Genomic DNA, 72,089 nt, shown 5'->3' with positions numbered 1-72,089 from the left:
CTGTTGTCTCAAATGGTGAGGTACTATCATGGTCAAGCCCATATTGGGAGGGATGCAATGATTCGGTTGTTCAACCCAAAGTTTAGACAAGTTGCTGAAGCAGTTTGCCACTGTTGTATCATTTGCCGACCCATGAACGCGGGAAAGAGAGAGTGGTTAATTTGAGCCATATTGGATGAGCGGGAGGTCCATTCAGCAGAATGCAGCTGTATTTTAGTGAGATGCCTGTGTGTGTAGGTTTGAGATATGTGTTGGTGATAGACTCACAGTAGCGAAACTACTGCTTAGAGAACTGATACCGCGTTTAAGGTTTCCAATCTCTTTAGAATTAGATAGGGTAAGTCACTTCAATAATTAAGTAATTAAATTACTGTGTGCAGCACTGAACATTGAGCAGAATTCGCATTGTAGTTACTGCCCTGAAGCAACAGTACTAGTGGAACAGATGAATGGTACCTTGAAGTCAAGAGTTGCAAAGATGTGTGCATCCACGAATGTGAAATGGCCTGACTCATTGCATTTAGGGGGTCATTCCGACCCTGGCGGTAAAATCCGCCAGGGCCGGGGACCGCGGATGCACCGCCAACAGGCTGGCGGTGCATCCCTGGGCATTCTGACCGCAGTGGTACAGCCGCGGTCAGAAACGGGAAACCGGCGGTGTACCGCCGGTTTCCCGCTGCCCTGGGGAATCCTCCATGAGGATTCTGACCCCCTTACCGCCATCCTGTTCCTGGCGGTTTTGGCCGCCAGGAACAGGATGGCGGTAAGGGGTGTCGTGGGGCCCCTGGGGGCCCCTGCAGTGCTCATGCCAATGGCATGGGCACTGCAGGGGCCCCCGTAACAGGGCCCCACCAAGATTTTCAGTGTCTGCCATGCAGACACTGAAAATCGCGACGGGTGCAACTGCACCCGTCGCACCCTTTCCACTCCGCCGGTTCCATTCGGAGCCGGCATCCTCGTGGAAGGGGGTTTCCCGCTGGGCGGGCGGGCGGCCTTCTTACGGTCGCCCGCCCGCCCAGCGGGAAACTCAGAATAACCGCGGCGGTCTTCTGACCGCGCAGCGGTATTCTGGCGGCTCCCACCAGCCCTGCGGTTACCGCGGGCGGCGGGAGTCAGAATGACCCCCTTAGTGTTGATGTCAATGAGAAACACTCCCGACAGGTAGACAGGATTATTGCCGCATGAAATCCTTGTGGGCGGACCCATGAGGTTGCCAGCGGTGCCTGTAAATGCACTTTTCAACATAACAGATGATATGGTGTTGGACTACTGCAAAGGTCTGGCTGATGTGGTTCACTCTTTCTCTCAGCAGGTGGAAGCCACCACACGGCCACCGATCCATGACCAAGGGCACAATCTGAAAGCTGGAGACTGGGTTGTGGTCTGGAAACACGTGGGGAAAATGTGTTTGGAGCCTCGTTGAGGGGACCTTATCAGGTAGTTCCGACAACCACCACAGCTGTGAAGTGTTCTGGAATCCCAAACTGGATTCATGCAAGTCACACGAAGAAAGTGGCATGTCCACTGGATCATGAAGAAGAAGAGTTGTTGAGAGTACAAACAACAGCTAGACAAATCTCAGGGCTGGAAAGAGAAAAAAAGGGAACTGAGACCGGATCTGAGCCTGTTGAGGATGGTTCAGTCACTCCTTTGAGAGACGAAGAAGAAGACCTCCAGGGGGGTGACGGGGAGCCTATCTCAATGGACGCAGCAGGAGAGCCTCGTCAGAGGAGGGCTTTCCCAGAAGAAGACGATCTTGAGAGACAAACAGAGCAATTGCCAGACCCAGAGGGGAAAGGAGTTGAGGTAGATCAAAGTCACTGTGATCTGACTCCTGAACCGATTGCAGGACGGTCAAGAGAAAACACCACAGAACAAGGAGAAGGTTCAAGTTCAACTCTAAAGAGAACACTGACAAAAGGCCCACTGAAAGGAGATCAGTTGCAAGTAGAAAGGGGAAAAGAAGTGGTTGCTGAGACAACAATAGAGGAAGAAGCAGATACCACAAGGAGAGAAGATCTAAGTGAAGGAGAACTGAATGGTGATCGAAAGTTGAAAAGAAAGAGAATAGCAAGTTGAATATACGCCGGTCCTGAATGGGCATATGCAGCTACAAGTGAGTGGCTACAAGATTTTTTGCCTTTAGTTTTGATAGAGACGTTCCAGATCAGAATTTTGACACTTGAAGGAAGCTGGTGAACTGAACTGTTAAAACAATCTGAGAAAAAAACAATTTGGGAGAAAGAGACTGTTGAAAGTAACCGGAAGACACACTGATAACCTGATTTGACTTTTGAAACCTGATTTTGACAAAGCTGCTAACTGATTTTGACAAGGGATCCTCGAAGTGAGACTGAGAGCTGTAAATAGCTCGTGAAAAGGAGAGTTGCCTATTTTTGATTTTTTACTGCAAATTTTTCTACATTTTCTTCTGCTTTCTGACTCTTTACAGATCACGAGTAAAATGAACAGGGTAGGAATACTAGGCAATGTAAATATATGTGTATTGGTTTGGCGATTATGTGTGGTTTGTGGCATGATTGTGGGTATGTCTGTTATTGATGAGAGTGAACTGCTTTTGAGATGACTACTGCACTAATGGCAATAGAGAAGTTTAGGTTAGATGACAAATATTTGTATGGTGATACTAATGCGCAAGGAGAACTTTCTTCTAATGTCTTCTATCACTTGTTGAGTGAGTATGTTGAGACAATGGATGTGAAGAATTGTTATTTGTGTACGCAGATTCCTTCATCAGTTGAGGAAAGAGTTACCTACCATAGTTTGCCATTGACTTATGGAATAAGTTGTAGTCTGCTACTAACAAGATTTTATAACCAGGAGTACATACAGTACTTTTATTCGAATATGATGTTGTGTTTTCATTTTTTCCTATAATTAGGTATTGGAGTAGAGTAGCTAAGGAAGATGGCATAGTAACAGTTAGAGGTTTCTTTCAACCTACATTGACGTTTGGCACAGCTTATGCACATACACATAACCTGACATGTTTGCTTACCCCATTAGAGAAAAGCTTCTTAGATCACACACATGACAGGAGAAAGGCATTAAAGGAGAAATTAGAAAAAGGCTTAGAGACATGGACTTACAGGAATGATTATGCTTATAGTGCAATTAAAACGCAAGGGAAATTAGCTTTAGATGCCCCACACGTAGGGAAACTTAAAGGCCTAAATCACGCACTGACAGTTTGGCCCTCATTACAACATTACCGCCATGCTGATGGATGCCAAAATACTGTGACCGTGGCGGTATACCGCTACGGGTATTATGACCCACACAGAGAAACCTGCCACTATACAGACACCCACACAAGTCCACCAGACCAAAGGTCAGTAATAAACTGGCGGTACCAAAACCCACACTGTTACGCCAACAGAAATACGCCCACAGTATCAGGACCCACGAATCACTGCGGCGGTCTTTCAACCGCAGTAAACCATTGGCGGTACACACCGCCGTGCTCAAAATAAACATACACTTACAAAACGACACCACATTGGACAATTCAGACTACACACACCTGACACATATACACACACCACACCCACAGCACTATAAAACACACACCCACATTACCCACAAACCTTTCAACGGAAAAAAAAGATTGCTAACAGAGAGAGAGAGAGAGACAAGCCAGGAGCACCCACTCAATCTGAGCCACAGAACACCATCACCCATACACCACCCACGCACCTCACAGCACACACCACAACACATCACCCCACAAATCCCCACACATACCACTCACACCACATCCATGGCACCCCAAAGACACCCCAGGTTTTCAGAGGAGGAGCTAAGGATCATGGTGGAGGAAATCATCCGGGTAGAGCCACAGCTATTCGGATCACAGGTGCAGCAGATGTCCATTGCAAGGAAGCTGGAGCTATAGCAGAGAGTCGTGGATAGGAAGAGGTGGAACGACCTACGGGGGAATGGTTAGTTCTGTGGTTGCAGGACACCAGGTAGCCGTACAGAGGACTTGCGGTGGACCCCCACCTCCTCCCCCACAACTAACAACATGGGAGGAGCAAGTATTGGCGATCATGCATCCTGAGGGCCACACAGGAGTAGCAGGAGGACTGGGCTCTGGTAAGTCAAACCTTTACTACTATATCCCCGACCCGACCTGCATGCCATCACAAACTCCTACCCCTACTCTCACCCCCATCACGCCACCACCTCACATATACCCCACTATCACAATCCACCCATCCGAACACCAAGCCCTGCATGCAACACCAATGCATGGACACCCATCACAGACCTGCATGGACACCCATCACAAAGCATACCCATTAGAGAGAATCACCTAGCCCACAAAATCACCATGCACACAAGGCAAAGCTGACAAGGCTATCACAAGCATACAGGGAGATACTCTTATGCACAAGATGGCACATGCAGATACAATAACTGCATTTAAATCCCCACAGGACCCCCACTCAACGTCACGGGAGAGAAGGTGCCACCAACATCCAGACCCTTTACAGAAGAGGCCCACAGTGATGACAGCAGCTCTGCACGCCTGGATCACGATGACCAACCTGGCCCAACAGGGACCTCTGGGCAGTCGGTTGCCCTGCCACAGTCCCCTACCACCACAGACCCCTCCCCCTCAGGAAACACCAGCACAGCACCCACCCAGCGGGCCCATACCGCTGTCCCCAGGACACGTCAATCAGCAGTGTGTCCACCACTACAGGGACCCAAGGCAACCCCACAAACCCAAGACAATCAGGGATTTGGGGTCAGTGGCAGTGGGCACGCGGTTCAGGGGATAGAGGCACAGGAAAACAGGGAAGCTGGGAGGACTGCTGTGCGACAGGGGGAGGACAGGCCCAGGGAACCCACTCTCCACAAGGCAGTTGCAGGGATCCTGGGACCATACCACCATTCCCAGGAGACCTTGGGACAGATACTGGCCAAGTTGCAAGAGGGCAGTACCTAGGGATCAGGGGGGACCTCAAACACATCCACACCATCCTGGTCAACATGGCAGGGGTGCTGGCTGACATGGCCAACACCATGAGGGAGGCAGTGCCACACCAACGGGCCACTGACACTAGCCACACCGAAGAACAGTCCTCCATCTCTGCCAGCGCTAGTGGACAGGAGGACCCCCCACTGGAACAACAGGCCACCTGCACCCCACCCCCTGCAGAAGGAGAACCACCCCGCAACTGGTCCCTGCGATCCAGGCAGAAGCCAGAGAACATTGCCAAGACCCCCGCCAGGAAATAGGACTCTACTGAATGTCACCCTTCTGTCCCACTATGTCACCCTGCCTACCTTGAACTGCCATTACTCCCTTTCCTATACCCCCTTGGACAATGCACCTGTGATACAAAGAGACTGGACTCTAACTGGACATTCCTCCACCATCACCCCAGCCCATTGCACATCCCCCTCAACCTCTTAGCACTTAAATAAACACCCTTGGAACATATACAAGTCTGGAGTCTGTCAATTGACTGAAATATGTATTAGTTCAACAATCTGTAAACATTGCAATTCATATGTACAGTTATATAAACATTGGTATGACCTGTAGTGGGCAGCAGTAAACACATCAGGAGCCAGAGTGGGGCACAGAGATCTGAAAATAGAGATGCCAAAGGGTGCAGTAAGTGGCCATAGACATAGGGAAATCATGCTGCCATGTCCAATGTCCAACACAAAACTGCAATGTAAAGTGAAGTTACAGTGTCTTACCTGTGTGTCACCGGAAGTACTGCTGCATGAGAGAACTTCTGTTGTCCACATCTTCATCCTCTGCCTCCTCTTCCTCACTATCCACAGGCTCCACCGCTGCCACAAGACCATCTCCAGGCTCATCCTCCTGCAGAAAAGGCACCTGGCGTCTCAAGACCAGGTTGTGCAACATGCAACATGGAACGATGATCTGGCACACCTTTCTTAGGTGAGTAGTACAGGGATCCACCAGTCAGATGGAGGCACCTGAACATAGCCTTCAGGAGGCCGAAGGTTCTCTCAATTATCCTCCTTGTTCGCCCGTGTGCCTCATTGTAATGTTGCTCTGCCCTTGTCGTGGCATTCCTCACTGGGGTCAGTAGCAATGAGAGGTCGGGGTAACCAGAGTCACCTGCAAATATTGAGGGATACCTGTTAGCCACACACTCACCCTTAGGGTTAACCCTATACCCATTCACCAACATATACTGGGTGGGGACCTTTGGCTCACCTATTAGCCACACCCCGTGCCTCTGGAGTTGAGCCATCACATATGGGATGCTGCTATTCCTCAAGATAAAGGCGTCATGCACAGAGCCAGGATACTTGGTGTTCACATGGGAGATGTACTGATCTGCCAAACACACCATCTGCACATTCGGAGAGTGATAGCTTTTTCTATTCCTGACCACTTGTTCATTTCTCCGGGGGGGGGACACAAATGCTACATGGGCACCATCAATGGCACCAATGATGTTGGGGATATGTCCCAGGGCATAAAAGTCAGCCTTCACTGTGGCCAAATACTCCATCTGGGGGAATACAATGTAGCTGTGCATGTGTTTCAGCAGGGAAGACAACACTCTGGTCAACACGTTGGAGAACATTGGCTGAGACATCCCTGATGCCATGGCCACTGTTGTTTGGAAGGAACCATTTGCCAGGAAATGGAGCACTAGAGGGGGGATACCTGTGGGGTGGCAGATCGTTGAAATCAGGTCTGGCTCCAATTGGGCACACAGTTCTTGGATTGTGGCCCGATCAAGTCTGTAGGTAAGGAGTATGTGCCTGTCCTCCATAGTCGCCAGGTCCACAAAGGGTCTGTGCACGGGGGATGACTCCATCTCCTATTCATCCTCAGCGGTTGAACTCTAGTGTGGAAAACGGTGAGCAGAGCGTCATATTCACACATATGTTGCAATAAAAATGCATTTCATCCTTTACAGAAACAGTATGTGAATTTGAAAGTCAGTTGATGTGCCAATGTTTGCTGTGACGGAGTTAGGTGCCATGGCCTGTGCCCCCCTGAAATGGCGGCTGCATGACAAGTGGAAATGAGATAATTCTGCTGGCGCTGTGCGCCATTGCAGTCAGCGGTCGGCGACTGCTGCGCAACTTCGCATTGGTTATCATTGAGCCCTATGGGTTCCAGGAGCCAATGGCGATGTACGCCGGTGGTGACGGCACGCCCGGCCGCGGACGTGACCACAATTTTCTATCTGTTCAATCACTTGCTACCTGACCTTCAACAGGAGAGGACCTATACTGAAAGTGCTGATGTGACCTGTGTCTGGAAGCAACAATGGATCGAGAGTCTTTGGAACGGGCCCCTGCCTTCACTTCGGAGGAGTTGTAGGGACTGGTGGATGAGGTCCTACCCCAGTATACTTCACTCTATGGTCCTCCAGACAAACAGGTAAGTACACTGTGAGCATGATGCGTGGACCATGAATGTATGGAGTGCTGTGTGTGTATGCCTTGTGTAGGGGGGTCTGAGGGGTCCTGGGTAGAGTGCTGCATGTCTGGTGGTCAATGTCTGTGCGTAAGGGGATGGGAGGGATATTTTGGGACTTGAGTGTAACAGTCCGGACGGTATTACTAATCCCTTTTTTCTATACATATTTCCCTGCAGGTCAGCACCCATCAGAAAAAGGGTATTTGGCGTGCCATCGCCAAGGAGTTGCGGACCTTGGGGGTCTTTGACAGGGGGAGAGCCCACTACCACAAATGGTGGGAGGACCTGCGCCACTGGGCAAGAAGACGGCGGAGGCCCAGCTGGGGCTGGCCTCCCAATGAGGAAGGGGTGCCTGTCATACCCTGAGCCCCCGGATGTTCCGCATCCTGGCGGTGGCCTATCCGGAGTTGGATGGGCGCTTGAAGGCATCACAGCAGCCACAAGGGGTGAGTACAGAATCAGATGCATTATTTTGCATGCGTTGAGGTTGTACCTGGGTGGCGGATGTGCGCTGTGGACGAACTGGCAGGGTTAGGGGGTAGACGTTAAGGGACCTATGTGCTCATTTCCATCGTCTCTGACCATGGAAGCAGTGACAGGTGCCCTTCCCTGCCCCCAGGGACACCCCCTGCCACCACCACCCACCCCTGGAGGACACCCATGAATGGGGGTACCTATCTCAGGTAAGTTGAGCAAAGTTTTTTTTTTTTTTTTGTGGCATGGGTGGCCTAACTTGGGGCCCCCTACATGCCACTGTGCCCAATTGCAATGCCCAGGGGACAGAAGTCTCCTGGGCATGGCCATTGGGCAGAGGGGCATGACTCCTGTCTTTGCTAAGACAGGAGTCATTTCAGTGGGGGTTGTGCGTCAGAAAATGGCGCAAGTCCGGTTGCAGCCATGATTTTTAATCTGACCTGACTTGCACCATTTTTTGACGCACAACCCCTATTTTCCCCTACGCCGGTGCTGCCTGGTTAGAGTCAATTTTTTTACTCTGACCAGCCCGCAGCGCCGGCTAATGTCAATCCATAAATAAGGCACCCCCCTGGTGCGTTGAAAAGGCATTAGCCAGCGGTAATTGTTTTTTTACACAAACCAGTGCCAGCGCTGGTTTTGCTTCAAAAAGTATAAATATGGGCCTAGATCCCTTGTTGGCCAGGCTCTAAAGCCCTCCAACCCCAATAGTGTTAGTGGGCATCTACTACTGGGCAGGGTCCTGTTGATTTCAGGTGTGCAGCTGATGGTGTTAGGCAATGTACCCCATGGGATGGTGACTAGTTTTGTAACTGGTAGTGCATGGCCTAGTGCATAGGGCTGATCCCTGTGTGTTGTGTTCGCCAACGATAGTGTTGTTGCTGGCATTGACCAAGTGAATCCTCTGTCTCTCCCCCCTTTTTTGTTTTTTCACCCTGTTCTTGTGTGCATTAGCATTATCTGACGGAGAAGCAGAGGCACCGGCGATGGAGACAGGAGAGGACACTAATGACAGCGACTCCTCCTCCAATGGAAGCTGCATCCCACATGGGCCTGGAGGCCGAATCCACCGACAGTGAGGGCACCAGTGGGACGGAGGGCGAGGGCGGCACCATGACGGAGACAGGAGAGGACACTAATGACAGCGACTCCTCCTCCAATGGAAGCTCCCTGCAGGTACCCCTGTACCAGCACCGCCCTTCTAGCAGCCCCTCAGCGTGTTTCCCGTGCCCACTCACCCAGGAGGGTGTACATCTCCTTCACCCCAGGCACCTTTGGCCCTGCCCAAGTCAGCCCTGCTGCCCTCAGTGAGGAGGCTATTGACCTCCTGAGATCTCTCACTGTTGGGCAGTCAACCATTCTGAATGCCATCCAGGGTATCGAGAGGCATTTACAACAAACAAATGCATACCTGAAGGGCATTCACTCTAGCGTGGCGACCCAACAGAGAGCTTTTCAGGCTCTGGCCTCAGCACTGATGGCAGCCATTGTCCCTGTCTCCAGCCTCCCCCCAACTTCCTCTACTAAGTCCCAATCCCGTCAACCCCAACCTATCCCAAGAACAACTTCAGGCCATCATTCACCCAAATCAACACACAGAAGTGGCTCAGGCAAACACAAGCACCACACATCATCCCACAGGCACTCACACAAGCACCATCCAGAAGCAGACACTCCAACATCCACTGCCTCCACTGTGTCCTCCTCCTCGTCCACCTCCCTCCCAGTAGCATCTCCACTCACACCTGCATGCACTACATCCTCATCCACTACCTCCTTCACCAGCACGCCTATCACTACACGCCCCTCACTGGCAGTCACCACCCCCACATCCACGTCCTCTGTTTTCTCTCCCACTGTGTCTGTCACCCCTCCTCCCAAAGTACAGAAACGCAAGCACACACACACACAACAGCCATCCACCTCACAACAGCATCCAGCTCATGCACCTGCACCCAAACACAGCAGACTGACACCTCCTACAACCACTCCCTCTTCCTCCACTCCCAAACCTTCACCCTCTTCCCACCCCAGTGTCCCTAAAAAACTTTTCCTCGCCAGCATTGACCTATTCCCTACCCCTACCCCCTACGTCCTTTACCTCAGGCTAGGGTGACCAGAACCCAGCCCAGCACCTCAGCCACAAAGTCCACGTCCGCTGTGGTTTCTGCAGCTCTGAGAGGCTCTAGAGAGGCACCCTTCAGCCCAGCCATTGTGCCACCAACTCCACTGGCAGCACCGTCACCTGCACCGAGGCCAGCACCGCCACCTGCACCGTGGCCACCACCGCCAGCTTCCCTGCCACCTACACCGCAGACAGCGGTACCGCCACCAGCAGCATCAACCACAGTGAGTAGCCGTCCGAGGCGGCAGGGGAAGGGCTGGAGCCTCCCCCTCCACTGGCAGCACCGCCAGCTGCACTGCGGCCACCACCACCAGCTGCACCACAGCCAGCACCGCCACCTGTACCGTCGCAAGCACTGCCGGAACAGCCCCAGTAGGCAGCTGTCTGAGGCTGCAGGGGAAGGGCTGGAGCCTCCCCCCACCACTGGCAGCACCGCTACCTACACTGGCACTGCAACCACTGTTCAGCCGTCCCCGTTGGCAGATGGACTGTAGTCATTCATCCATGGTGTGTCAGGCATCCTGCCCACAGAAAATCGTGGAGATCTGACACCCAGGTGAGTGACTGTGACCTTGCACACCCCATGTGCTGCATCACTGGGCACCAAGCCCCCTCCAGAACCAGTGGAAGAAGGCATCCACTCACCCTATCCTTGGCAGGATGAAGCACACTGGGTACCAAGCCCCCTCTAGAACCACCAGTAAAAGAAGGCATCCTCTCACCCTATCCTTGGCAGGATGAAGCACACTGGGCACCAAGCCCCCTCCAGAACCAGTGGAAAACCGGCACCCACTAGAGAGACTGTGGCTTTGCACTCCCCAGGCCCAAGCAGTGGGCATACCACACACTTTAGAGACTGTGGCCCTGCACTCCCCAGGACCAAGCAGTGGGCAAACCACCCACTTGAGAGACTGTGGCTTTGCACTCCCCAGGACCAAGCAATGGGAAAACCACCCACTTGAGAGACTGTGGCTTTGCATTCCCCAGGACCACGCAGTGGGCAACCCACCCACCTGAGAGACTTGAGAGACTGTGGCTTTGCACTCCCCAGAACATCTTAGTGGGCATGGTACCACCCTTCCCCTTCCCCCTGAGGTGCCTGTGTGTTTTCGACCTGATGCCCCTGCAGTGTTCTCTCCGTATTGAGGCAAGAGTCAAGTGTGGGCTTGGCCTATGTGTTTTGGCCCAGTGGGCCACGGACATTTTGAGTAGACATTGTCCCGCCTTTTGTACATATTGTATATTTTGTGAATACTATTTTAGAATTATTAACGTATTTCCAACCTATTTCTAATATAACACTCATTTGACTCAATTACTTATGTCCTTGCGTTATTCCTGAGGGTTACGGGGTGTATATGTAATGTTGTTGCATGTGTTTGTGTGTATGGTGTTGGGGGTGAGGGTGGGGGTGGGGGTGTTGTGTGTTGCTTGTTGCGTCTGTGTGTCACTCTCTTTTTCCTCCCCCTCCCCTATGTGCTAGATGCAGTACTCACCGTGGTCGTCGTCACCGCCGTTGGGACTCCTGGTATATGAGCAGATTCACCAGCATGGGGAAGACATGCTGCTCGGGCTCCATGCGTCCTGGTTCTTCCTTGAGTGTTGAGAGGTGAGTGGTTTCCCTTCAATGTACTGTTTCCGCTGTGCTTTTGATGGCGTTGGTACCGCCTCAGAAAAGCTGGCGGATGGGCAGGTTGTAATGGGGTGGGCGGTGCATTGTCTTTCTCCTGGGTGTTGGCGGTTACCGCCGCAGTGTTTCTTGCTACCGCCGTGGCGGTCGGAGTGTTAAAGTGGCTGTATCTGTTGGCGGTTTCCGCCATGATCCTATTTTTGTTACCGCAGGCCTGTTGGCTGTATTACCGCTGCTTTAACACCGACCGCTAGGGTTGTAATGAGGGACTTTATTTGTGGAAACGAGTGAATGTTAGCCTCTGTTTTTGTTTCAGACTAAATGGACATTTAAGTTGAATGGACAGGACCCAGCAATTCCCGGAATAAATTATATCTTTGGTTTTAATGCTTATTACCGTCTTCCAGAGGATGGTATGGGACATGCTATTTGGGGATAGTTTTCCCAAAGATTTATCAAATGGATGACTTGAAGAAATTTCTGAAAGTGACTGAATTGCATCATTTGAAACAGAGGAGGGAGTCTTCTTCTGGTATAGTGGGAGATATATTTGGATCAGTGATTCCTTCAATGGGAGTCATTTTGAATCCGATAAAGATTCAAAAGTTGTCTACTATAGTGGATAACATGCTGACAAATATTTCAGGAGCCATACTCCCGAGAGATACTGAGTTAGCTGCTGATAGAGCTATGACTCTTCTTGTGGAGTTTGCAGAGTAAGTAATTCTAGGCATTGTTGTTCATATATTCCTGATAATAGGAAAGGAATTAGAGGTTTAATTACTAATCTGACTAATGAAAGTGCTGATTTGCAAGAATTGAAAGAGCAAGGTGTTTGGGAAAAGGTTAGCAAATGTTTTGCTTCAGTGGGAATTTGGCTTAGCAACATTTGGAATGAGATACTATTGAAAATATTGCAAGGGATATTAATTATTGTAGTTTGTTTAATTGGAATATGGGGATAGTGTAAATTATGCAACCTAATTAAATTGAAATATCAAAGAATAATCAGAGGAGGGAAGAAAAGAAAGGGGAAAAATTGTATAGGGAAAATTCAAAAGGGAAACAAAAGTATGAAGGGATTGAATTTACACAATTTTAACTGATGCAAAAATTTGTAGGGGGTAGTTAGTGTGATGACACCTTTAGTCATCAGAGGAGAGATTGCTAGCGCAGGTGTTTTAATAAAACAAATGTTAACAAGTGTTCATGTATTCTGAATAAGTTATTTGTGTAGAAAAAATAATAACGTAGAGAAAATAATGCATGCATTGAAAATGTGATTACAAACAGTGGCCGCCAATGTTCACAAAGTGTACTTACTAATTAATTAATATTGTGAAATGTTGAATATATGTTTGACTAATGTTGTGGTATGTCATATTAAGGGTTATGCATTATGGTCTATCTTTATTAATTGCAGGCCTTAACGTAGCAAATGTCTTGGCCTAGTTTGCCAGGCCACATGTCAAAGCTGTACTTCTTAACATTTAATAAATGGCTGTCCTAGAGAGTTGAACTGTGATTTTCCATTTTGCATTATGTGCTTGCAGCTGAGAATTGCTTCTCACGAGAACCGACTGCTAGAAGATGCTGTTCTCGTTAATGTAACATTTTGTGTGTAATGTGTGTGAGACTGACTTTCTCAGGAGAAGAACAATGGGGCTACTGACTGGAGTGAAAGCTGCAACAATATTGTTACCTGACAAGCTGGATGATGAGGACATTGCAGGACAAACCAATCAATGACATGTGAACATAGTAATGGTAGAATTAATAGATTTTGAGTTTTATTGGCTAAAGTGTGAACATTCGATTAACTGACCACTAGGGACTTAAGAAGTAGTTTTACTATTTTTGATTTAACGACACTGCACGGGGGGAAGAAGGGTCATTTTTCTCTATTCTTCTGGAGGGTTTACTTCTATTCTCTCGAGTTGCTTAAAGACTTTGCATTTTCTTAACTTTGATTCTGAATCCTGATTCCTTGCTGATCGACTGATGTCCTGAGGACGAAGACTGACTCTGCTTGCTGATCCACACTGAGGATAGGTATAATGAGGTAGACTGTTGATTATTATTCATATTTGCTTTTTCTTTTTAGGTACCAACTGCATTGTTTTGATAGAGCCATAGTTAGATGTTTTTCCAAATTTGTGTTACTAAATTGTTTTGCCTGAAGCCCAACTTGCTGATGCTAATTGGATGTTAGTTAAGGATCCTTACTAAGGGAATTATGCTAATAGGGATTAATGCTTGATTAATTTCTTTCCTGAACTTGAATGTACGTAATTACTTTGACACAGTTAACTTTGTTATTAATCTGCACTGTAACTCTAGAATCTGTTTTAGTTCAAGCTTTGATAAGATTATGTTTCTTCCGCCGCTTTGGACAGCCAGTTTTATTTCTGTATGTGTTTTATTTGATTTTGAGATTAATCTACATGACCTTAACATTGTTAATACAGGGAAATACATATTCTAACTTTGACTAAAAGGTCATGATGTGTGACAATTACTGACTCGATTGATTATTACTGTTATTGATTGTTGTTGATTATTGACTATTGTGTATTGGTTATTGATTATGTACTAGAGCTATGGTAAGAACATCTTAATTGCGAGTCAAAAAGGTAAATCGACCTATTCGCGTCTCCTCGTAAGTTTGCTAAGGAAGGTCAGAAGCGCTAGCAGACAATATACCTATAGGTATCAAGATCCTATTAGCCCCTATTCCCATAGCAGAAGTATATTACACCTGAATAGGTCATGGAGTTGTGAGCACCGAAGAAATCATATACCTAAGGCTCCCAGTTTATTGTTTTTACTGATTTTTACAGCTGAAGGAACAAAATATTTCCTGCCTGTATTTATTTTTAGAGAGGACAAATACTAACAATTGTCCTCTTACTAGTGACTCCTCATTTTGTCTTTTATATATTCCAGGACAGCAGTTGAGCAGATAGACAGCATAGGGAGCAGACACCCATATTATTACATATATTAGTAGTATAATGCTAATATTTACCTGTGTTTTTCCATAAATGTCTGCTGAATTTGGTAAAATGCATCAGGCATCAAAGTATGGGTGCACGATTAACAGTTAAATAAATGTGGAAATATGACATTTTGCCACTCCGTTTCTTCTCAAAACACAAAATAAATATGGATAAATACCAATAAGATGGTCAAAAAACAAATACGGATATACAACACAGACGGAAATGTGAAAAAAACACATCAAACTAGGAGTTCTAGGCTTTGAAGGTAAGTAATTTTTCAGTTTACATATCTATATATATATATATATATATATATATATATATACATATATATTGATATATATCTATTTTATGCTAATGTGGCTGAAGGAGGCAATTTTTGCTGCACCATATTTACAAAGTGGCGCAATCCATGCATTTCGCCACTTTGCGGCCTCCTGCGCCACATTATGCCTGCATCAGGCATAATGTATGCAAGGGGGTGTTCCGGCGTTAAAAGGCCTGCAAAAGATTTCACTGCGCCATTTTTTGCTTCATTTTTAACACCAGCTCAAAGCAGGCGTTAAAGTGATGCACCCATTTTAATCAATGGGCCTCCTTGCAGTTTGCTGCATTAGCTTCAACATTTCTGACACTAGGGCAGCAAACCGCCACAATGGCGTCATAAAGTTTGACACTATTTACCTAACATGCGCCATTGTGCACCGTATTGTAAGTACGGCGCAGTCATGGTGTAGTTAAGTGGGGCAGGAGTGACGCAAGAAACCTGGCAGACCAGCACTGATGTGCCAGTGTCTTGTAAATCTGCCCCTAAGTGTTTTGTACAGTTCTATCATTGGGCTATACTTGGGCTACATTTGAGTGATATTTGTGCTACATATGGGCTCTTCTTTCTTTGGTGGCCATCTTAGGAGACTTATTTGTTTTGAAGCTCTCTATTTTCCTAATTTATCTGCTTTCCTTAGTAGAAAAGGCTTTCAGTTGTTCACTTCAATTCCATCAAGATGGCATTCAGATGTGCCACATGTTTGGCATTAGTTCAGAATGTTAGCACTCCAGTTGCTCATTAGAACACTGTAGTAAAGCTGCTGATCCCCCGGGAGTTAACTAGAAGTCTGCTGTTGGTGATGAAAGTGCATGTTTCCGTTTGCATATCAGAATGTTTTAATCAAATAGAAGGGGAAAATATTTGAGAACTCACATAGAACCTATCCTAATTTTTCTTTCCACAGCAGTGACCATAATTTCTATGACAAAATGAACCCCCTCATTTTGTTCCGTTCCAAATTGAATGTTTTACATTTTACCAGTTTGACTCAATCAAGATGACTTCATGTGTGCCACACTTTTGTCATAAGTAAGGCTGTTAGCACTCTAGTTGTTTTTTTAGAATTCTCTGGGAGGCTGCAGTACAACACAAAGTACTCAACTGAACGACTCCTCTTGTTGGAGGTAGATGTTTTACTGAGAACGACAGACTTCATTCTCATATGGCTGGGAAAGATAGTGTGAATTTACACATAATATGCTCTCATGTTAGCTTCTGGAGCACCTTCCATAACCTCAATGAGAAAATCATAAGAAAACAGTTTTCTCTTAAACACGATTCATGAAATCCTAGCAGAAGGCTTTTTCAAAGGGAAATCACCTTGGAACACATCACAATTTCTAATATTAGTATGGTACCATCAACAAATCATTTATATTGTAACTAAAGTCTGTTATCACCCTTTACACATTCTTCTTTTTGTGACCCTCAAAACCTGACGTTCACTACAATGCATTTCAATGGGGTGCTATCATGTATGTTGGTCCCAGAATGACTGCCAGCACTTCCTGGTTGAAGTGCTGACAGCCAATCAGATCTCACCATGAGACATGTGGTAAGGCTCCGCCCAGATGTACACATTTCTTTTGCCATTATTATCTAAAAAATTACAGTACTTATTTATACCAAATCACAAAAAGGGCACTTTTTGGACCAAAAGCTACCTTTCTGCCAAATTTGGTGTAATTCCGTGCAGCGATTCAGGCTATAGTCGTGTCTAAAATTCCCTATGGAAATTGCAAGGGAGAAAAAAGCTTTTTGGGATTCCCTTCATTTTTTAGTGCCCCTTTCAGGAATCACCCCAAAAATTTCAATACAGCAGAACTGACTGTTGTACTAGTTTTGAAAATTTTGTGAAGATTTGTCGAACAGCGCCAAAGTTATTGGCAAAACAAAAAGGCGCTTACCGCCGTGCAGAAGACCGCCAATACACGGCCGCGGCGGCGGGAGACCGCCACAGCTATTATGAGACACATTACGGAATCCGCAGAAATTCAGACACCCACACAATACCGCCACACCAAAGGTCAGCGATAAACATGCGGAAACAAATCCTCCACCTCCACGCCAACAGAAACACACCCATGCTATTACGACCCACAAATCCACACGTCGGTCTTTCAACCGCGGTATTCCATTGGCGGTACACACCGCCGCGCTCAAAATACACACACAGCTCCAAAACACCGCCACATTGGACAAATCCAAATACACACACCTGATACACATACACACACCACTCCCACACACCCAACATAATATAAAACACACACACACATCACCCACAAACCCCTACGACCAGAAATTAGAGAGAAGGCCAGAGAGAGACAGCACAGAATAGAGAACCCCATCACACAGAGGCACACTACACCATCACCCACACAACAACCACGCACAAAACACCACATACCACTAGACTCACCACACTCATCAACACATACACCATCCCACACCTCACACACACCACCCCATGTCACGCCAAAGACACCCCCGCTTCTCCGAGGAGGAGCTCAGGGTCATGGTGGAGGAAATCCTACGGGTAGAGCCACAGCTATTTGGCTCACTGGTACAGCACACATCCATAGCCAGGAAGATGGAGCTATGGCAAAGAATAGTGGACAGGGTCAACGCTGTGGGACAGCACCCAAGAAATAGGGAGGACAATGGAAGAGGTGGAATGACCTACGGGGGAAGGTGCGTTCCACGGTATCCAGGCACCACATCGCGGTACAGCGGACTGGCAGCGGACCCCCACCTCCTCCCCCACAACTAACAACATGGGAGGAGCAAGTCTTGTCCATCTTGCATCCTGAGGGCCTCGGAGGAGTCGTTGGAGGAACGGACACTGGTAAGTCAATTTTTAACTATCATATCCCCCAACCTACCTGCATGCTATCACACACCCCCACCCTCACACCCTCCCCTAACACCCTAACTCCTCACTAATGTACCCATAACACCAACCACCCATCCCAACCCCAAGACCTGCATGACACAACTAAGCATGGATACCCATCACTAAAGCATGCCCACTGCACAGACCCAGAACACCCCCCAATCATCAGCACACAAGCTCCCACACAGGAATGCTAGTACTGGGGTACAAGCACACCCAACCATTGCACACCATGAAACACACACATGCAATAATCATGTACTTATACCCCTCCAGGAACCTGAAGGAACGTCACCACACCAGAGGGTCCAGACAACACCACTCCACCCCCAGAAGAGGCCCACAGTGACGACAGCAGCTCTGCCCTACTGGATCTTGATGACCAGCCCGGACCATCGTGGGCCTCAGGACAGTCGGTTCCCCTTGCCCAGCCACAGCCCAACACCGAGCTGCCACCCTCTTGTAACACCAGCACAGCACCCACCCAGCGGGCCCATACCTCCCTACCCAGGACAGGTCAATCAGCGGTGTGTCCACCACTACAGGGCACCCAGGGTAACCCACCACCCCAACAACAACAGGGACCTGGGGGCAGTGGTAGTGGGCACACAGTCCAGGGGACGGAGGCACAGGAACACAGGGGAACTGGGAGGGCTGCTGTGTGACAGAGGGAGGACAGGCCAAGGGAACCTACTCTCAACGAGGCCCTCTCCTCCATCATGGGAGCATACCACCACTCCCAGGAGACGATGGCGACGGTCCTGGACAAGTTGCAGGAGACCCTGTGTCTGCAGGAGGAACAGTATTTGGGGTTCAGGGAGGAGCTCAGGACCATCGGCTCCGCCCTGGGCACCATCGTAGGGGTGCTGACGGACATTGAAAAGACCTTGAGGGACACCGTGGCACTCCAAGAGGCCCCCGACACTAGCCAGGATGAAGAAATGCCCACCACCTCCGCCGGCGCTAGTGGACAGGACGCCCCGCCACAGGACCAACACACCAGCACCCCACCCCCTGCAGACGGACAACCACCACGCAAGCGGTCCCAGAGATCCAGGAACAGGACAGAGCACGATGGCAAGACCCCCACCAGGAAATAAGACTACCCTGATTGTCCCCCCACTGTCCCACTTTGTTACCCTGTCCACATTGGAACTGACCCAGCTCCACTTCCAATGGCCAGATGTGCAATGTACCTGTGAGACTAATAGACTGGACTCTGCCATGGACATTCTTCCACCATAACCCATCCCCATTTCACAACCCCCCTTCATTTTTATGCACTTCAATAAACACCCTTGAAACACTAATAAAACTGGAGTCAGTTTATGATTTTGAACTTTGTATTGTCAATTACAGTGTCAAAAAGGGTTACCCATTGGAAGGCCAACATACCAATGTCACACATCACAAGCCCTTCAAGGGTGCAAGCTGTTGACACATAGGTTACCACATTTGTGAAACTGAAATGGAAGGGGACAACTCAGTCAACAAATAGTGAGTTAATTGTAGGTACAGGATAGAGGTAGACGTGTGAAAGTTAATGTAATGTTAAACCAGAAAATGTACTCACCTGTGTCTCACTGGAAATATTGCTGTATGACTGACTCCCTGTTGTCGTTTTCTTCTTCCTCAGATTCATCCTCATCACTGTCCACAGGCTCCACCGCTGCTACAACACCGTCATCTGGATCATCCTCCTGCAGAAAAGGCACCTGGCGTCGCAATGCCAAATTATGGAGCATGGAGCAGGCCATGATGATGTCGCACACCTTCTTCGGTGAGTAGAATAGGGACCCACCTGTCATATGTAGGCACCTGAACCTGGCCTTCAGGAGGCCGAAGGTGCGTTCGATAACCCTCCTAGTCCGCCCATGGGCCTCATTGTACAGTTCCTCTGCCCTGGGATTCCTCACTGGGGTCAGTAGCCACGAAAGGTTGGGGTAACCAGAGTCCCCCAATAGCCATACACGGTGCCTCTGGAGTTCACCCATCATATCAGGGATGCTGCTATTCCGCAGGATGTAGGCGTCATGCGCAGAGCCAGGGAACATAGCATTTACCTGCGAGATGTACTGATCTGCCAAACAGACCATCTGGACATTCATCGAATGATAACTCTTCCTGTTCCTGTACACCTGTTCACTCCTGCGGGGGGACCAGAGCTACATGGGTCCCATCAATGGCACCTATGACCTTGGGGATATGTCCAAGGGCATAGAAGTCACCTTTAACTGTAGGCAAATCCTCCACCTCAGGGAAAATTATGTATCTCCTTACATGTTTCAGCAGGGCAGACAACACTCTGGACAACACGTTGGAAAACATAGGCTGGGACATCCCTGATGCCATGGCCACTGTTGTCTGAAAAGACCCACTTGCAAGGAAATGGAGCACTGACAGCACCTGCACGTCAGGGGGGATTCCAGTCGGATGGTGGATTGATGACATCAGGTCTGGCTCCAACTGGGTACATAGTTGCTGGATTGTGGCACGGTCAAACCGGTAGGTCACGATCAAATGTCTCTCTTCCATTGCCAACAGGTCCACCAGCGGTCGGTACACCGGCGAATTCTGCCATCTTCCCATATGTCCCAACTGACGGTGCCTAAGAAGGACAACAGCGAAGAAACAGTCAACATTCCTACAGGTATGTACCCACAGTCACACACAAGACTACAACAGACAATTAACCCTTCCGGGATATGTTTTGAGTGTAGGCCTCAGTATCTGTGACGCAGTAGTAAATGAAGCCATGTGGGCCCCTGAAATGGCGGCTGCCTGACCTCTAAACTGGGACAATGGGATTGTGGGGTAACTGCGCTGGCGTTGGACACCGTCGCGGTAGGCGGTCGTAGACCGCGGCGCAATGCTGCATTGGCTAACATTGGACCCTATGGGTCCCAGGAGCCAATGAACAGGTGCGCCGCCGGTGATGATGTGCACCGCCACGGACGTCACCACCATTTTCTATCTCTTCAATCACTAGATACCTGACCTTCGACAGGAGAGGACCTACACTGCCAGTGCTGCTGTGACCTCGGTCTGGAAGCGACGATGGCTGCTGCGTCTGGGGAAAGGGCCCCTGCCTTCACTGCACAGGAGTTGGAGAAACTTGTGGATCGGGTCCTCCCCCAGTACATGCTACTCTACGGTCCTCCAGACCAACAGGTCAGTACACAGGGAGCACGTTGGATGGGCTAGGCCTGGGTGGACAGGGCTGGGTGGGAGAGGGAAGGGGGCAGAGTTCTAAGAACAGAAATGCATGGGGATGAATGGGCCACATGGCCAGAGTTGGGAGGGGGACACACACATTGACGATGCAGTAGGTAATGACTGTTCCTCTTTCCTTGTGCATGTCATGTAGGTCAGCGCCCACCAGAAGAGGGACATTTGGCGTGCCATCGCCAAGGAAGTCCGGACCCTGGGGGCCCACCAGAGACGGGGCACCCACTGCCGGAAGAGATGGGAGGACATTTGCCGCTGCAGCAAGAAGACGGCGGAGGCTCAGCTGGGGATGGCCTCCCAACATGGGAGGGGTGCCCGTCGCACCATGACCCCCCTGATGTTACGGATCCTGGCGGTGGCCTACCCGGAGTTGGATGGGCGCTTAACGACATCACAGCAGACACAAGGGGATGAGTACAACCTCATTCTGTGGACTTTGCGTGCAGTGGAGGTGTCTGGGTGGGGGAGGTGGGTGTCCCGAGGCCAGGGCGAGTTGGGTAGGCAAGGCCCCTCCGTAATGTAGGCCATGTGGGACTCTACCCCAGCTCAGAACAGTGGCAAGTAGAGGTATAGTTGCCCCTTTGCCATCCATGTGCGCAGATTTCTACCATAGCCATGTAGGCCATATCCCAGAAATTGCATGTGCAGAGGAGCACGGCGTAATGCATGGGGCTGCTGCGTCTGCCTTGTCCGCCAACGGTAGCGGTATGCCATGCACTAAAACTCTCTTTCTTCTGTCTCCCCCCCTTTTCCTGCTCTCCCTGTCGTTTTGTACATCAGCATCATCAGGCGGAGGTACAGTGGCACCGGAGCACGAGGGAGCTGCATCCCACATGGCCATGGAGGGCCACACCACAGACTCTGAAGGCACCAGTGGGACTGAGGGCGAGGGGAGCTTCACGTCGGCCACCGGATAACCAACCAGCGACACGGACTCGTCCGCCGATGGGAGCTCCCCTGTGGTGGCGGCACCATCTGTGTGCCCCACTTCTACAGGTACAGCCGCCACCTCCCCTACCAGCACCGCCCTCCCAGCAGCCCCTCAGCATTCGCCCCGTGCCCGCTCACCCAGGAGGGTGGGCATCACCTTCGCCCGAGGCACCTCAGGCCCTGCCCCTGTCACCCCTGCTGCCCTCAGTGAGGAGGCCATTGACCTCCTCAGGTCACTCACTATTGGGCAGTCTACCATTGTGAATGCCATCCAGGGTGTTGAACGAGAGTTGAAACACCGTAATGCATTCCTGGAAGGCATTCATTCTGGTCAGGCTTTCCTTCAGCGAACCCTGCAATCTCTGGCCTCAGCACTGATGGCAGCCATTGTCCCTGTGTCCAGCCTCCCCCCTCCAACTTCCTCCACCCAGACCCAATCCCCTGTACCCCAGCCCATCCCAAGCACACCTACAGACCAGCATGCACACAAGTCAACACCCAAAAGTAGCTCAAGCAAACATAGGCACCACACACACCACAGGCACTCACACAAACATCATACCCATACAGACACAGCAACATCCACTGTCTCCACTGTGTCCCCCTCCTCCTCTTCTCTCTCCCTCCCAGTGTCGTCTACACACACACCTGCATGCACCACATCTACAGGCACTAGGACTCGCACCAGGACACCCAGCAACCCAAGCCGCTCACCTGCACTCACCACCTCCACTGCCATTTACACGTCCCCTGTGTCCTCTCCCAGTGTGTCTGTGACGCCCCCTCCCAAAGTACACAAACGCCGGCAATCACTCACCCAACATCCATCCACCTCACGACAGCCTCCAGTACCTGCACCCAAAACAGCTAAAGTGACACCTCCTACAACCACCTCCTCTTCCTCCACTCCCAGACCCCCTCCAGCTACCCATCCCAGTGTCCGTCAGAAACTGTCCCTATGTCAAATTGACCTTTTTGCCCCCACCCCCCCCCTCCAATTCATCAGTCCCGTCGTAGCACCTCAGCCAAAAAGCCTCCAGTACCAGTGGTGCGTGTTCCAGGTTTTTGGAGTGCCCCGTCCACCAGGGCAGGCAGTAGGACCCGGAGCCAAGGCACTGTCAGCCCACCCCCTGTAAAGGCTCTGAAATTGGAGAGTGGACGACGGGACCACGTCAAGACTCCTGGTGGGACAACAACTGAAATGGGATCCAAGGCGATTGGTGAGTCAGCTGTAACTCCAAAGAAGGTGGGGAAGGTCCAGATGAAGTCTCCCCAACCTGTTGTGAGTGTCACGGCGGAGAAGTGCGCCATCATTTCCGGCGGTCCAGACACAACTGCCAGCACCGTCGTTACTGGTCCAGAGACCACCGGCAGAGTCACAGCCCAGGAGGGCTCAAGTATCGTTACTGGTCCAGAGACCACCGCCAGAGTCACAGCCCAGGAGGGCTCAAGTATTGTTACTGGTCCAGAGACCACCGCCAGAGTCACAGCCCAGGAGGGCTCAAGTATCGTTACTGGTCAGGAGACCACCGCCACCGCCGGAGTCACAGCCCAGGAGGGCCCAAGTATCGTTACTGGTCAGGAGGCCACCGCCACCGCCGGAGTCACAGCCCAGGAGGGCCCAAGTATCGTTACTGGTCAGGAGACCACCGCCAGAGTCAAAGCCCAGGAGGGCTCAAGTATCGTTACTGGTCAGGAGACCACCGCCACTGCCGGAGTCACAGCCCAGGAGGGCTCAAGTATTGTTACTGGTCAGGAGACCACCGCCGGAGTCACAGCCCAGGAGGGCCCAAGTATCGTTACTGGTCAGGAGACCACCGCCACCCCCGGAGTCACAGCCCAGGAGGGCTCAAGTATTGTTACTGGTCAGGAGACCACCGCCGGAGTCACAGCCCAGGAGGGCTCAGGTACCATTACTGGTCAGGAGACCACCGCCACCGCCGGAGTCACAGCCCAGGAGGGCCCAAGTATTGTTACTGGTCAGGAGACCACTGCCACCGCCGGAGTCACAGCCCAGGAGAGCCCAAGTATTGTTACTGGTCAGGAGACCACCGCCAGAGTCACAGCCCAGGAGGGCTCAAGTATCGTTATTGGTCAGGAGACCACCACCACCGCCGGAGCCACAGCCCAGGAGGGTCCAGGATCCCACAGCCCCACTGGGCAATGATGGAACGTCAAGCCGTACACCAATGCCCAGTGTGGAGATCGTCATGCCACACACCAATGTCCAGTGTGGAGTTCGTCATGCCACACACCAATGTCCAGTGTGGAGTTCGTCCTGCCACACACCAATGTCCAGTGTGGAGTTCGTCATGCCACACACCAATGTCCTTACCAGAACCGCCATGGCAAAGCACCGCTGAACAGGCCAAAGACCGCCATGGTGAAGACCGCTGAACAGGGCAAAGACCGCCATGGCAAAGCACCGCTGAGCAGGCCAAAGACTGCCATGGTGAAGACCGCTGAACAGGGCAAAGACCGCCATGGCAAAGCACCGCTGAACAGGTCAAAGACTGCCATGGTGAAGACCGCTGAACAGGGCAAAGACCGCCATGGTGAAGACCGCTGAACAGGGCAAAGACCGCCATGGTGAAGACGGTGAACAGGGCAGACACCGTGTGGGTATGAACAGGCCGCCACATCAGGCATCGTTCTTCCATATGCAGCTGGGACAGTGACAGGACATGAACTTTCACGGGGAGACTCATCCAGTCTGGGCACCAGTCCCACCCAGTACCAATAGAGAACTGCATCTACTTGCGAAATTTGTGGCTTTGCACTCCCCAGGATGGTACAGTGGGCAAGCCACCCACTGTAGAGACTTGAGAGACTGTGGCTTTGCACTCCCCAGGATGGTACAGTGGGCAAACCACCCACTGTAGAGACTTGAGAGACTGTGGCTTTGCACTCCCCAGGATGGTCCAGTGGGCAACCCACCCACTGTAGAGACTTGAGAGACTGTGGCTTTGCACTCCCCAGGATGGTCCAGTGGGCAACCCACCCACTGTAGAGACTTGAGAGACTGTGGCTTTGCACTCCCCAGGATGGTCCAGTGGGCAAGCCACCCACTTGTGAGACTTGAGAGACTGTGGCTTTGCACTCCCCAGGATGGTACAGTGGGCAAACCACCCACTGTAGAGATTTGAGAGACTGTGGCTTTGCACTCCCCAGGATGGTACAGTGGGCAAACCACCCACTGTAGAGACTTGAGAGACTGTAGCTTTGCACTCCCCAGGATGGCATACATGGGCATGGAGCACTGTCGTGGATCTGGTTTCGCATTCATCTGGCTGAGGTGCCCCCCCTTCCCTTCCCCCTGAGGTACCTGTATTGTTTCTATCTGATGCCCCGGCAGTGTTCTCTCGGATTTTGGTCAGGTATCTATTGTGGGCCTCGCCCATGCATTTTTGGACTGTTGGTGCACGGACATTGTTGTGTACATATCTGCACTACTTCTTGTATTGTATATTAAATTATGACAGATTTCGTGATATATATCAGTATATTTTTTTATGACATGTATATTGGCACAATACAAAGTTTGACCGCAATTCGCTTTGTCTTTGCATTCTTCCGGGGGGATTGTGGGTTGTTACTGTGATTTTTGTGACTGCATTGATGTGTATGTTGTCTAATGGGAGGGTGGGGGTGTTTGGTGGGTGTCCCCCTAACTTTTGCCTTCCCCTTCCCCGGTGTTGTAGATGCAGTACTCACCGGTATCTTCTGCGTCTACGTCGCTGTTGGTCGTAGAAGAGCAGGAATACAAGGGTAGGTAAGATTTGTAGTTCCGGCTCCATGGTGTCCTCCTTCCTCGTGGGATGTGTTCAGGTGAGCGTTTTCCCATAGCAGCAGCTGTTTCTGCCGTGTTTTTATCCACGGTGAATCCGCCCCAGAAAAGGTGGCGGATTGGTGTGTTGTGATAGTGTGGGCGGTACATTGTCTCCCGCCTGTCTGTTGGCGGTGAGCGCTGCGCTGTTTGTCTGTACCGCCGTGGCGGGCGGTGTGTTAAAGTGGCTGTCTTTGTTGGCGGTTTCCTTCAGGGTCGTAATTCCCTTTTTTTGTCCGCTGGCCTGTTTGCGGTATTACCGCACCTTTAACACCGTCCGCCAGGGTCGTAATGACCCCCTAAGTCCTAACTATAACTACCTACTGGCAACTGGCAGTAGGACTCATCTCACCCACCAAAGCAGTGCCATGCTGTTGAGTTGCTGTACAGCTGGGAGGCTGCAGTTTATAAAGTTAGATTTTGGGATACATGCTGTAGACGATGATACCCTTTGGCAAAGTCTCAGGATCTATTTAAGGGCATGGGTGCCTAAAGGGTACAACTGTAAAACTGCAGATTGAGAGTTCAATACAGCCAGTTGCACTTTGAGTGACATTCCCCTTGTGACCAAAGGTGGAGGAGGAGCTCAGGAAAATGGAACAAGTAGGTATCATTAAAAAGTTAACAGGGCCTACTCCATGGGTATCACTAATAGAGCTAATGAGAAAACCCAATCAACCAGGCCAAATCCGCATCCGCATGGAAATTTATTCAAAACCTTGCCATTAAAAAGGAGTGGCACCTTACTCCCTCGATTGATGATAGCATAAATGAGATTTTGGGGGCCTGCTGATTTTCCAAAAATAGATTTGAGGTCTAGATACCACCAACCCCTCCTGGACTCCCTTTCGAGATATGTTACAACCTTTTCAAGTCATATGAGTTTCCACAGGAGCAAAAGAGTGAACCAACAAAGAATGTTCAAGACCCCCAAAGGGGGGTAGAGGGGTTTCTTGCAGGCCTGCAAGTGGTGTTAAACATCAGTGAAGGCGTTCTTGTATTTGCTCTCACTTTAGATGATCATGAACATTACCTGAGGGAAGGACTGCAACAGCTCCAAGACTCAGGGCTCACACTACACAAAGAAAAGTGGGAATTCCTGAAATCTTATTTCATTTTTTTGAGTTATTGCTTCTCTTCAAATGAAATAGCTCCAGATCCTCAGAAAGCTCAGGACATTAATGGGCTCATGGTGAGTTTAGCGTCGGACGAGCCAACTTCCAAACTAGCCAGGATGAGGCAGCTGTCAACCTGGCTGTCTCCCCCCCAGTTGTATTATGATGTTCCCACCGGGCTGACCGATGGGAACATCGTAATATGACTTTTTCCGCCAGTTAGCCTGGCAGGAACAGTGCTACGATATTGGTCTCAGCTTCCTTAAGGGAGCCAAAGCCAATACTGTAGCACTAGAGCAACCTTGGAATGCACACAGTCTGATAGTGTGCATTCTGAGGGTACTGGGCAGGTGGGGCCCCTGCACTGTGTTTCTGACAGCCTTTTCATGGCAGGTTACCCACCATGAAAAGGCTGGCAGAAAGTGGACTTGTGATCTGCGCGGTGGCGTTGAACTTATCAGTGCCGTGGCTGACCATGACTCAGACTGCCGTCAGCCCGTCAGGAACCATGTTCCTGGCAGGGACGGTGGTCCCCTGGCAGTCTGACCGCCAGGGTTGTAATGTGGTAGTTGGATCACCTGGAGTGCGGCGGTTTACCTGGCACCATGGCTTTGGTAGTCCTAGGACACCCAATGTCGTAATGAGGCCCAAAGACTGTGCATGTCCATCTTCTGTTATTGCAACGCACCTTTTCCGGAAATGGTGAATTATTGTGGGAGGTGCAACAATAACTTGACCTCCCTCAAGGCTCCCAACAGGAAGCTCCCTAAAACAAAACATCTGTGATCATGGAGTCAGATACATGAAGAAGCTTTTTGAAACACCAAAGACTTTTTGTCGACAGTCACCACATGGGCATCCTTCAATTCTGCTCGGGAGTGTGAGTTTTGTGTTGGTGCTAGGCACTGGGATTGGGAGTAATAAAAAGCTAAATATGGAACATGGACTTCAGTGGCATTCGCCAGTCGAGCTGTGCACCCCACAGAGCAAAGATTTTCATCAATCGAAAGAGAGGCAACTATAGAACATTGGGAATGGCCCCTTTTTCATTTGTACTTATATGGCTACCCAATCAAGGTCTGCACAGATTGCAATCCGTTAATTCCACTATTACAAGGGCTGTCCTCACCACCTACTCCACGAATTTAAAAGTGGTTTCTAAAGTTCCAAGATTTTTTTTTCCAAGCTGAGTACTAGCTAGGGGCACAGAATACAGTAGATTTTCTCTCACTGCACCCGAGGGCTGCTACCAGCAAAGGGCTAGACGAAGCAGATGAGACAAAAATCAAGCAGGCCACTAAAGCGGATGAGTGTCTGTAGATGGCTCCCAGATCTATTGACACAGGAAACTATCAGATTAGGTGGGAAAATCTAGCTAAAAAACAATGGAAGCCTGGCAAGTCCTTGGATCACTGTATTATGTGAAGCAAGAATTAGTGGCATCTCGAGATGGTTGTCTCTTTCATGGAAATTAATTAGTAATTTTGCATTCCTTGGCACTCAAGGTTGTTACCCTGGCCCATGTGAAACACTGGGGTATTGTAAAGATCAATAGTAGGAGCAAGGTGCATTTTCCTCAACTTGATTACATGGTAAAGAACGTGATGACAAACTGAGACATGCCTAGCCATGAGTTGCAAGGAATACCTTGCTCCCGTGATGTCTAAAGCCATTCCTGAAGTTCCTTGAGCGTGTACCATCACAGATTTTGAAAATCTGACTGATGGACAACAAATACTAGTTGTGATCAAAGAGCATTCAAAATATCCTCAGGTAGCGATTGTGGGTCAGGAAATGACAGAGTATTTCAAATCAATAGGCAATTAAACAGAACTGAAGCACGCAGGTCAATGGGGAGATCAAGCAATTTTATAGGACACTGACCAACACAATCAGGATTGCACAAGCTAATGGCCACAACACTGAATGGTCAATTCAGATATTCTTGAGGGAATACCGTCAGGCACCACACAGCAACTGGGAGAGCTCCTAACCAGGACTGTATGAGATGTGTAATTCATGATTCAATGCCCCACCACTCAGAGTGTGGGCCCCTGATCTGAGATGATGAGCAAGACAGGAACTGGAGGTACCTTCTTAATGCTCAAGCAAGCAAACGACAAGGGGTTAAATGGTCTGCCATACGCTAAAGAGATTTGGTGTTAGTGAAAGACAGACAGCAAGGGAGTTGGTGCTGTATGTTCTAAACACATGCGGGTTGCAAACGAGTTTCAAACTGGTTTGCAACTACCAAAGTCTTGCATTGGTGTATTTGAAGGTTTAACTTATGCATTTCTTATTTTTGTGATGTGAATGAAATGCTTACAGAATGACATTTTTTCAAATAGCAAGTAGGTAATTCCAATGTCAATTTAGCGATTCATCTGTCCAAACCATTCACAATTTGTGATTAATCACAAAACTGACATTCTGCACTTGCTAATTCCCACTAAGTGGAACCAGATGTAACCAGGGGCACACTATAAAAATAGGTCCCAGAATGCTTCATCTCTTATCAAAATGGCTGCATTTTACGCTGTGTTGAGGCAGAGGCACATGTTGGGTGCAGTACAGATGAGATCGAACAGGCAGGAGAGGGTATATAGGGTCGGAGTTACACTCTTTGCCTTAACAGAGGAGGACATTTATATAAAATACAAGCTCACTAGTAATGTTATTTTAGATTCAGTAGTTAAAATGCACCCTTTATCACAAAGAGACACACGTAAACCCCAAGCCATTCCCTCACACATTCAAGTGCTATGCTCTTCGCATCTTTGGCATCAGGGAGTTAAAAATCCATTGTGGCTGAGGAAAGAGGCATTTCACAAAGTGCACTATCTCAGGTGTTTAGAAGTTTTCTCAAAGTCATGTTAGTACAAATTAATCGTTATATTGTGTTTCGTCATGCACCAGGTGACCTACTAGACACGAAGGTTTCATTTTTTAGAGTACCACAATTCCCTCAGGCATATGGCTCCAGTGAAGGAACACGCATTGCAATTTGTCCACCATCCAAATCTGAATTATAAAGAAATACGAAATATTACCACTCTTAAAAAATATACAGGTAGATTGTAATAGTGAGCGCGTAATTACTGACATTTTAGCAAGTTATCCAGTCAGCACCCATACGTCCCATATGTTCCCCCACTGTGGTCTGTACACCTGTCTGGCTAGAACACAGCTTAGAGATGGTTTTCTATTGGATATGCAATACAATATAATTCAAATATTTATATACCTTTAAGTTGCTTTATGAATGTGCTGCATTTCTTACAATGCTTAATGTAATTTTATGCGACAAAGCATATGCTCTTCACCCATGGATTATGGCACCATTCCTACATCCTCATTCAGCCAGGCAGTGAAGATATAACATAGCACATTGACAGACCTGGCCCATAATAGAGATGACAATTGGCCTCCTCGCTGAATCGTTCAGATGCCTACATAAGAGCTGGGGAGTATTGCAGTATGCACCAGACGTAGCTTTGCACAATTGTGGCATGCTGTGCTAGGTTTTATGTTTTAATTGTAGCAACACGAAGAGGCCTTCATTTGAAGTTGTTAGAGGACAATACTGATGATGAAGACATACATGCACCTCATAAACAACATCAAGATGAGGATGGCAACAGAGCTATTGATGGAAGGAATGTTAGAACACAAATCACTGTCAACTACTTTTTAAGTAAGTCTTTTTATTATGACATTTTCTACTTGCACAAAGTAGTCTTTTTAAATTGTAAACTATATTTCTGTTTTTTCACTAGCAATTGAAGAACAAAGTCATGTTTTCTTTTCAAGTACCGTTGTTACAATGAAAATGTAATTATAAAGATATGTTGTACAGATTTTTTAAACTTTAACTTTTTAAACTTTTAAAAACATTGAAATAATGCAACAATGTTTTGAACTTAACTGCCTTGCTCTTTTAATCCTTTCATTCCTGTTACAATGTCACCTTCTGTTGTTTGGCCCTCTCAGCTCACACATTAACATCTGCTCATGGAATGTCCATTGCATTGAATCAATATATCAAGATCCAGAAGCCCAGGCCTTTCTCCAGGAGCACGACATCAACCTACTTCAGGAAACCTGTTGTTTAGATCCGGCCGCAGTGTCGGGGTACACCGCCTTCCACATCCCAGCCAAGAATTCAAGCAAATATTGACACGCAAAGGGAGGAATGATAACCATGATCTCCTCTGCTCTCATAGGCCACAAAGCCGCAATCGACACAGAGTCACACTGGATTCAGGCAACCAAAGTCACCCTTAGCAGGCCGCAAAACAGTCAATTAGACCTAGTTCTTATAAACATGTACATTCATCCAAAAAAGGGTCAAAGGGGGGGAGAAGTGGAAAAATTGGGCAAATTAATCAAGCTCTTACAAAGGCAATACTTCAAGTCCACATTCATCGTCAGCGGTGACTTCAATATCAACTTGCTCTCCTCAAAAGGAGGAGCCGTGAAGAACCAAATGGCAAGCACCCACAGGAAATACCTGGATCTTTTAGGTCTAACATTATTAAATGGCAACAACGAAAAGGACTCCCCAGCAACAGTAACTTTTGTAAGCAGTAAAAAAAACTCAACCATTGTCTTCACCCTGATAAACAATTCTGTAATACACCTGGTGCATTCCTTTCAAATAATATGCAGAGCTGAGAGCGATAATTTTCCACATCATTGGAGCTGGCTTATAAACGTGAGAAATTACAGACATCGAATGATCTACTCTCAGCCCCAGCAATCTTCAACCTCAAGAGATCGAAATGGCGCCAAACACAAATCCTTCAATTGGTTTCTAGGAGACAAAAAAGGTGGAGGTGGTACAATCTTACAAATATTTGGGAGTCCATCTTGAACCACGCCTGAAATGGAAATACCATCTGCTGTCAATCCAGGCAAAGGCCAACTCATTAACTTATAGATTCTAGCTGCTTAAGAGAAAGCTTAACTGCCCAAATTGGTCACACCTTCTAAAAATTATGTCAGCTCGGTTGCTCCCAGCAATTTCTTATGGGACCCAAGTGTTACAGGGCCAGGAAAACTTATCACTAAACATTAGCCAAGTTAGGACTTACAAGGCTGTATTCAATATGCCAAAAAATGTCTCTCCCGCTCAGGTAAGGCTGGAGATGGGCTTAACAAATCACATCTTTCAGTGTCAGGGAGCATTCCTCAAAGCATCATGGAGGCTACAGCTGGCAGAGAATACCTCCATACTTTTCTCCTGCTGGCAAGAAGTCCAGGCTCAACAAAACTGTAACAGAAAAGGCTCCTGGGTAAGCAATTTAAATCAAGTAATTAGCCTGGGCATGGAAGATGTTTGGAAAAGCAGCGTAGGGAAATCTGAATTTAAGAGATTAGTTAATCTCTCAGTTCGCTTTCTTTCTCTCATCACCGACAAAGCTTCCCTAGCCAAAAGATGGCATGCCTGGGCAGTTCTACAGTCCTACTTGCTCCCATATCCTCAACCCTATCTAACTGAACATTTTTCCACTGAATAAAACAACAATCTTTTCTGTATTGTATGGGCCTTTTTGACACCAAAGACGCTCGCCAATCCTGGAAACAGCAGTACCCCGACCAGAACTGCCGCCTTTGTGGGTACCATCAGGAATCACTGCTGCACGCCTTTTGCATCGGCCCTGCTCATGCCCCGAAAGAAGGAAGCTGCTAAAACTTGCCTTTTTAACAAACCACATTCGCTCCTGCAGACCAGCGGTCATTACCTGGCTTAAGGGTGACTCAATCCCATTTTGCTGCAGGGGTCAAGCTTTTAAAACTATTTCAAAGGAAACTGACCAAGGTTGACCTGAGATATTAGCTATGATACATAGAGCTGTGACTCTTTCTTTCTTTCCGCATCTTAAGATCATCCAGACCCCAATGCTCGTCAGGTTTGATCCAGTAAACGTTTTAGGTATTTAATGCCTTTTCACGAAATGAGTTTTGTAAAGTCAGCTATCGTGAAACAATTTTTTTTTAAAAAGGCAAGCATTGTAAGGGACAGTTCTGTATCGTTACAATCTGAAGAAGTCATTGTCCCTGTTACTCACTCACATGGTTCTGTGGTTTTATTTTATTTGCCCTGAATGAAAAAAAATAGTTTTTATTAATTGAACAATAAAGATTATCTTATCTTGTTTTATCACATGTTTTTGATGCATTAGTCCAATTTACATCTGGGGTTTGTTTAGTACTATGTCTTAGAATATCTTGTTCTTGAACAGACAAACTGCTTTGGTTTGAGGCATCTTCACTTTCTTCTAGTACAGGTCCCTCAGCACTTTTTGCATGGCTATTTTCTATTTCGTCTAGCACATTACTTTTTTTCCAGGCCTTTAGCAACATCTCCTCTAAATTGATTTAGGTCTACTTGTAAATCCAGGGACCTTTGAGATAGGAGTCTTATAGCGGTAGCAAGCTGACCTATTGATCTACCATAATCTTGCAGTCTATTAGTTAAATGTTTATGCTGACATTGGCCATTTCATTTGTTAGCATTCATTAAGTCACATAGGGGCATATTTATACTTGGTTTGAGACAAATTAGGGTAATTTGCTTTTTACGCTAATTCAGCGCAAACCTAACTCCATATTTATACTTTGGTGCTAGACACGTCTAGCGCCAAAGTTATGGAGTTAATGTCATTTTCTGGACGTGGAAACCTACCTTGTGTCAATGAAATGCAAGGTAGGCGCTCCCGTGCACAAAACAACTCTATGGCCCTTGCACCATATTTATCACCCTGTGCTAAAATCATGCAGAAGTGATGGGGGCCTTAAATAATGGTGCTAAGCTTTATTAGTGCCATTATTTAGCACCTGGGTATGGGCAGGCGTTAGGCGACCTGTGGGCCTTTTTCCATGGTCAGAGACCATGGAAAGAACCCACAGGTGCCCTTCCCTGGCCAGAAGGACACCCCCACCCACCAGGAAGGCACCTAAGGATGGGCAGACCACATCCCAGGTAAGTAGAGGTGAGTATCTTTACATTTTCTTTTTAAGTGCCATAAGGGGGCTAACTTGGGCCCCCGAACATGGTACTGGGCACAATGGCGATGCCCAAGGGACATAAGTCCCGTGGGCATGGCCATTGGTCTGGGGGGCATGACTCCTGCCTTTACTTATACAGGTCTCATGTCCATGGGGGCTGTGCAACAAAATATGTTCAGTTTTGCACCAAAAAGTATAAATCAGGGCCTGAGGGATTTAATCAATGGTGCGTTTGGTGACACCAACAGCATTTAGTCTGTCAGCAGATTTTCTTTTTGGATGTCTCTGGCACAGCCTAGATGTTTTCTCAAAAGGTAATTATTGGAGCATCATTCTTCAAACAAAATCTTCAATTCAACATCAGAAAACGTCTACTTTTGTTTGAGCCCTCCAACATCCTTTCCTTTGTACTTGCTGGACATTGGAGCAACTCTCCAATACTTTCCTGACCAACAGAGATGTGTGTCTTCAAAGTGCTAAACAAATAGTGTGAGGCAGGTTACTCCCTTCCTGGTTATGAATTCATCAAATGTAGGCTGCAACTGCTTACGGTTTCTTAATACAGATTTCTTACTTGCGAATGTGAGAACTTATGATTTAACAATTAAAAATGTGCTGTTTGTTATTGCTTTCGAATAACAAATCATTAAATTGTACCTGTTTGTATTTTTGTTGATTTGGTGCCAAAAACAAATATTACATTTTACTCTATTTTTCTGAACTGGTGTCAGATGTTTTTTGTGTTGTATTTTCACTTTGCTACTGTTTATCTGCTGCAATAAATAATTTTCACATTGCCTCTAAATTAAGCCTGGCTGTTTTTGTGCCAAGCTACCAGAGGGTTAAGCAAAGTTTTTGTGGTTCACCCTGAAAAGGATTGTGGCTGTTGCTTGAGAAGGCCTTACCCCTCCACCCCCCTTAACCAACAGCCAAATTTATCACATTGTGATCAGTGATGGGATTCAGTGCTTGTTTTTGGCAAGGTAATTGCAGTGATTGGGTGTAACATTAAACTTTTCATTATGAATAATTTGATACCAGATTGGACCTCTTTATAAATTCTCCTTGATTAGCCTCTTTTGTTTATTCTCCAAATCCACTTCCATTCTATCTGACTTTGTGCATTTGTGATCCTGCATGCTGTAAGCACGGAGTTTGAGCTAAATAAGTTGGAGAGCTACACTGTTCCGAGCTCAAGGGATTCTGCAGGACGGTGGCTGCCAACAACCAAGGGCTCTAAGAAGCAGGATCTATAGAAGGCCCTCGTGGTCTGGGTGGAGGCCTGCCAGTTACAGGCTAAACAGGAGGGGGTGGAGGTTGAGGAGGAGGAGCTGGACTTTGAGGACAAGCAGGAAGAGAAGGTGGAAGGGGTGAGCGACAATTTGCTGTTTGTGGCCCCAAAAAAGAGAGGGAGCCCTGACAGATCCAGAGCCGGCAGCAGCGTCTTAATTTACAACCTGCCCCCAGAGGAACTGGCAGACAGGAAAGCAAAAAGGGAGTTCAGGCTGCAGATGGCCAAATTAAAATGAGAAAAGAAGCTGGCTCTGGAAGAAAAGAGAAAAGAGGTTTGCTCTTGAGAGGGACTTTAGAGAGCTGACTGGTAAAGCTCAGCAAGCTTCAGGGTCCATGAATTGTGCCAGCGATACCCCAGTGTCCTATTGAGACAGGAGGGTCCACATCCCCAAGAACCTGGTGCATAACATTGTTGTGGAGGATGGCATAGATAAATTATTTGAGGCATATGTGGATGCCCTAGTAATGTATAGTGTCCCCGAGGAGTATTAGGGAACCAGTCTCTGGAGGCACATTCTCAGTGAAGGGAGGAACGCACTGTTACTCCCTAGGGAGAGGGGACAGGATGAGGTATCCCATAACAGAGGACACTATTACCAGGAAATACGGTCTTACTCCAGAGAAGTATAGGAAGAAGTTTAGGGATGACCAGAAGTTTCCCCAACAGTTCAGAGTGGATTATGTGGATTACTTTTCTAAGGCACTCGATGGTTGGGTAAAGGACAGGGATGTGAAGGATTACCAAGGGCTGCACTATTTATTTTCTAATTTTCTATGGAAGACATGTTCAGCAATTGTTTCCCAGAGCTGCACCAACACATAGTGGATAGTAAGCTCACTGACGCCAGGGAAATTGATAAGGGGGAGGACCACTGACTCAGCACCCGGTTCCACCAGAAGGTATCCAGAGGGGATCACCCAAAGGGCCAATAAGGTCCCTAACAGAAGAAAGATGTGGGAGAAAAATGTAAAACTAAGGAGTTCTCGTCCTGTCCCCAAATTAGTTCTTAAGGGAAAGGTAATCAGTTCCAACATGATCAAAAGAAAAAGGGTTTCTTTGACAAGAAGACAAGGAGGTTTGTCCTCCAGTGTACTGAGAGCTACAAGTAGGGCACTTGAATGGAGACTCAAAATGTCAAAATGCCCACAAGCGACCGAAATTGTGTGCTACGCCAAATGCATACTGACTGTCCGTGTAAACATTCACATTAAGTCCTTTACTTAACTCACAGGCTTGTGTTAGAGCTATTAATTCTGCGGCCTGAGCAGAGTTATGTGGTATTCTAGCTGTTTCAACTACAGTGGTAGCTGTTGTAACTGTATAGGCTGCAGAGGTAGTGCCATCGGGCAGCTTGATGCATGAGCCATCTACGTATTATATGCCATCAGGCTCTTTCAGTGGAGTGTCCTGTAAGTCCACTCTCCCTTTTGTTTCATCCTCCGTCCAGAGAATGCAGTCATGTATGTCATCATAAGAATCTTCAGATTTTTCAGTAATTGGCAATAAAGTGGCAGGATTGAGCGTGTTGCACCTTTTTAATGTTATATGACTAGCTAAAAGTGTCAGTTCATAAGTAGTTAATCGTGCATTAGTAAGATGCTGTGTTTTTGTTTTGTTTAATAGTGCGTCAACAGTGTGTGGGACCAACAGGGTGAGGGGTGAATCCATGACTATCCCGGCCGACTGGCGCACTGCGACCGCTGCAGCGGCTACTGCCCATAGACAGCTCGGGAGTGCACGGGCCACTGGATCCAGTAGGGCCGAAAAATAAGCACAGGGGCGTTGTTTCCCGCCATGCTCTTGGGTTAACACTGATAGTGAACATCCATTTCTCTCGCTCACATATAACTGAAAATCTTTGCGATAATCAGGCGTACCCAGTACAGGTGCTGTGCAGAGTGTATTTTTCAATTCATCAAAACCAGACTGAAAATCATCATTCCATTCAATCTTTTCAGGACAATCTTTGTGGGTGAGATGCAAAAATGGTTTTATCAAAAGAGAATAATTAGGAATCCATTGACGACAGAAGGAGGTAATACCTATAAAGGCCCTAACGTCTCTCTGTGTCCTTGGAACCGGTATGTCTCGTATAGCTTGTATTCTCTCAGCCGTTAACGTACGTCCCTCCTTAGACAGGAGGTGTCCTAGGTATATAACCTCCTGTCTACAATACTGCAATTTGGAGAGGGAGACCTTATGGTGATGGTGTGCAAGATGTTTCAATAAGGCTACAGTATCTGTTTTACAATTTTGTTCTGAAGTAGATGCTATTAAAAGGTCATCCACATATTGAACCAGCGTCGAGGAGCAAGGAAAAACAAGGGCATCTAATTGACCCTTGAGGGCCTGGCTAAAAATGCTAGGCAATTCAGTATAGCCTTGTGGAGCGCGACAGAACCGGAAACTGCGACCACCCAGTGAAAACCCAAAGATGTGTCTACTATCTGGATGAATGGGAATGCTAAAGAATGCATTCTTAAGATCGATAACAGAGAACCAAGTAGCGGAGGCAGGTATCATTGTTAATAATGTCGTAATGTCAGGAACAACAGGGAACTGGGGTATTACAATCTTATTGACCGCCCGTAAATCAATAACAAATTGGAGCCCTGTAGACGCGGTGCCATCAGATAATTTTTTATGAACAGGAAGGACAGGACTGTTACAATCATTACCACGCATTTCTTCAATGACACCCAAATCAATCAACTGGGTCACAATATTTTTGAGTTGTTGTTCAATGTGTTGGGATAATTTGTATTGGAGAAGACGAGGTAATTTGGCATTGGCTTTTAAGCGTATGACATACGGTGGTATGTCCAGACATCCAACATCGTCCTTATGTGTGGCCCATAAAATGTCTGGCAAATCTCGAAGTTCGGGTGGAAGTGGTTTTGACAAAAAATTGTGACGGGGAAATGTTTGGACCTAGAGTGACATGAACTCCATCCGGAGAGCAATAAATGGTGGCATACAATTTCTTTAATAAGTTCAAACCCAATAAATTCTTGCTACAGGCCGAAGTAAGAATGAGAGGGGAGCTAATGGTGTAAGGACCTATAGCAACATGCAGTGGCTGGGAGACGGGGTTAGCCACCAGAACACCAGAAAACCCATAGAGACGTTAATATTGCCAGACAGAGGGACCCCTTGGACCTCTTCCCGTTTAACAGAACTTTTGGTGGCCCCAGTATCTACCAAAAAATCATGTGGAGTACCATCTAATTGTACCTCAACGTGAGGGCCATTCTGCCTAACAGGAATAGAAACTGGTCCCACCCCCCTCTGTCGAAGGCTGTCCTAGTCAAAGGAGGACCCCAACTTTCATACGGATCATAGTTGTCATTAAAATATTGACGCTGGGATGAAGCATCAAAATAATTTGGGCAGGGGGTACTGTGGGACCGTGAAGGGGCTTGCTGGCGGGGTCTGTCAACAGGACCAGACCTACCACGTGGTCTGTAGTCCTGTTGCGGTGGGGGCATGGGGCGGCCTGTGGAGTTGTCCTTATTGGGGCAGTCATTCTTCCAGAGGCCCTCCTGCTTGCAATAGGCGCACTGATTGTAGGAGAGGGAAGAACGGGGAGGGCGTTGGGACTGCCTTCTGTCATTGGGAGGTCCTTGTGACCTTGATCTGGACTGCTGTTGACGGGGCTGAGGGAAGGCCTGCTGAAATAACATCTTTGTTTTCAACTCCTTCGTTTTTTTCTCGTTTTTTTCTTGTTCTTCTATCTCCCTGTTCTCATAATATTGGGCCATTGTCAGTATTCCAGTGGCAGTAGAGACTGGCCACGTACTTTCACACAATTTCAATTTTCCCTTTATGTCTGGTAATAAATTGTCCACGAATTTGTCAACAAAGAGTCTTATCCCCCCTTCAGTAGTCATGTCTTGGCCGCTGTAATCAGAAAAGACACCCTCAAACCTTGTATAAAATTCTGAAACACCCTCGTCCTTTTTCTGTTTACAGGCGGCCAATTTATCCCAATTTATCCTGTGTGGTGCAAGTATGGTCTTCATTAAATCCAAAATACGCAGTGGGCGAGCCAATATAAGTGGGTCTGGTTTCGCTCCCCCAACCCAGTCTCTTTCTGCTGCTTGCAATTGGCCCCACGTGCCCCCTAGTTCAGCATGGTCGTGCCTCTGTATTTTTGACCATACTTCCTGTGGGACTACTGCTGCCATTAACATGTCAATATCGGACAACGTCATAGTACATGATTCAAGAATTTGTTGCAATTCTTTATAATATCCTGCAGGGTTCTTACGGGGTCAGGTAAGGCGGCTTTTAGGGCATATGTTTCAGATCTTTTCCATGGGGTGTGTACCCACATTTGTTGAAAATGCCCTGCAGTAATACCTTGGTCAGCGTCACCCGTCACCAGTTCTCGCCAAACCGGCGGAACCTCTCTCATGGGAAACATGGATGCCCTTATAGAAGGGCTACATGTCCACAGGCGGTCCCTATATACAAGAAGAGTAACAACGTAATCATGTAGACCAGAACCAAATGGCAGCCCAGTAGAGGCGCGTTTTCGGAGGTCCACCAGTCCTGCGGGAGCTGAGGAACCATCATCCTCATATTCTTGTATTATAATGTTGCACATAAGGGTGGCTGCATGTAACTGAACTAAACTATCCCATTGTTTCATAGTGTGGACAATGTCCCTGACCCCATAGTCATTCCAATTAGTCATCCACCTCCGTGTCATTTCTTCAATGACATCTTCCTCTTGTGAATTAGAGAACAAGTGTCCGCGCAGGGTGCGCTTTCGTGGGGTCATGGGGCGGGGGGTATGTGTGGTGTCTAAACAGTCAGGGGTGGGCCAAACGAGGGCCAGTTGAGGGGTGGGTACAGTCGGGCGGGGTGTATCCTCTATAGGTCTGGTGACAGGATGGGTGGTGGTGGGTGGCGGTGCACTTGCCTGAGATCCAACCGGGGGTGGCACAATAGGGTCACCAGGTGCAGGTTGAGGATGTAGTGTAGGATATATTGGTGGAGTATATAACGGGGTTTTATCTAACATATCGTTTAAAAGGGGGTCTTCCTCTTGTGGCTTATCCACTACTGTCCTGTAAGGGTAACACTTATCAGTTTGTAAGTGAAGCCTTCGGTCATGTTATAAAATTTTCTGTTGATGTTCAGCTACGTCAGAGTCATATACCTTTTCAGTCACCGTCCTGGTCTTATGTCTCTGTAATTCTTTCTCTGCCTTCCTACGTCTTTGGTCTGCTTCTTTCTGCCAAGTCCGTAGTGAATCAAACATCCCTGGTCTACTTTTTGTCACAAACAAACGTTCCTGTAAATAGTCTAATTTATCTTTATCAAATGTCCAGTGAATAGGCCATTGCAAATCAGAACTACCTTTGGTTCTTTTTCTCCATATATCAGACCAGATAATCGGACCTATGCCATATTTAACATATATATCATAATTCGGAGTCCCGGCCGGAGGAGCGGGGCATGTTTCCTCCAGGCGGGAGTCCCTACTGCAAAGACAACAACACAATTTCCTGAAACAACTGAACACTGGCATTCTTCCAGTATATTTAAAAAAATAATAATTCTTACATCAGTGGTTTGAATACACCAAATGAGTGGCAAATATGCCTTTTGCTTCCTATATACTTAAATGACAACTGAGGTCAGTCTTACCACTGACGTCGGTCTTTGCAAAGAGCGATAGAAACCGTACAATACTCACAGACCTATTTTTAGACAGGAATCTTTCAACTCCTGTCCTTACCTGACACTTCTGTTATGGTCCGACAGTTGGGGACTCCAGTAGTTCACAGGAAACAGAGAAACGAATTCAGACAGCGCCAGGAGAAGTCGAGCCGGCTGGAAGACACACAGTGGAGATCCGCAGGTCCACGACAGAGAACGAAGCTCAGAATCTGGTGTGGGGCGCCTCCCTTGGAAATCCAATTGTGAGTCCTGCGTCACCTGGTCAGTCCCCTGGATGCCTGACTCGGGTCCCTGTTCGGGAGCCAACTGAGGAACCAGGAAAGATTTGACCCCCACCCGGGGTCTCCTTCCCAGCGGTGGAGGGACACCCTTTATGTCCTCAGGGTCAATTTAGCAGAGAGTTCACAAATCAGACCGAGTCACCAACTGGAGGAATAAAGAGAAGTTTATTACATGGATTTATAGCTCGAGCTAATACAGAGTCCCAGGACAGTCAAGTGACTATCCTACGGAGGCTGCCCCTTCACTCTGGGGCACTTAACCTTATATGCACACAAAACTGCTTAGTCAGAGGGACAACTCCACCCCTATCGTATTCAAGGTCCTCTGTGGCCTTCAGAATATTTCAGGGATACACGTGTGGTGGGAGAAGGTACAGATGCAGCTGGCAGGAGGTGGCAACGACCTGTACAAACTTGTTCTGGCAGTTACTGATTAAGCACAACAATTCTCGGAACTGTAATTGGAAAAAGTAATATGGCAGCGATAAGCAGATTGCAGCCCAAGGCTGCGAGCACAAGGTCAATCATCAAAGTTCAGGAGGTTTGTCGAGCACATGGCAACATAATAAAGATAAACAGATACCTAGCAGCTATCGTGTATGATTGACTTTATGTACATTTTCTCAAAGACATACATGCACCTCATGAACAACATCAAGATGAGGATGGCAACAGAGCTATTGATGGAAGGAATGTTAGAACACAAATCACTGTCAACTACTTTTTAAGTAAGTCTTTTTATTATGACATTTTCTACTTGCACAAAGTAGTATTTTTAAATTGTAAACTATATTTCTGTTTTTTCACTAGCAATTGGGGAACAAAGTCATGATTTCTTTTCAAGTACCGTTGTTACAATGAAAATTTAATTATAAAGATATGTTGTACAGATTTTTTAAACTTTAACTTTTTAAACTTTTAAAAACAACGATGTAATGCAACAATGTTTTGAACTTAACTGCCTTGCTCTTTTAATCCTTTCATTCCTGTTACAATGTCACCTTCTGTTGTTTGGCCCTCTCAGCTCACACATTAACATCTGCTCATGGAATGTCCATGGCATTGAATCAATATATCAAGATCAAGAAGCCCAGGCCTTTTTCCAGGAGCACGACATCAACCTACTTCAGGAAACCTGGAGTTTAGATCTGGCCGCAGTGTCGGGGTACACCGCCTTCGGCCAAGAAGAATTCAAGCAAATATTGCCACGCAAAGGGAGGCATGATAACCATGATCTCCTCTGCTCTCATAGGCCAAAAAGCCGCAATCGACACAGAGTCACACTGGATTCAGGCAACCAAAGTCACACTTAGCAGTCCGCAAAACAGTCAATTAGACCTAATTCTTATAAACAGGTACATTCATCCAAAAAAGGATCAAAGGGGGGGAAAAGTGGAAAAATTGGGCAAATTAATCAAGCTCTTACAAAGGCAATGCATCAAGTCCACATTCATCGTCAGCGGTGACTTCAATATCAACTTGCTCTCCTCAAAAGGAGGAGCCGTGAAGAACCGAATGGCAAGCACCAACAGGAAATACCTGGATCTTTTAAGTCTAACATTATTAAATGGCAACAGCAAAAAGGACTCCTCAGCATCAGTAACTTTTGTAAGCAGTAAAACAAGCTCAACCATTGACTTCACCCTGATAAACAATTCTGCGATACCCCTGGTGCATTCCTTTAAAATAATATGCAGAGCTGAGAGCAATAATTTTCCACATCATTGGAGCTGGCTTATAAACCTGAGAAATTACAGACCTCGAATGATCTACTCTCAGCCCCAGCAATATTCAACCTCAAGAGATCGAAATAGTGCCAAACAGGGATCGCGGGTGTGATGAAGTGTTGGAAAATGGGTTATTGGTAAGGGCAGGTAGGTACCTACACTTAGCAATAGGCCACTAACCTCCACTAAGGTCCAGTTAGGTCTCAGTAAATTAAACCCAGCTCAACCCTAGGTAGCTTGGCAACGAGCATCAAGGCTTAACTTAGGAGACAGAGTGTAAAGAATTCAAATATCACAAAACAGTAATTAAATAAAACACAGGAAACAGTTTAAAAATCAAAAACCAATTTATAAAAATAGATTATATTTTTATCTTTAAAATGACACCAAAACGAATAAAATCGGATAAGGGGAACCGGAGATATGAATTTTTAAAGAATTATTATTTTTTTAGCGCCTAGAAACAAAAAGCGCCAATAGGGTCATCTGGTTGCACCTCGACCGGGGCAAAGTCAAAGTTTAAGGCCGACCGCAATGGAGCCCTGCTCGGCTACAGGCCGCAGGAGGCCTCGGTTAAAAGTTTACCTTCACACTTAGGGCCTGATTCTAACTTTGGAGGACGGTGTTAAACCGTCCCAAAAGTGGCGGATATACCACCTACCGTATTACGAGTCCATTATATCCTATGGAACTCGTAATACGGTAGGTGGTATATCCGCCACTTTTGGGACGGTTTAACACCGTCCTCCAAAGTTAGAATCAGGCCCTTAGTCTTTTTTTTCGAAGATTTTCTTCAGCGGGGCGAACCTGCCAGTCCAATCCGACCTCCTGGAGCCCTTCTCCGGATACGCGATGCTGGAATCCTCGGTGGAGATTTTTACCTTCGGACTTAGTCGTTTTTTCGAGGTGAAAATCCTTTGACCGGGGTAAACCGGGATCTTGATCCGACGTCCATGGAGCCCTCCTCGGATACGCTGGCTGGGAGGTCCCAGTCAACTTTTTACCTTCTGACTTAGGGGGTCATTCTGACCTCGGCGGTAAAAGGCGCCTACCGCCGGTCAGAAATCCTCCATAATCCCGCCGCGGTCGCGGAAACCCGCCACGGTCATTCTGACCCGCAGAAGGCAAACCTCCGATAATCCGACCGCCACAACAGACCGCCAGACCAGCGGTCGGCGGAAAGGTGGAGGTGACCAAACCTCCACCGCCACGCCAACAGAAATACGCCCATGCCATTACGACCCACGAATCCACGCGGCGGTCATTCAAACGCGGTATTCCATTGGCGGGACACACCGGCGCGGTCAGAATACACACAAACGAACAAAACTCAGCCACATTGGACGATTTGAATCCCACACACCTGATACACATACACACGCCACTCCCACACACACAATACAATATAAAACACACACCCACATCACCCACAAACCCGTACGCTTAAAAATTCGTAAAGAAGACAAGAGCGAGACACCAGCATCCAAAACATAACAGCCACAGCCACTCAACACCATCACCCACACACTATCCACACACAAAACAACACACACCACCACACTCAACTCACTTAAATACACATACTCCACCCCACACATCATACACACCACCCCATGGCACCCCAAAGACAACCCCGCTTCACAGACGAAGAACTCAGGGTCATGGTGGAGGAAATCGTTCGGGTAGAGCCCCAGCTGTTCGGCACACAGATACAATACACCAGTATTGCCCGGAGGACGGAGCTATGGCAGAGGATTGTCGACAGGGTGAACGCAGTGGGACAGCACCCCAGAAATCGGGAAGACATCAGGAAGCGATGGAACGACCTACGGGGGAAGGTGCGTTCCATGGTATCCAGGCACAACATCGCCGTGCAGAAGACTGGCGGAGGACCCCCACCTCAACCCCCACAATTCACATCATGGGAGGAGGAAGTCTTGAACATCCTGCATCCTGACGGCCTCGCAGGAGTCGGCGGAGGAATGGATACTGGTAAGTTGAAGCTTCAATACTGCCTCCCCCCCACCTGCATGCCAAATCAGACCCCAACCCTCACCCCCATCCTCGAACCCCACCCTCACCCCCACCCCCATCCTCACCCCCACCCTCACCCCCACCACCATCCTCACCCCCACCACCATCCTCACCCCCACCACCATCCTCACCCCCACCCCCAGCACACCTATTCCCCGCCAATGTCTCACCATCACAACCCACACATCCCAAAACCTAGGCCTGCATGCGTCCACTAAGCATGGACACCCATCACCAAAGCATGCCCAATGCATATACACATCCCCCCCACAAGCCACCCTCACCAAAGCCCCCCCACACGAATGCCAGCACTTGGGGACACGAGAACCCACAGATACACCCATATGCCACACATTGAAACTATAACCATACCTCTATACCCCTGCAGGACCCGACCGTCAACACACCGCGGCGGAGGGGCCAGAATTATCCACCCCCCCCACCCAAGAGGCCGTCAGCGATGACAGCAGCTCTGTCGATCTGGACACCGATGACCAGCCCGGACCATCGGGGACCTCTGGACAGTCGGTTCCCCTCACACAGGCACAGGCCACAACAGACCCTAACCCCTCTGGGAACACCAGCACAGCTCCCACCCAGCGGGCCCATGTCTCTGTCTCCAGGGCGCGTCAATCTGCGGTGTGTCTACCACTACAGGGCACCCAGGATAACCCACCACCCCAACAACAACAGGGACCTGGGGGCAGTGGTAGTGGGCACACCGGCCAGGGGGCAGAGGCCCAGGGAAACAGGGCAACTCGGCGGGCAGCTGTGCGACAGGGGGGGGAGGAGAGGCCCAGGGAACCCACTCTCCACGAGGTCCTCACCACCATCATGGGAGCATACAACCGCTCCCAGGAGACGATGGCGACGGTACTGGCCCGGTTCCAGGAGATCCAGGTGCTGCAGGAGGAACACTATCGGGGGTACAGGGAGGACATCAGAGCCATCAACACCACCCTGGTTACCATGGTAGGGCTGCTGCAGGACCTCGTCAACAACAGGGCGGACACTGAACAACACCCAAGGGCCCCTGCCACTAGCCTGGACCAAGAACAGCCATCCACCTCCGCCGGCGCTAGTGGACAGGAGGCCCCCGCACAGCAGCAGCCCACCAGACCCCCACCTCCTGCAGGAGAAGAACCACCCCGCAAGAGGGCCCTGAGATCTCGCAAGAAGACAGAGTAGGATGTCAAGACCCCCGCCAGCAATGGATACCACCTGATGTCATCCCACTGTCCCACATTGTCACCCTGTCCATCCTTGAACTGCCCATGCTCCATCTCTCCACAGGCCTCTGGACAATGCACCTGTGTGACTGTTACTCTGGACTCTGCCATGGACATTCCTTCACCATAGCCCCCACCCACTTGAAACCACCCATCCCATTTTGAGCACTTCAATAAACACCTATTTTGCACCAAAATATCAGGAGTCTGGCTGTGATTTCAATAGATTGTAATTGACATGACAGTGCAAATATGTCCTTGTACATGGTGAAGTCAACAAACAGCTGCCACAAAGCTGTAGTCCATGGGGAAACGAAGCACAGGACTCGTAGTGGGGACCCCAGATCTGAAATAGGGAGGGAAAAGCCAAAACTCAGTCATCATACACTGGGGCAAATAGACAGGCAGCAGAGATGCTGCAGAGTAGTTAACATTTACTAAATTATCTTTGAAATGTTACCTGTGTCCTATTGGAAGTACTGTTCAATGATTCTGTCCCTGTTGTCTGTTTCAGCCCCGTCGTCTTCCTCCTCGTCACTCTCCTCAGGTTCCACCGCTGCCACAACACCACCGTCTCGACCATCCTCCTGCAGGAAAGGCACCTGGCGGCGCAAAGCCAGGTTGTGAAGCATGCAGCAGGCCACGATGATGTGACACACCTTCTTAGGTGAGTACATTAGGGATCCACCTGTCATATGCAGGCACCTAAACCTGGCCTTTAGGAGGCCAAAGGTGCGTTCGATCACCCTCCTAGTACGCCCATGGGCCTCATTGTACCGTTCCTCTGCCCTGGTCCGGGGATTCCTTACTGGGGTCAGTAGCCACGACAGGTTGGGGTACCCAGAGTCCCCCACTAGCCATACACGGTGTCTCTGTAGCTGTTCCATCACGTAAGGGATGCTGCTATTCCTGAGGATGTAGGCGTCATGCACTGACCCTGGGAATTTGGCATTTACATGCGAGATGTACTGGTCAGCCAAACACACCACCTGGATGTTCATTGAATGGTAATTTTTTCTGTTCCTGTACACCTGCTCCCTGTCTCTTGGGGGAACCAAAGCCACATGGGTCCCATCAATGGCACCAATTACGTTGGGAATATGTCCAAGGGCGTAGAAATCACCCTTCACTGTAGCCAATTCGCCCACCTCAGGGAAAATGATGTAGCTCCTCACGGATTTCATCAGGGCAGACAACACTCTGGATAACACCTTCGAAAACATGGGCTGAGACATCCCGGAAGCAATTCCCACGGTTGTCTGAAATGACCCACTTGCCAAGAAATGGAGTACTGACATGACCTGCACCAGAGGGGGAATCCCTGTGGGTTGGCGGATGGGGGACATCAGGTCGGGCTCCAGCTGGGCACACAGTTCATGGATAGTGGCACGGTTAAGACGGTAGGTCAGGATAATGTGGCGTTCTTCCATTGTCGACAGGTCCACCAGCGGTCGGTACACGGGAGGATTCATCCGTCTCCTCGCCCAACCCAGCGGACGGTGCCTAGGAAGGACAACATGGAGCACACAGTCAAGCAACCCACAGGTACGTACTCACAGCTAGCCCAGTATACGATTCTCTATGCAGTGAATGGCGTGTCTGAGTGGCTATGCAAGGCCTAGGCCTGTGTGACGCAGTTGAAATTGAGCCATGTGGGCCCTGGAAATGGCGGCTGCCTGACCTGTGAAGTGTGACAATGGGATGTGAGGTCAATGCGCTGGCGTGGCACACCGCGGCGGGCGGCGGGCGAAGACCGCGGCGCGAAGCCGCATTGGTTAACATTGAAGCCTATGGGTTTCAGGAGCCAATGGCGAAGGGCGCCGGCGGTGGCGGGACGCACCGCCGCGGTACGCACCGCCGCGGACGTGACCGCCATTTTCTATCTACTTATCCACTTGCGACTTGAACTTTCACAGGAGAGGACCTATACTGCAAGTGTTGCTGTGACCTCGGTCTGGAAGGGACAATGGCTGCTGCGACTGGGGAAAGGGCCACTGCCTTCACTGGAGAGGAGTTGGAGAAACTTGTGGATGGGGTCCTCCCCCAGTATGCGCTACTCTACGGTCCTCCAGACCAACAAGTGAGTTTAATTCAATATGGATTTGGGGCCACTGGCTGGCTTGGGGGCCTGGCGGGGATGGGGGGCATGTTGGGGCTGGCGGGGGGCCTGGCGGGGGGCCTGGCGGGGGGCCTGGCGGGGATGGGGGGCATGTTGGGCATGGCGGGGGGCATGGCGGGGGGCCTGGCGGGGATGGGGGGCATGTTGGGCATGGCGGGGGGCCTTGCGGGGATGGGGGGCATGTTGGGCATGGCGGTGGGCCTGGCGGGGATGGGGGGCATGTTGGGCATGGCGGGGGGCATGGCGGGGGCCTGGCGGGGATGGGGGGCATGTTGGGCATGGCGGGGGGCCTTGCGGGGATGGGGGGCATGTTGGGCATGGCGGTGGGCCTGGCGGGGATGGGGGGCATGTTGGGCATGGCGGGGGGCCTGGCGGGGGGCCTGGCGGGGATGGGGGGCATGGCGGGGGGCCTGGCGGGGATGGGGGGCATGTTGGGCATGGCGGGGGGCCTGGCGGTGGGCCTGGCGGGGATGGGGGGCATGTTGGGCATGGCGGGGGCATGGCGGGGGGCCTGGCGGGGATGGGGGGCATGTTGGGCATGGCGGGGGGCATGGCGGGGGGCCTGGCGGGGATGGGGGGCATGTTGGGCATGGCGGGGGGCCTGGCGGGGATGGGGGGCGTTGGGCCACTGGAAAGGAAAATGCTGAGAAACTTGAACGTGGTATTTCTCCCTCCCTGTACGTGTCACATAGGTCCGCGCCCATGAGAAGATCGGGATTTGGCGTGCCATCGCCAAGGAAGTCCGGGCCCTGGGGGTCCACCATCGACGGGGCACCCACTGCCGCAAGAGGTGGGAGGACATCCGCCGCGGGACCAAGAAGACCGCCGAGTCTCTGCTGGGGATGGCCTCCCAACGTAGGCGGGGTGCCTGCCGTCAACTGAGCCCCCTGATGTTCCGGATCCTGGCGGTGGCCTACCCTGAATTGGATGGGCGCGTGAGGGCAGCACAGCAGACACAAGGGGGTGAGTACAAGCATTATCTACTCTGTTGTCGCGCAGTGGAGGTGTCTGGGTGGGGGAGGAGGGCTGGGGGTCCCCCTAGGCCAGGGCGATATCTGTAGGCTGGGCACCCCCGTAAGCCCCTGTGTCCCCAGCCACCACCCTCAGTAGTTTGTCAGTACAGCCATCCCTGGGCAGTGTCATCCATGGGTGCAGTTGTCAACTCTAGGCGTGTAGGCCATGTTCCACGGAATGCGTAGCGTACCCCAAGTGCGCAACTTAGTGCAGGGGGCATCTGTGTCTGTCATGTCCGCTAACTGTACCGGAGATCCATGTACTCAATATCCCTTTATTTCTCTCTCCCCCCCCCTTTTTGTTTGTCTTTCTGTGCTTGTGTGCATCAGCATCATCAGGCGGAGGAGAAGTGGCATCGGGGCAGGAGGGAGCTGCATCTCACATGGCCCAGGAGGGCCATGCCACAGAGTCAGACTGGACCAGTGAGACGGAGGGCGAGGGGAGCTCCACGACGGGGACGACTGGAGCCTGCAGCGACACGGACACGTCCTCGGAAGGGGGCTCCCTTGCGGGGGTGGCACCATCCGTGCCCCCCGCCATTACAGGTACAGCCGCCACCCAGCGCACCATCTCCGCCCTCCCAGCAGCCCCTCCGCGTTCGCCCCGTGCCCGCTCTGCCAGGAAGCCGGGCATCTCCTTCGCCCCAGGCACCTCAGGCCCTGCCCCTGTTACCCCGGCTGCCCTCAGTGAGGAGGTCATTGACCTCCTCCGAACGCTCATTGTTGGGCAGACTACCCTTTTGAATGCCATCCAGGGGGTGGAGAGGGAGGTTCATCGCAGCAATGCGTACCTGGAGGGCATTCATTCGGGTCAGGCTGCCCATCAGCGATCGTTCCAGGCTCTGGCCTCAGCACTGACGGCAGCCATTGTCCCTGTCTCCTGCCTGCCTCTACTAACTCCCTCCTCCCAGTCTCCTGTTCCTCTGCCTGTCCCACCCACACCATCAGACCAGCCTGCACACACCTCAACACCCAAGAGAAGCTCATCCAAACATAAGCACCACAGATCACGCAGACATTCACACACGCAACATTCCGATGCAGACATGCCAACAGTCACTATCACCTCTGTGACCCCCACCTCCTCGTCTCCCTCCTCCCTCCCTGTGACGTCTACACTCACACCTCCATTCACCTCACCATCAGCCAGTGTTTCCATCACCAGCACACCCTCCACTCCAGTCCGCACACGTGCAGTCACCACCCCCACTGCCATTTACACGTCCCCTGTGTCCTCTCCCACTGTGTCTGTCACCCCCTCTTCCACACCACACAAACGCAGCCACCCACCCACCCAACAGCCATCCACCTCACGACAGCCTATCCCTCCTGCACCTGCACCCAAAGACAGCAAACGTGACTCACCTACAACCACATCCTCTCCCTCCACTCCCATTCCCACTGTACCTACCACTCTCCATTGTCCCAAGAAGCTCTTCCTCGCCACTACTAACTTCTTTCCTGACCCTGAGCCCCCCCCTCCTTCTCGTCGGGGTAAGAAGAGCACCTCAGCCACCACCAGCCCTGCAGCCCCCTTGACAAGGGTGCAGGGGTATTGGAGCCCGCCAGCCCGCATGTCTGGATCTTCGCCCAGCAGCAAGGGGACAGCCAGCCCACCCCCTGGGAAGAGGAGCAGAAGGCGGAAGGGGCGCCGCAGGAGCCCGCCTTCTACATCCCCCCCGGACACCACCCAGAGACAGTCACCAGCCACAGCTCCAAAGGGAGGAAAGGGCCACAGGCCGACGACTAAGGAGGGCAAGGGCAGCAAGTTGGAGAGGTCAGGCAGCAGGCCTGCTGCCCAGGAGGAGCCCACAACCCCCATAGCCGCTGCCCCGGGAGGAACCGGCACAGCTGCCCCGGGAGAGCCCACCACCCCCATAGCCGCTGCCCAGGGAGGACCCAGCCCAGCTGGCCAGGAGGGCCCCACCACCCACAGCCCAGGTGGGCAGTGAAGGAGCACCATCCCCGCTGCCCAGGAGGGCACCACCAGGCAATTAGCAGTTGGCCATAGACCGTCCGCCGTCTCAAGAACCGCTGAACTGGGCCCCGCCGTCTCAAGAACCGCTGAACTGGGCCCTTCAAGGCAAGAACCGCTGAACTGGGCCCCGCCGTCTCAAGAACCGCTGAACTGGGCCCCGCCGTCTCAAGAACCGCTGAACTGGGCCCGCCGTCTCAAGAACCGCTGAACTGGGCCCCGCCGTCTCAAGAACCGCTGAACTGGGCCCTTCAAGGCAAGAACCGCTGAACTGGGCCCCGCCATCTCAAGAACCGCTGAACTGGGCCCTTCAAGGCAAGAACCGCTGAACTGGGCCCCGCCGTCTCAAGAACCGCTGAACTGGGCCCTTCAAGGCAAGAAGCGCTGAACTGGGCCCCGCCGTCTCAAGAACCGCTGAACTGGGCCCCGCCGTCTCAAGAACCGCTGAACTGGGCCCTTCAAGCCAAGAAGCGCTGAACTGGGCCCCGCCGTCTCAAGAACCGCTGAACTGGGCCCTTCAAGGCAAGGAGCGCTGAACTGGGCCCCGCCGTCTCAAGAACCGCTGAACTGGGCCCCGCCGTCTCAAGAACCGCTGAACTGGGCCCCGCCGTCTCAAGAACCGCTGAACTGGGCCCTTCAAGGCAAGAACCGCTGAACTGGGCCCCGCCGTCTCAAGAACCGCTGAACTGGGCCCTTCAAGGCAAGAACCGCTGAACTGGGCCCCGCCGTCTCAAGAACCGCTGAACTGGGCCCTTCAAGGCAAGAAGCGCTGAACTGGGCCCCGCCGTCTCAAGAACCGCTGAACTGGGCCCCGCCGTCTCAAGAACCGCTGAACTGGGCCCTTCAAGCCAAGAAGCGCTGAACTGGGCCCCGCCGTCTCAAGAACCGCTGAACTGGGCCCTTCAAGGCAAGGAGCGCTGAACTGGGCCCCGCCGTCTCAAGAACCGCTGAACTGGGCCCCGCCGTCTCAAGAACCGCTGAACTGGGCCCCGCCGTCTCAAGAACCGCTGAACTGGGCCCCGCCGTCTCAAGAACCGCTGAACTGGGCCCCGCCGTCTCAAGAACCGCTGAACTGGGCCCTTCAAGGCAAGAACCGCTGAACTGGGCCCCGCCGTCTCAAGAACCGCTGAACTGGGCCCTTCAAGGCAAGAAGCGCTGAACTGGGCCCCGCCGTCTCAAGAACCGCTGAACTGGGCCCCGCCGTCTCAAGAACCGCTGAACTGGGCCCTTCAAGCCAAGAAGCGCTGAACTGGGCCCCGCCGTCTCAAGAACCGCTGAACTGGGCCCTTCAAGGCAAGAAGCGCTGAACTGGGCCCCGCCGTCTCAAGAACCGCTGAACTGGGCCCCGCCGTCTCAAGAACCGCTGAACTGGGCCCTTCAAGCCAAGAACCGCTGAACTGGGCCCTTCAAGGCAAGGAGCGCTGAACTGGGCCCCGCCGTCTCAAGAACCGCTGAACTGGGCCCCGCCGTCTCAAGAACCGCTGAACTGGGCCCTTCAAGGCAAGGAGCGCTGAACTGGGCCCCGCCGACTCAAGAACCGCTGAACTGGGCCCCGCCGTCTCAAGAACCGCTGAACTGGGCCCTTCAGGGCAAGAACCGCTGGCCCTTTGGCAGACGTGGCAGGGCAGGATCTATCTCGGGCACGGCTGCAGGATGTCCTCTGGCCAACTTGCCTCCTCCAGTGGCAGTGGGGTCTGTTATGGACTGTACGGACTGTGGCTTTGCTCTCCCCAGGATGGCCCAGTGGGCAGGCCACCCACTGTATGGACTGTATGGACTGTGGCTTTGCTCTCCCCAGGATGGCCCAGTGGGCAGGCCACCCACTGTATGGACTGTATGGACTGTGGCTTTGCTCTCCCCAGGATGGCCCAGTGGGCAGGCCACCCACTGTATGGACTGTATGGACTGTGGCTTTGCTCTCCCCAGGATGGCCCAGTGGGCAGGCCACCCACTGTATGGACTGTTTGGACTGTGGCTTTGCTCTCCCCAGGATGGGCCAGTGGTCATGGAGTCCCCTCGTGGATCTGGCGTCGTGTACTCAAGTGGCTGAGGTGCCCCCCCTTCCCTTCCCCCTGAGGTGCCTGTCCTATTTTCTTTCTGATGCCCCTGCAGTGTTCTCTCCGTGGAGTTCTTGTCGTGGGACTGGGCCTTGCCCCTTTGCACAGGACCCCTGTGATCCACGGACAGTGGTTGGACTACATTTAGTAGCTGTATATATTTTGTACATAGTTTATTTATTTATTGGGATTAATGGTGTACATATTTCAATATATCTGCCCGTTTATGATCTCTTCTTTTGGTCTTTGCATTATTTCGGAGGGGGGTGGTTTGTGGGTTGTGACAGTGATCTGTGGGAATGCATTGATGTGTGTGTTGTAGTGGGTGTGGGTGGGTGGGTGTGTGCCGGTAATCTTTTCCCTCCCCTGTGTCGTAGGTGCCGTACTCACCGATGTCTTCCGCGCCGCCGGGCGTGCTCCTGGTATATGAGGAGGAATAGGAGTGCGGGGATGACCTGCAACTCTGGCTCCATACTGCCGGAATCTCGCGTGGAGTGCGTAGAGGTGAGCGTTTTCCCGTTCGTAGTCTGTTTCCGCCGTGTTCTTATCGGCGGTGCTCCCGCCCCGGAAAAGGTGGCAGATTGGTGGGTCGTAATAGGGTGGGCGGTACTTTGTCTGCCGCCGGGCTGTTGGCGGGAACCGCCGCGCTGTTTGTTTGTACCGCTGTGGCGGTCGGAGTGTTAAGTTGGCGGGCTGTGTTGGCGGTTCCCGCCAGGGTCAGAATTGCATATTTTAGACCGCCGGCCTGTTGGCGGCTTGGCCGCCGCTTTATCACCGACCGCCAGGGTCAGAATGAGGGCCTTAGTCTCTTTTTCGGAGATTTTCTTTACCGGGACGAACCAGCAAATCAGGCCGGGTCGCGGTTGAGGCAAGCCGGCTAGAGTTGCTGCGGCGGGCCGGTCCCTCTATGGAGCTTTTTTACAAAAGTTGTCCAAACTTCTCCAAACTTCTGGGGCTTCTCCCAGATGTCCTTTTAAGGTTATTTTGGGGTCCAGAAGTTCTGAGATGGTCCTTGGGGGGTGCGGACTACAACTCCCAGAATGCACCTGGCGCAAACTCCTTTTTGGCCACTGGACAGTGGTCATCTGGTCGCTTTCTTCAGGAGTTGGTGCAGGGGACTCTGGTTAGCAATTTTTCACCTGTAGCAAACAGGGAGTCCCTCCTTGAACCAGTTGAGGCCAGGCAAAGTCCTTCTTGTGGTGAAACCCAAGTGTGCAGCTGGTGCAGTCCTTCTGAGTGCAGGTTCCAGGTGCAGGCCAGGGGTCCAGCAGGGCAGTCCTTCTTCTTCTGTTGTTCTTCCTTGTTGGATGTGGTAGGGAACTGAGGTGTGGGTGCAGGTCTGCCAGTTTTATCCTTGCTCCTGGGTGAAAAGCAGGGGGGTCCTGGATCTCCAATCAGGTGCAGGATCCTTCCCCCTGTGATGACCGCTTCCTGGGAAGTGTGGCAAGAATCAATCCCAGGAGGCAACATTCTCTAAAAATCCATCATGGCTGAATCAGATTTTTGGAGGTTACATCTGGCTGAGCCCACCCACTGGTGTGGCTAAAAATCATAAACACACCCCTCTCCTGCCCTCTCCTAATCTAATCAAGGGGGCACCTAGTTGTCTGGGGTTGCAGGATGTGGGGGTGTTGCTGGTTGCTCCAAATGTCCTTCTCTGCCTTTGAAGACCAGTTTGGCAGCCCTCCCCCTTTCTGCCTCACCATCTGCTGAGGGGAGATTCCTTCCCACAGGCACATTCCTTTGTGTGAAGCCAGGCCACTTCACACCTCATCAAGGCAGCTTGGCCAAGCTTGCTAGATGCTGGCCAATCAGAGCACAGCAGCAAAAACAATGCAGGGCTAAAATTGGCAACTTTTTCAGGTAAAGTTCAAAACTCTTTACCTGAACAAGTTATATTAAATCCCACAACTGGAAGTTGTGGGATTTATTACAACAATTAATTTGATACCAAACTCTTGGTATGCATCATTTAAGGAGACTTTAAAAATTAAAATAAAGTCTCCCCATTCTAGCCTATGTAGGTCATTTACTACAATGAGGGAAAAACAAATTTGGCTGTTTTTACCTCACAAGGGCTTATAAAGCTTATAAAGCTATTTTTATAAAGTCCCTGCTTATAGTTACATGGCACCAAGCCCTAGGGGCACATAGGGCACACCTTCGAGGTGACTTATATGTAAAAATAAGGTAGTTTAACACTTTGGAACTACTTTTAATTCCAAAGTCGAATTTGCATATAACTTTAATTTAAAAGCAGCCAGCAAGGGAGGCCTGCCTTTAAAATGACACTGGGCACCTCAGCAGTGCACCTATGGGTGCACTACCTATGCTGTGGTCCCTAAACCTACATGCCCTACCATATACTAGGGACTTATAGGTAGGTTAACTTAGCCAATTATAATTAGCCTAATTTGCATATCCATTTTACACAGAGCACAGGCCCTTGGACTGGTTAGCAGTACCCAGGGCACCATCAGAGTCAGGAAAACACCAGCAAAAAGTGGAAAATGGGGGCAAAAAGTTAGGGGGCCTCTGCAATCAGCCCTGTTTTCTCACATGAATGAAGTGTATCAAAAGGCTGGGTCTTTAGAGGAGAGACCAAACATAGCAGACAAGCACCAAAAGGACCCCACTTCCAAAGGAAATTGGATTGACGCCTGGGCCGAGCTCAGTGGCGGACTTCTCTCAAAATTTCCAACTGTTCAAAAAGCTCCTTCTCAGTGCCTGGCCTCTGATTCAAAAAGGGTTCGAGACAGTCAATCCTGGTTTAATAAAGCTCTGCGCCTACAGTAAACACATATTGTGCAGCAGGCCTGGAAATTGGCAAATGACATTGGGGGGGCACAAGGCAACAAAGCCTCCCTGAGGTCAATGAAAAAAAAAGTATCATGCAGACTGTTGGGCCGCAAAGAAAAACTTTTTAGAAGACTCATAGTCCAAGCTTCTTTGGGCAAGCAAAATTAAAAGCAGCAAAGCCTTCTGGGGCATGGTGAACGACCTGGCCCTGAGAAAAAACGGTCTTCTCAGTTATGGGATTAATCCAGCCATTTGGGAGAGTCATATCCGTAGCCTGTATTGCCCGACAAGTGGGAAAGGAATTATCTCACTCAACCGCTCTTGAGCCACAACAACATAGCAGGCCAGCAAGCAGAGGGCCCTCCAGTGACCACCGCTGAGAAGGATCCCCAGGTCCCAGTCTAGAAATCAGACCAAATAGCCAGCCTGATCAGGAAGATGAAATCTGAGGGGGCAGCCAGTCCGAACGGGCTCCCAAACGCAATCTTTAAAATCCACCCAGAGTACTGGGCACAGTACGTCTTGCCCCTTTTTACTACCAGTGCTCTGGCCAGCCGTATTCGAAATTCATGGGAGGCAGCATTATACCCACCATCTTCAAAAGTGGAAATCCAGCCCTACTCATGAATTACAGGCTAATAGCACTCATTGATGTGGAAGCCAAATTATACAGGTCCTGCCTGTTTCAGCACCAGCAAGTCTGGGCAGACGAAAACATGCTCCTCCCAAGATTTCAGACGGGCTTTAGGGCAGGCCTGGGAACATCAACAAATTCAATTGCCCTTTCCCTCATCGTGGAAAGGGCCAGCCAGAGGAAACTGAGCCTTTATACATGCTTAATTGATCTTAAATCGGCCTTTGACCGGGTCCCCAGGGATAAACTATGGTACAAGCTGGCTCAATGGGGTATTCCTCCCAACTTGCTAAGGGCCATTATTGACATATATATTGACACCTGGGTTCAGGTTAAAATCAGCGACAGCACAAGACTTACAAAAATAATTCCCACAAAGTCAGGCCTAAAGCAAGGTTGCGTCCTGGCCCCACTTCTTTTTAACTTATATCTGGCAGACATCGCTGGTATGATGGCACAAGTAAACTGTCATCCCCCAGTCCTTGGCCCAAAGAAAATCGGATGCCTACAATATCCCGATGACATTTTACTTTTGAGTCACATTCCACGAGGCCTGCAACAGAGCCTATCAGCACTCAAAGCCTTCATTGACCAGCAAGGTCTAGAAATAAACCTGCCCAAAACAAAACTGATGAGGCTCCTTGGGACGAATCACAAATCCTTCAATTGGTTTCTAGGAGACAAAAAGGTGGAGGTGGTACAATCTTACATATATTTGGGAGTCCATCTTGAACCACCCCTGAAATGGAAACATCATCTGCTGTCAATCCAGGCAAAGGCCAAATCATTAACTTATAGATTCAAGCTGCTTAAGAGGAAGCTTAACTGACCAAATTGGTTACACCTTCTAAAAATTATGTCAGCTCGGTTGCTCCCAGCCATTTCTTACGGGACCGAAGTGTTACAGGGCCAGGAGAACTCATCAATAAACAGTAGGCAAGTTAGGATTTACAAGGATGTATTCAATATGCCAAAAAATGCCTCTCCCACTCAGATAAGGCTGGAGATGGGCCTAACAAATCAGATCTTTCAGTGTCAGGCAGCATTCCTCAAAGCATCATGGAGGATACAGCTGACAGAGAATACCTCCATACTTTTCACCTGCTGGCAAGAAGTCCAGGCTCAACAAAACTGTAACAGAAAAGGCTCCTGGGTAAGCAATTTAAATCAAGTAATTAGCCTGGGCATGGAAGATGTTTGGAAAAGCAGCGTAGGAAACCTGAATTTAAGAGATTAGTTAATCTCTCAATTTGCTTGCTTTCTCTCATCACCGACAAAGCTTCCCTAGCCAAAAGATGGCACGCCTGGGCAGTCCCAGGGTCCTACTCGCTCCCATCTCCTCAACGCAATCTAACTGAACATTTTTCACCTGAATAAAACAACAATCTTTGCTGTATCGTATGGGCCTTTTTGACACCAAAGACGCTCGCCCATCCTGGAAAGAGCAGTACCCCGACCAGAACTGCCGTCTTTGTGGGTACCATCAGGAATCACTGCTGCACGCCTTTTGCATCAGCCCTGCTCTAGGACCCGAAAGAAGGAAGCTGCTAAAACTTGCCTTTTTAACAAACTACATTCGCTCCTGCAGACCAGTGGTCATTACCTGGCTTAAGGGTGACTGAATCCCATTTTGCTGCAGGAGGCAAAGCTTTTAAAACTATTTCAAAGGAAACTGACCAAGGTTGACCTGGGATATCAGCTATGATACATAGAGCTGTGACTCTTTCTTTCTTTCCGCATCTTAAGATCATCCAGACCCCAATGCTCGTCAAGTTTGATCCAGTAAACGTTTTAGGTATTTGATGCCTTTTCACGAAATGAGTTTTGTAAAGTCAGCTATCGTGAAGCAATTTTTTTTTAAAAAGGCAAGCATTGTAAGGGACAGTTCTGTATCGTTACAATCTGAAAAAGTCATTGGCGGTCATTCTGACCCTGGCGGTCAAAGACCGCCAGGGCGGAGGACCGCGGGAGCACCGCCGACAGGCCGGCGGTGCTCCAATGGGGATTCCGACCGCGGCGGTAAAGCCGCGGTCGGACCGGCAACACTGGCGGGCTCCCGCCAGTGTACCGCCGCCCCATTGAATCCTCCAAGGCGGCGCAGCTTGCTGCGCCGCCAAGGGGATTCCGACCCCCCCTACCGCCATCCAGATCCCGGCGGTCCGACCGCCGGGATCCGGATGGCGGTAGGGGGGGTCGCGGGGCCCCTGGGGGCCCCTGCAGTGCCCATGCCACTGGCATGGGCATTGCAGGGGCCCCCGTAAGAGGGCCCCTAAATGTATTTCACTGTCTGCTGCGCAGACAGTGAAATACGCGACGGGTGCAACTGCACCCGTCGCACAGCTTCCACTCCGCCGGCTCGATTCCGAGCCGGCTTCATCGTGGAAGCCTCTTTCCCGCTGGGCTGGCGGGCGGCCTGAAGGCGACCGCCCGCCAGCCGAGCGGGAAAGTCAGAATTACCGCCGCGGTCTTTCGACCGCGGAACGGTAACCTGACGGCGGGACTTTGGCGGGCGGCCTCCGCCGCCCGCCAAGGTCAGAATGAGGGCCATTGTCTCTGTTACTCACTTACATAGTTCCATGGTTTTATTTTATTCACCCGGAATGAAAAAAAAATAGTTTTTATTAGTTGAACTATAAAGATTATCTTATCTTGTTTTATCATATGTTGTTTTGATGCATTAGTCCAATATACATCTGGGGTGTGTTTAGAACTACGTCTTAGAATATCTTGTTCTTAAAGGGCAACTGCTTTGGTTTGAGGCATTTTCTCTCTCTTCTAGTACAGGTCCCTCAGCATTTTTTGCATGGCTATTTTCTATTTCATCTAGCACATTACTTGTTTAACAACATCTCCACTAAATTGCTCTAGGTCTACTTGTAAATCCAGGGACGTTTGAGATAGGAGTCTTGTAGCGGTAGCAAGCTGACCTATTGATCTACCATAATCTTGCAGTTTTTTAGTTAAATGTTTATGCTGACATTGGCCATTGCATTTGTTAGCATTCATTAAGTCACATAGGGGCATATTTATACTTGGTTTGAGACAAATTAGGCTAATTTTTTTTTACGCTAATTCAGTGCAAACCTAACTCCATATTTATACTTTGGCGCTAGACACGTCTAGCGCCAAAGTTATGGAGTTAATGTAATTTTCTGGACGTGGAAACCTACCATGCATCAATGAAATGCAAGGGAGGTGTTCCCGTGCACAAAGCGACTCTATGGCCCTTGCGCCATATTTATCACCCTGTACTAAAATCATGCACAAGGGATGGGGGCCTTAAATAATGGTGCTCAGCTTGATTAGTGCCATTATTTAACACCTGGGTATAGGCAGGCGTTAGGCGAACTGTGGGCATTTTTCCATGGTCAGAGACCATGGAAAGAACCCACAGGGGCCCTTCCCTGGCCACAGGGACACCCCCACCCACCAGGAAGGCACCTAAGGATGGGCGGACCCCATCCCAGGTAAGGTAAACAAATAGTGTGAGGCAGGTTACTCCCTTCCTGGTTATGAATTCATCAAATGTAGGGTGCAACTACTTACGGTTTCCTAATACAGATTTCTTACTTGCGAATGTGAGAACTTATGATTAATGCTGTTTGTTATTTCTTGCGAATAACAAATCATTAAATTGCACCTGTTTGTATTTTTGTTGATTTGGTGCCAAAAACAAATATTACATTTTAATCTATTGTTCCGAATTGGTGTCGGATGTTCTTTGTGTTGTATTTTCACTTTGTTACTGTTTATCTGCTGCATAAATACTTTTCACATTGCTTCTAAATTAAGCCTAGCTGTTTTTGTGCCAAGCTACCAGAGGGTTAAGCACAGGTTAATTCAACAACTTTTGTGGTTCACCCTGACAAGGATTGTGGCTGTTGCTTGAGAAGGGCTTACCCCTCCACCCCACTTAACCAACAGCCAAATTTATCACATTGTGATCAGTGATGGGATTCAGTGCTTGCTTTTGGCAAGGCCATTGCAGTGATTGGGTGTAACATTAAACTTTTCATTATAAATAATTTGATATCAGATTGGACCTCTTTATAAATTCTCCTTGATTAGCCTCTTTTTTTTTTTTTCCAAATCCACTTCCATTCTATCTGGCTTTGTGCATCTGTGATCATGCCTGCTGTAAGCACGGAGTTTGAGCTAAATAAGTTGGAGAGCTACACTGTTCCGAGCTCAAGGGATTCTGCAGGACGGTGGCTGCCAACAACCAAGGGCTCTAAGAAGCAGGATTTATAGAAGGCCCTCATGGTCTGGGTGGAGGCCTACCACTTACAGGCTAAACAGGAGGGGGTGGAGGTTGAGGAGGAGGAGCTGGACTTCGAGGACGAGCAGGAAGAGATGGTGGAAGGGGTGAGTGACAATTTCCTATTGGTGGCCCCAAAAAAGAGAGAGAGCCCTGACAGATCCAGGGCCGGCAGCAGCGTCTTAATTTACAACCTGTCCCCAGAGGAACTGGCAGACAGGAAAGCAAAAAGGGAGTTCAGGCTGCAGATGGCCAAATTAAAATGAGAAAAGATGCTAGCTCTGGAAGAAAAGAGAAAAGAGGTTTGCTCTTGAGAGGGACTTTAGAGAGCTGACTGTTATAGCTCAGCAAGCTTCAGGGTCCAACAACAGTGCCAGCGATACCCCAGTGTCCTATTGAGACAGGAGGGCCCACATCCCCAAGGACCTGGTGCATAACATTGTTGTGGAGGATGACATAGATAAATTATTTGAGGCATATGTGGATGCCCTAGTAATGCACAGGGTCCCCGAGGATTATTAGGGAACCAGTCTCTGGAGGCACATTCTCAGTGAAGGGAGGAACGCACCGTTACTCCCTAGGGAGAGGGAACAGGATGAGGTATCCCATAACGGAGGACACTATTACCACGAAATACGGTCTTACTCCAGAGAAGTATAGGCAGAAGTTTAGGGATGACCAGAAGTTTCCCCAACAGACAAGAGTGGATTATGTGGATTACTTTTATAAGGCACTCGATGGTTGGGTAAAGGACAGGGATGTGAAGGATTACCAAGGGCTGCACAATTTATTTTCTAATTTTCTATGTAAGACATGTTCAGCAGTTGTTTCCCAATCTGCACCAACACCTAGTGGATAGTAAGCTCACGGACGCCAGGGAAATTGCTAAGGAGGAGGACCACTGACTCAGCACCAGGTTCCACCAGAAGGTATCTGGAGGGGATCACCCAAAGGGTCAATAAGGTCCCTAACAGAAGAAGGATGGGGGAGAAAAATGTAAAACTAAGGAGTTCTCTTCCTGTCCCAAAATTAGTGCTCAAGGGAAAGGTAATCAGTACCAACATGATCAAAAGAAAAAGGGTTTCTTTTACAAGAAGACAAGGAGGTTTGTCCTCCAGTGTACTGAGAGCTACAAGTTGGGCACTTGAAGGGAGACTCAAAATACCTTAAGAAGGCCGAGCTGCTCAGTAGTGGGTAGACACCAGTGTTGGCACGTGTAGTGCTTGGTTAGCAGGAGGTCCCAGTTAGCATGGGGAGAAAGCAGATACGACTATATAATCCATTGGTGACAAGGAGATGGTACCCAAAACTTACATGCCTTCCAATGCATTCAGGTACCTGCAGTGGGTCACCATCGATGGGCAGATGATAGAGGCTTTGAGAGACACAGAAGCCAGAATGACTATTGTAAGGTGTTATTTGTTGTTCTCAGAGCAGGGAATACCCAATACATTCTACCAGGCTATATTCACAGAAACCATGAGAGGCACTATCTTGTGGCAGAGTGAGATGGGGAGCACACTGTCTGGAAGGTAGTGGGTCTCAGGTCACAGTTGAGATGTTAGAGTTGTCTGAGTGGGTCTGCATAACCACACGGTCCATTTCTGCCCAAGATGGGGGTGAAGGCACCCTGGAGCTTCAAAACATAGCCAGATCACTTTCAGAAAGAGGAATGGCAAGGAATGTGGGACACCAACCCCTGAAATGTCACAGTCCAGGTTGAAGGGGCACCTGGGGAGGCAGTCCTGTACCCTACTGGGTAGGGTATTGCAAACATGGGAGACTTGACGGAGCTTGCTGGATGGCAAGTTGAGGGTGGCCCCATCAGGGAGAATTCCTGCAAAGTGCAGAATGAGTACACAACTCTAGAGGGCTTGAGGTGGTATTCTGAGGCCCAGGCAGCTGGTGACACCTCTGGAGATCACCTCATATACTGGGAGGATGAGCTACTATAGAGTGACCCTAAGATTCCTGTGCCTGGGGCAACCAGTGTGTTGGTGGTCCTCCAGTGCTGCAGACCCTTACTACTGGGGCTGGCTGCTGATATACCTCTTGCAGGATATCTGGGACATGACAAAACCTTTACCATTCTTGCCCCAAACTTATATTGGTCTTGGATGAAGACAGATTCGGATACATTTTGCAGATCATGTCTCACCTGCCAGGCCAGTGGAAATTTAGGGAAAAAGCTAACGGTTCTCTTGGTTCCATTCACCGGCATTGGTACACCCTTTGAAAGGGCGGGCATCGACATTGTTGGGTCCTCGTACCACAAAAATCGCTGAGGCAGCAGGTTTACCTTGGTTTTGGTGGTCCATGCCACTAAGTAGCCAGAAGCCACATCCTGAGATTTATAATTGCACCTGCAGTGGCCAGGACCTTGATGGGGATTTTTACTCAGGTGATGTTCTCCAAGGAAGTGGTGCCTGATAGGGGCACCAACTTCATTTCTCTATACATGAAGTCCATGGTATATTATGAATGTTAATTCAACTTGATATCGCATGTGAATAACCCTGGGAGAGGTATCTCAGTGCTAAGCAGATAACTGGCAGGCAGAACACAGATTAAAATTGTACTGTCTTGAGCAACTTGCTGAATTTGATATGAACTGTGTTAGACATGGCATCCTTGGCATAACCTCCTCTATCTTTTTGCCTCTGCTTCCTAAGTTGGGAGTGTGCGCTGGACTTTGTTTTTGCTGTTTTTTGGTACTCTGGGCACTTTACCACTTCTGACCGGTGCTAATGTACAAGTTCTCCCTGTGTAAACTGTATGCGTAATTGGCTTTTACATGATTGACATATTTAATTTACTAGTAAGTCCCTAATAAAGTGTACTTGAGGTGCCCAGGGCCCGTAAATAAAATGCTACTAGTGGGCCTACAGCACTGATTGTGCCATCCACATGAGTAGCTATGTAAACATGGATCTGACCTGCCACTGCAGGGTCTGTGTGTGCAGTTTTAAACTGTCAATTCGACCTGGCAAGTGCACCCACTTGCCAGGCCCAAAACTTCCCTTTTTGTACATGTAAGGTTTCCCTAAGGTAGGCCCTAGTTAGTCCCATGGGCAGGGTGCAGTGTATGTTAAGAATAGGACATGTACAGGTGTGTTTTACATGTTCTGACTCTTGTTTGATTTAGATAAATATTGGCTATTTTTCTAAACTGTCATTGTGTCCCTTTTGTAGTGTTTTCACTATATTACTGTGTATGTGGGTATAAACATTGCCTCTGAGCTAAGTCTAACTGCTTGTGCCAAGCTACCAAGGGTTGAGCAGGGGTTATCCTAAGTGTGTATCTCCCTTACACTGACTAGAGTGAGGGTCCGGGTTGGACAGAGCACAACCTGACTGCCAACCAAAGACCCCATTTCTAACGGACTGTACATGTATGAATGTCAGAAGGCAATTCAATCCAGTATGAGGAAGCCAGATAAGAAAAAGACCTGCCTCCTGCCTTTAATTACCTGATACGTGGGACAATAATCAGTGCTTTGTCACTGGATCTCAGATATCTGGCATGAATATAGTAATTAAGCTTCTGACTAAGATGCTTCAGACCTTTCCCCATTAAAGACTTGTGGGTGAGACAGCATATTTAAAAAATGATTCTTTTTCCTGATGGGTTACCAGTGCAAAGTCCTCAAGAGAGGTATTGAGGCAGTACCAGAAGGAAGATGACAAATGAGACGACCAGCTGTGTTTTGCACAAATTGATGTTTGGAGAGTAAAGTCTTCACCCCGCTGGAAGAGGTAGAAAAGGGAAATCTTTCCTTAACAGGTGCATTGTATGAAAACATGTGCTGACAGTAGACAGGATCTGCTCGCTCATAGTTAAAGTTTGGTGCAGTCTAACTCCAAGATTCTTTACTGTCATTTTGAGCGTTGGTGCAAGGCCGAATTCGGCAGGTCACCAATCAGCCCCCCAAAGCTGTTGGGCCTTTCCAAACTTCATGATCTCGGTATTTCCTACATTCAGTTGAAGGCAGTTGGTGGACATCTAGAAAGCAATCGCTTTCATCCCAGCAGCGAAGCATTGTTTTGCTTTGACCAAGTCTTTGTCAAAGGAGATGACCAACTGAGTGTCATCAGTATTGAACAGAATTTTAAATCTGAAGGATTTTATGATCTTAGCAAGGGAAGCAACATAAATGTTGAAAAGCGTAGGACTTAGACAACAGCCCTGGGACACTACCTTGTCCATCAGCATGGTGCAGGACTTAAAGGGTCCCAGCGAGATGGTTTGAGTTCTGTTATTGATTAAGGCAGAGAACCATTTCAAGGCTGTTCTATAAATTCCAATGTCATACAGTCTTTGAAGCAGCCTGATATGGGACACCATATCAAATGTTGCAGACAAGTCTAACAGTACAAGCATGGATGTCATGTAAGAATCAAGAGGAAGACATATATGATCTGTAACCGCCACTAAAGCTGTTTTGTTGCTATGTGAAAAACGGAACCCATATTGTGAAGGATAAGTGTGGGGTAACTTACTGGTTTTCCATACCCTATCACCCTCATACCAACAGGTTTGCTGATATATTTAACATGACCCTCAAAGGCATGCAAATGGGCCTACCACACCCAAGAGATGGCAGTGGGACATAGTCTTTCCATGCCTGATGTTTTCCTCCAGGTAGGTGCCACAGAAAGGACTGGGGTGGGGAAACTCTTCCATGGAGCCCACTCCAGGATGTAGCCAGATACATGCTGGCTCTATGAAACTAGCCGTAGAGTTTTTGAAAGAAGGCTAAAGACAATTTGGAGGCCAGCAAGGAAGTAATGCAACTCTGGTATGACCAAGAGACCACTTTGGTACAGTTTCAGCCTGTACAGATAGTGTGGGTAATGGAGCAAGTACAGCCCAGGGCCCTGAAAGCCTGTTGATTAAGGATTTATGAGGTGAATGAGAGGAAGGGGGAGATCACCTACTTGGTGGACTTCAAGACTCTCAGGAACCCCTAAGGGGTACTTTATGTCAATCGCCTCAAGCCGCACTACGAGAGGTCTGAAGTAACCATGCTTCTTGTGACAGATGCTGGCACTGAAGAAGAGAGCGAATCTCTCCCGACCTCCTATCTTTCCAAGAGCACCATATAACAGTGGAGATTGTCAACCTTTCCCCTACCCTAACCACAGATTAACCAAAGGACAGTAGCAAGTTGCTGGAGCAGTGTGCCTTCCTGGGCTTGTTCAACCTTACCCCTGGGCTTACACATTTGTGTACCCACAATACTGATATACAGGAGGCAGCATGCTTGTAAAGAACAACATTTAGAGACTGTCTGACAAGAAGAGGGCCTGCATCAAGGAGGAAGTCTCCAAGATGCTTGCGTTTGTGATGATTGAGCACTCCAATACTTCCTGGTCCAGCTGAGAATGCTGGTACTCAAAGCGGCCCCACTGGGTGGCACCCCAGAACTCAGATTCTGCATGCACTACAGGGGAATCAATTCAGTTACCAAAACAGATGCTTACCCCATCTGCTGAGTTGAAAAGCTCATTGACAGTCCGAGAGCTGCCAAGTTCCAGAGTACCTTTGACTTAACGTCAGGGTACGGGCAAATTACCATGACTGAGGAAGCAAAAAAGAGCATTTTCAACCCCAGAGGGCAACTCCCAATTCAGAGTGATACCCCTTGGTCTGAACAAATGCCACTGCCACCTTCCAGAGGTTTGTCAACAGGGTTCAGGCTGAGATGGAGGCATTCTGTGCCGCCTATCTGAAGGACATACTTGTCTTTGGTTCCAGGTGTGAGGAAAACCTGTTTCACCTTCAAAGGGTGCTTCAGGCTCTGCAACAGGCAGGCCTGACTACAAAGGCCTGCAAGTGGATATAGGGCAGAGTACTGTGGTGTACTTGGGACACCTGGTGGGTGGGGGCAAGGTGCAGCCCCTCCAATTCAAGATAGAGACTATCCTGCCATGGGAGTCCTCCAAAACTCCAAGCAAGGTTAGGGCTATTCTGGGCCTTGCTGGGTATTATATTAGGTTTGTGAAGGACTATGGCACCAGTGTTGCCCCTCTAGCTGAACTGACTTCCAAAATGCAGCCCAAGAAGGTCACCTGGACATAGGCCTGCCAGAAAGCCATTCACACCCTCAAGGAGGCCATGTGCACGGCATCCTTGCTCAAGCCCCGGGCATCTCCCAGGAGTTCATAGTGGAGACAGATACTTCAGAGTATTACATAGGGGCTGTACTAACACAGTTAAATCAGGATGGCCTATACCAACCTGTAACCTTTATCATCCTAAGGTACTAATCCGGGAACAGGTGTGGAGTGCCATTGTGCGCGCAGCTATTGCCATGGTCGGGGCACTGAAGAGGCTAAGACCTGGGAGCTGGAACTTACTTCCATGTTCAGAGAGACCACAGGCCCCTGAGATGGCTCATGCAGATGAGGGGTGATAATCTCAATTGTTGAGATGGTTCATCTTCCTACAAGAATGGACTTTACTGTGGAACATCATCCTGGAACTGACCATACCAATGCTGATCGTCTTTCCAGATTATTCTGCCTCACTGATGAGAACTTCCATCTGGGCGGGGGCATGTTAGACCTTGCATCCTTTGCTTAGTTTTTCACCAAGCTCTATGCCTTCACTCCTCCTGTTTTCCTGAGGCTTTAGGAGTCTGTGCACTTTACCACTGCTAACCAGTGCTAAAGTGTTTGTGCCCTCTCCTTAAAACATGGTAAGATTGGCTTATACCTAATTGACTTACACTCAATTTACTTCTAATTCCCTATATATGCTATTTCATGGACACAGGGTCTGTAAATTAAATGCAGCACCCAATGTGCCACCCACTTAAGTAGCCTTTTAATCATGTATCAGGCCTACCAATGTAACCTGTGTGTGGAGTTTGTAACAGCCATTTCGACCTGGCAAAATAAATCTTTTGCCAGGACTAAGTCTTCCATTTTAATACATACAAATCACCCTAGGGTAGGCCCTAAACAGCCCATACAGCAGGATGCGTTGTATTTAAAAAGTTGGAGATGTGCTATTAAGTTTTACATGTGTTCATATTGAAAAACACTCAAATTTGTTTTTCAATATAGCAAGGCCTACCTCTCCCATAGGATAACATTGGGTTACCTTATTACATTTGATAAGTGATACCTTTTGTTTTGTGTCTGATGAATTGTAATTTAAAACCCTCTCTAATGGTAAAGTGGGATTTTAAATCCCAATTCCCAATTTAGAAAGTTAGAATATTCTTGTCCTAAGATTTGAGGTCAACAGCCTGTTTTCTGAGTCACATGACTAGGTGTAGTTGCAGTTGACCTTTGCATATTCCTCCTATACAGCCACAAATGAGAGAGTCTGGGTTTTGCTAGGATAGGCCACCGTGACTAGATGAGAGTGGCATAACTGTCTCTTGTCATACTTGTGCCAACGAGTCAAAACCTTGATAATTTATCTTACAAGGAGACACGTTTTAGGCCGATGAATCTTTTGACCACGTTTGGGGACTTCCCAGAACGAGATATCTGTTTAGCATTGCAATCAATAGATCAATAACCTCATCAATGTTCACAATAACTAATCAATCAAACTAATCAATAACATTTAATAAGAATAAAACACACCATGACCTCTCAGCCATGAATAACCACACAAATCTAGAAAGATTTAGGATATTTATTCCCTATTAGTTACACTCTAGTATCATATTTATTAGTCGCAATATCAATAAGCCCATCAATACCACTATAACTTGGCAACTCGAGTAAGACTTTATCAAAGCATAGGTCATGAGCATTAGAACAAAACACAACATTAACATGAGTCAACTTTAGCAGAGTATCATTAGTACATTATTCAACAAAGCAAGAATTTAGTCATTTGTCTATTTGCATCCGATATTAGTGAACTCCTTAACTAACCTCGAATTAGCATCAGCATGTTGGGCTTCATGCAAAACAATTTAGCAACATGAATTCGGAAAACATCTAACTATGGTCTCTATCAAAAGAGCAGTTGGTACCTAGAAAAAAAAGGCAAACAGACAATTACAATTTATCATCAGATAGTTACCCATCCGAATGAGTCAGCAAGCAGGGTCAGTCTTCGTCTTGAGGACCTCAGTCGATTCGCCATCAGCCAGGATATACAGGTAAGTCTCAGTAGGGCATAGTAAGAAAAGACTCTTCCCTCATAAGGAGGAGAAGTGCATATCGGACAAGGAATAAAGTGGGGATGGTTTAAAGTATAAGACTGCCAAAGACAAAGTCTCTCGGAATGGCAAAGGGTGATGAAGGATGACGAGGAATGGCAGAGTGATAGCTCAGTAATGGCTCCGTAATGGCTGATTTCTCCTTTTGGTCACCCCGTTATATCAAAGTTGTCGGACAAGTCTCTAATTTCCCATTGGGCAATATTTGGTGCATCGTTATCTCTGTCCAATAATCCGTCACACACCTTACTAGAATTTCCACCTAAGACAGTTCTCATGCAGTTGATTGGCTCCTGTGATTGACGTCTTCAACTGGTGGAATGTCAGGTAAGAAAAGTTACACTTGTCGCTCCAGTCAGTAGTTCCATTGTCTTCTCTTAGTCCAGGCGACCTTGCACATTTTGCTAATTACACTGTTGCATTCAGCAAGAATGTCTCCATGAGCAAGTCGGGTCCCATGAGAAAGAATTTACTATGGCTACACACATATCTCTAACTTCTGGAAAAGTACTGCTTCGTGTCCTTCAGGAAGACAGCACATTGCACGTTAGAAAAACACAATTAATATGAGACCAGGCAGCTCGGCCCAGACCCTTGCTAACTAAGGCCTAGTGATTAAATTGGAAAAACCCTAATACATAACTCTTAAGGCTAATACAAAATCATACATTAGTACATTGTTAACTAGTCATTAGTTAGTTTCATAAATCATTGTATACATTGGGGGCCACTCCCCGTGGGCACATTTCAAACGTGTACATTATTTTTCTTCTAGGTTAACATATCTTCTACGCGGCTTCATTACACATTATACTGCACACTTTTCATGTTAATGTTACTTCCAAAAGTCACACTCCAACAATCCCTCCTCTGATGACTCTTGTCATCACACAAACCTTTTCTTTTACAATTTGCATCTTAGAACTCTCTCATCTCAATTTCTTCCCTCAACTTTGCCCCTTCTAATTTTGCTCGGAACATTTTCTCCCTTTTCTTTTTTTCCCTCCTCTTATTATTTTTCACCATTTTCAATTTATTTAATTCTTTTACTAATTTTGCATGACAGCCATAATCCAAATAAGCAAGCTAGAACAATCAATAAGCTGTTTATTATTTTTGCCAATATTCCATGCCAAATGTTACTAAACCAACTTCCCACTTTAGCAAGTCCCTTTCCAACCTTTTCCCAAACTCCTGGCTCTTTCAGTTCCTTCAAATCTGTAAGATCTCTTGTTAGGTTAGTAAGCATACTTCTAATCTCATTACTATTATCAGATATGTAGGCACAACAATGACACTCATTAAGCATTTTACAAACTCCGCTGTTTTTCGCTAAAAGAATGTCTAAAGCAAGCCTGCTTTGAAGAGTCATAGCCCTCTCTGCAGCAAGTTCAGTATCCATCAGGAGTATAGCCCCTGTAAAATTTGTTAGTATGTTATCCACAATAGTAGACAACTTTTGAATCTTTATGGAATTCAAGATAACTCCCACTGAAGGAATTATTGCCCCAAATATGTCTCCTACTGCACCAGCAGCAGTCTATCTCCTTTGTCTAGTACGAAGCGATTCAGACAATTTCGGAAACTGTTTCAAGTCCTCTAATTGATATATCTTTGGGAAAACTATCCCCAAATAACATGTCCCATACCATCCCTTTGGGAGACGGTAATAAGCAGTAAGTCCACATATATAATAGATCCCAGGGATTTAACATGAACGTCCATTTACTCTGAAACAAAAACACATGCTTACATTCACTCGTTCCCACAAACACATTGTCATAATATGACTTTGGTCGCATTATGCAAAGCTTGCCTACGTGTAGTGCATCTAAAGCTAATTTCCCTTGTTCCCTAACTGCACTATAACTCCAACTGCTAATAAAAGCTCGCTGCTGCAATCCTTTCCCCAATTTCCCCTTCAATGCCCTCCTTCTATCTTCCGTGTGATCTAGGAAGCTTTTCTCTACAGATGTAAGCAAACATGTCAAATTATTGCGGTGTGCATAGGATGTACTAATTGTTAATGTCGCTTCAAGGAATCCCTTAACTAATTTTATGCTATAGTATTTATCTACACTATTTAAATCCTCTATGATAGGCACATAAGAAAACACAAGATCGTTATTCAAATAAAAGTATTGAATCTCTTCCTGGCTATAGAATCATATTAGTAACAAACTACAGCTTATCCCAGATGTTAGAGGCAAACTATGGTAGGTAACTCCCTCTTGCACTGAAACAGGAATCTGTGTACACACATAGCAATCTTTCACATCCATAGTGTCAACATATTCACTAAGCAAGCAATTTTTTTCAGCAAGTTTAAGCAAGTAAAATTCTTTCCTCAGCAATTTATTTACAGCTTTCACATTAACTCCCAGGATCCTTGTCAATTCAGGTTAGCAGCTTGTCAAAATCAGTTCTCAAACGTCAATTCAGGTTAGCAGTATCACATCCGGTAATTTAACAGTCTCTTTTCTCAGCTTTCTTTAGCTCAATTTTCACATCAACACAGTCTCTTTCTATGGCCAGACTCAGGTGCCAAAGTACTAACCTGGGACTTCTCGATCAAAACAGATCACCAAGAACTCCTGTTGCCACTCAGCTGACGTTGCATATGCCCATTCAGGACCTGCGTACCTTCTGTTTGCTACTCTCCTTCTTTTCAACTTGAGCTCACCCTGCAACTCTCCTTCACTCAGATATTCTCTTCTTGTGGTATCGACTTCTTCTCTATTTCATCTTTAACAACCACTTTTCCCTTAATC

The sequence above is a fragment of the Pleurodeles waltl genome, chromosome 11, assembly GCF_031143425.1.
Source record: "Pleurodeles waltl isolate 20211129_DDA chromosome 11, aPleWal1.hap1.20221129, whole genome shotgun sequence".
Lineage (NCBI taxonomy): Eukaryota > Metazoa > Chordata > Amphibia > Caudata > Salamandridae > Pleurodeles > Pleurodeles waltl.
Note: the sequence above shows the minus strand (reverse complement) of the source record.